Genomic DNA, 57,218 nt, shown 5'->3' on the forward strand with positions numbered 1-57,218 from the left:
GGTTAGTAGCTGGAGAGACGAAAACCGATCCGCTTATTTGAAAATTTGAAATAGGGTTTGAGCTCAGTAGGTACACTAGTCAACCTAGGTCCTCGGATGGCACCCTCTCGGACGGTTAGTAGCTGGAGAGACGAAAACCGATCTGCTTATTTGAAAATTTGAAATAGGGTTTGAGCTCGTAGGTACACTAGTCAACCTAGGTCCTCGAGATGGCACCCTCTCGGACGGTTAGTATTTGGAGAGACGAAAACCGATCCGCTTATTTGAAAATTTGAAATAGGGTTTGAGCTCGTAGGTACACTAGTCAACCTAGGTCCTCGAGATGGCACCCTCTCGGACGGTTAGTAGCTGGAGAGACGAAAGCCGATCTGCTTTTTAGATGGTGAGTCCCCGCATGGAGGATAGCCAATCTCTTTTAAATAGGTGAAACCCCTTTGTTACAAGGGTGAACCTCCCCCTCGAACGGTTAGTAGCTGGAGAGACGAAAGCCGATCCGCTTTTTAGATGGTGAGTCCCCGCATGGAGGATAGCCAATCTCTTTTAAATAGGTGAAACCCCTTTGTTACAAGGGTGAACCCCCCCCTCAGACGGTTAGTAGCTGGAGAAACGAAAGCCGATCTGCCCCCCTTTTTTTAAATGATGAATCCCTAGTGGATAGTCAAACCCATTTTAAATAGGTGAAACCCCTTTGTTACAAGGGTGAACCTTCCTTCCAAATCTTCAAACCACCGCTCGACACCGGACGGACGCCGACCATTGCGAGAATCGCGCCAAACCGTCCACGAGGTAATTCCGTACACTCGACTTTTCAACCTCGGATCAACAAATCTCAAACCATAGACAGGTGAGCTACGGGTAAGTCTCTCTCTTCTCATTTCTCTTTCACATAAGACGAGCATGAACCGAAATAATTCCCCACGAGTTAGAGCTTTAACAAAGAAAGGTAAAGCAATCGAATGTCAAGACTAGTTTTCTTTAGATTTTTCCCCACAGAGTCGATTAAGGATCCAGGTGTCACCTTGTCTTTGAAAGCAACCTCTGACCGAGATTACTTTCAAAGAGGGGCAATTGTTGACACCCGAATTTTTAATCAGTTTTCTTTAGTTTTATTTTCCAAAATTCATTAAAAATTCACAAAAAATTAAAAAATTATAAAATCAACATTGGAAGCCTTGGCCAAGCATAAGGAACCAATTTGGAACAAAAAATAATTTTTCATGTTTTTCGCATTTTTTTTAATATTTTCGAAAATAGGAAAATACTTGAAAAATTCATAAAAAATACTTTTCGAGATCGCAAAAATACAGAAAAATGTTCAATATTTTTCTTTTAATTCCTTTTTCATATTGACCTCAAGAAAAATCAAAAATTGAGTTCAATTTTAGGTGTTTCTTCATAATGCCTAAGGTTGAATTTGCATAAAAAATACCAACTGAGTCTTTTTATTTGCAATTTTTGCACATTTTAAGTCTAGACATTCAATTGCAGTCCCTTTGAGCTTCAATTTGATTAATTGCACCCTCAATTGCACGAATTGCGCGAATTAGACAAAAATCCCCAAATTATTTGCGATTAAGTCCCTCAACTTGCCAATTTTTGAAATTAATCTTAATTGAGGGACTATCATGGTAAAATTGGACTGTCACCCTATGTTTTCATACATTTAGAATTGATTGGAATGGGTCTCATGGTCCAATTTGGTCAAATTGACACTCAATTGAACTTTTCCCTAATTTGGGCAAATTGAAAAATTTGGGGTTTTCATGTAAATTGATGGGAACTTTTGGGCAAAACTACTTTTTTAGATAATATTCAGGCCCCTGAGTTCAATTTTGAAATTTAATTGCAAAAATTCCCAGCCAATTTGGTTTAATTTTGAAATTTGCATAAAATTCAGCATGCGAACCGGTTCGGACCGGTCTGATCCGCCGGGTCGGACCGGGCTGAACCGGTCCCGTAACAGTACTTCATCTTCCCCAAATTCACCCGTGCCATTTGCAGGTTCAACGATGGACTTTGACGATCAAATTGGAGTTCAATTCGTGCTTAATTGGATCAATAGAGGTGGGGCTTTTGTTCGTCAAGTCAAGATCCGTCGATTGCCACCGGCGGCACGACCAATAACGCCGCCGGAGCACGGCGGAATCGATAGTCAAAGTTCCCGGCGACCGAAAGTCAACCATTTCAAAACCAAGTGCAATTCTTGCTCGTTTTTGACTCAACGGACGTCTAATGGACTTGGACGGAATCCTAGTGATTCCGTCACCGTCCGGCGGGCCTGAAATCACGTGGGCGCACGTGAATCACCCTCGGCCAGCTCACGCCCGACGCGCCAAATTTCAAAAGCTCACTATAAAAGCCCGAGGAGGATTCTAGAACGAGAGAGGCTCATTTGTTCGCTCAACACACCCGAATAGAGAGAGAGGGAGTTAGAGAGAGAGAGAGAGCTCTCGACGTCCGCCATTGGTGAAGGTTTGAGCGACTACCGTGGATTGCTCGTCAAGCCAATCCAGAGCAAATCGAGCTTCGCAATCCACTTCGGAAGCTTCACAGCAGCTCCGGAAAGCGACCGAGCCATTTGGATTAGCCTGCGATCTCCAAATCGGGTAGGTCGAACTTCCGATTCCTCCACCGAGCATCAATGGCATCGTATTGTTCCGAGCACGATTTTTGAAATTATTGTATGCGTTTTGCTTCCTGAACTACGCTGACCACTTCCGCATATCCATTTTGCCTCGATTTTGCATAAATACCTCCGATCGAGTCCGCGAAATCCAACCTCCATGGCCGAACACCGTCGAAGCTTGCCTAGGCGATTCTAGGCCAAACCAGTCGATCGACCTGCGGGTAAGGTTTCTAAACCTCCTCCGAGTGAATCCCGTGGTTGAATCGAATAGTTATGCTCTATTTCGTATGATCGAGTTCTCGCGATTGTGAAACCGTGTAAGCTTGATATATGTTGATCCTGTGGGTGAAATCACTTAATCTTTGGATATGTTGATCGGGAAGTTTGAGCGAGTCGATCGCCGTTGGTCCGAGGTCATTCCGGCGAGATCTCGCCGTTAGATCTCGCCGGAGATTCTCGGCCGTTCATTTGTTGTCGTCGCTGTGAGGAAGACGATGCGGACGTGGCGGTCAACGAGTCAAAGTCCTAGGTGGCATTCGGTGATTAGTCCAAGTCATCGCCGACTCAACCTAGTCGTTGGCGCGAATAGCTGAGTCGACCTTGATCCGACGGCTAGGATAAATAGATAAGTTTGATTTACGACCGTCGGATCGTTATTTTGTATTTTCGGATATTAGGTATATTAGTTAGAAAATAATAAATAAAAAACGGTGTCGTTTTGAATAAGTGGTGCGGCGTCGTTTAGGACATGTTAGGAATGAACGGCCTGGATTAGATCTAAAGTTTGATCGTAGCCGTCCACAGTACTAAAGGAAACGTCGTCGTTTTGGGTCTAGAAGAGTTGACGGCTCGGATTAGATCTCAAATAGATCGTAGCCGTCCATGCATTTATTAGATACGGCGTCGTTTTGCTTAAGGTTGAGTCAACAGTCCGGATCAATTTTCAGGTTTAATCGCGGCCGTTCTTTTGTTTTGGGATAAGCGACGTCGTTTTGGTGTAAGAGGCCGAAGTGTAGTCGTTTTGTTTGAGCATGAGTCGACGGCCGAGATCAAATCTGAGATTGATCTCACCCGTCCGTTATTTTCTTTTGTATTCAGATATTAGAAAATATATTAAAAAAAAATAAAAAATATTTAGATAAATGCATATACGGTGTCGTTTTTCTTAGGGTTCGAGCGGGTCATGGGCGGTCGGACCGGGTTGACCGGTCGTTGACCGGGTTGACCCGGTCCGGTTTGTTAATAAAAAATAATAAAAAAATAAAAAGAAATTTCCAAAAATCCAAAAAATTGTAAAAATACTTAGAAAATTCATAAAAATTCCCGGATTTTCATAAAAAATTTCTAAAAATTTGTAGATCGATTCGGGACTCATAAAGTCTGGATCGAAAATTTTTTAGACTACGAGGGTTGATTAATTTCGATCCGGAAAATTCCCAATATTTTTGAAAAATAAATAAAAATTCAAAAAAAATAGAAAAAATTAGAAAAATTCAAGAAAATCACAAAAAATGAGAAATGGCCACATTCAACTGGCCAAATCGAAATTTTGTGATTTTCGAGTCCCAAACCCCAAAAATGACCATTATACCCTTCCGGGTCATCCGCCCCAAATTTTTACCAAATCACCCCGATACCCAAAATTGATTTTTGTGTGGGCCGATAGGGCCATTTTAGACATATTGAACCTTGATTGATTGATTTGATCGATTGTAATGATTTTGATTGCGCATTATTTTTTGCTGATTGTGATTGATTAGGATAGAAAAATCCCATCCGTATGAATACTTAGATTTTTTTAGGGCCTACCTCACCCGATATCGCATCTGCATGAAATCTTAGGTTAGAAAAACAATCAACATCGGTAACCGAAAGGGCGTCAAATATGAAACTTGGCGTAACCAAATCCCCGGACCCAAAATCTCTGGTTTTCGCGGAACCGAACGGTTTCTCCCGACCGCTCGGTAAGGTTTTCCGATCGTACCTTCCAATAAATCGATCGGTGGCGACTCCAAATTGCATGTACATCTCGCACATGCCACCCGACCACACAAGGTCAATTTCGATATTTGAAAAATTTTACCCGACATCGCGATTCGAGTAATGGGTCTTGGGAGAGACTCGCGATCCCCCATGTATATGTCTATAAAAAGGAGGGGATCGGCTCGTTAGCCCTATTCCACCCCCGGGAAGGAAATTTCCGGGAGGGTCGCGACATTGTTCTATCTCATCCCTTCCTTTAGGATTTTTTTTACGCGGGCTTTATCCCCCTATATCCACCTTTAACCTCTCCCGGATGTCGCGACCTAAAAATAAATTTTTCAGGTTAATGGATTATCGGGCTAATTTAATGACTAACCTAATACGGACTCTCCCAAGCCCTACCAATTCGCAACTTTGGTTAATTAGAATGATTTAGAATTCGGAGTCGCCACTAACCATTTTGGGTAGGTTGATTAGAAACCTAAATAAAAATAGCGGGAGGACTATTCTTATTTCTACGAACCAAAGATTGTGGATTCGGGGACTTGATTACATTAACTAATCAAAGCTAATGCCCTTTCGGTACCTTAATTCCATGAGATATCTTAGGTCGGCAACCCAAGCTTGATTGAATTCACTTTAAGTTCAAATGAGATGTTTTTGTGTTTTCACTTTATAGAATGAATGCATGATATGAATGAAGGAATGCATGAGTGAACAAAAAACAAATGCAATAACATGAATAGATGACTAAATAAAGGGATGCAATGCAAGACACGCAAAACTAAAGCCATGTTTCCCCATATGCGAAATTAAGTAACCAATTTACACATGCGAGATGACAAAACATAAACTCAAATCATGATATAAAATGCAAAGCAAATCGCGACAACATAATATGATTATCAATCAAAACTAGGTTAGACATGCAATAGCTATGCAAGAATTCATGTTTAATTAAAGGGACATGCGACTTTAATTTAGCAGCTCAAACATTGAATTAACTGGCCCTAAAAAAAACATGAACCTAAACATGAATTCTAAATGACGTAGCAAAATCATATAATTACATGGCAAATTATGATATGCAATATGTAAACATGCAACATGACAATTTATGACAATGCAATTTTTTGAAAATAAAAAAAATGGCAAAAAGATTAGTGGAACTCGAAAATTTGATATGCAAGTGAGGTACGCAATATATGTTATGAGATAAACAAAGAAACATGAGATATGCAACGTGATAATTTTTTAAAATGGAAAGTGAGATAAGTGATACTCGAAAGAATATGTAGTGAAAAGATATGCAAAAAGTGACATATATGCATGAGATAAATGCAAGATGTAAGCAGAATTTTTTTGGTATGTTTAGAATTAGAAATACGCATGAGACCAAAGATATGCTTGAAGTACGAATGATATTTTAAAAAATATGGAATGCAAGATATGATACTCGAAAATATGAAGTGGATATGCAATATATGCATAAAATTCGGAATATGCGCAAGAATGACGTGAGATATTCAAGATATGCTAAATATGCAATGAGCTAATGCGAGATATGCATGAAAAAATTTCCTGATTTCTGTCCCTTTTCTTTTGAATTTTCGGTCAGATTAAAAATATTCCGATTTTATTCTCTTTACCTAAATTTTCAAGATAAACTTAATGAGATAAAGCTTTTAGTAAACCTTATCTTCCTAAAGATTTAATCAGACATGGTTTATAAGAAACCATATCTCACTAAATTTTTTTAGGATTTTTTTAAAATTTTATCATGAAATTTAAATTAGACCGGATATCAATCAAGGACAGAATATCAACCCAATCAAATAAACCAAAATAGCGATCCGGACCAAATCAAACCCTATCGTCTTGTAATTTTTTTTTGAAAAAAGGATATTCATAAATCTAAACTCAACTTTTTGAAGATAGCGAATCGGATCTAAACGGTGATAGATCGGATCGGCTCAATTTCCATCTTTACTAAGTTGGAGGGTCGTATCCGAACGACGACGGATAAGTTTATCCAACTTAACATAGATGTTGCCTATTAGGAAATAAAATTTCCTAATTTAGATTTATATTTTTTTTAATTCTGAAAATATGTCCAATGAATCCAATTAAACCCGCCTTTCAAAATTTATGATAAAAATTAGGGTTTTGATATGCAAAACTTGCTCCTTGAATTTTCCCGTAAAAATTTTCAGTGTTCGTGTCGAAGAACGGAAAGCAAACAGTAACTAATTCATGCAAAACAGCGACAACAACAATCCAAAGACTTACCTTTAAGCTCGTATAAAAATCTACACGGTTAGTGATCATAAAGCGTGCAAAAAGGGCATCGATTCGGAGAAAACAGCACACAAACAGCATAAAAACAGCATGTGAACAATGACAAAACAGCTTGTTTTTCAACTTAAAACGTCATGAAATCAAACCTACAAAAGTATAGAGAGATTACCTTGAACTAAGCCCAAAAATCTGCACTTAATCAGTCCCGAATAGTGAAAAATTGCGCCTAAATAGCAGCAAATGGTCACTTTTATGAGCCCGAAAATCTGCACCAAACGAGCTGTGAATTCGCCCAAAAAATAGCACTGTTTTGATCCAATTTGCACCAAAGAGGGACCCCGAACAGCAAGGGATTTGTTCGGCAGTGATGTGCAGCAAAACGGCATTGACCAGAAGCTTGCTGGATTGTTACCGTAGAAGACCTTCAAGGAGCCAAAATAGCAATAGCTTCGTAGGGCTCGACTGAGCTCCTGGGTGATTTGATGGAGAGTAAATCCCCTTCGTGTTCCCCCTCTCTATCACGTGTGTTCTCTCTCAATATTATGAATTTTCTGAACGTGTGAAACCCCCCTAAACCCTAGGCATAACTGTGTATTTATAGAACAAAGGGTTGCACGCAAGCATAGGGTTTACCGACGACCGTTCGATTCAGAAACTCTTACTAGATATCGATCGTCGGATTGAAAATTCTGACTTTTGAGGAGTCTTATTTATTAAAAATAGCTAGAATTTTCGTCCAAATGAGGACTCCCACAAGTTGGACCAAAATCCTAGGCTTTTGTGGGCTCATTTTGTTATTCCGAATCCAATTGGACCTTAACTAATTAAATGGATAGTTAATTTAGACCTTTTTGCAATTTTAAGAGCTCAAACGGACTGTTTTAAGTCCAAAATTATGATGAAAAATTCGGCATCCCCTATGGGCCTCATTCGAAATTTTCAAACTAGTCTGGTCCAGCCGCCTATCAAATTAAGCTCAATTGACCCGACATCCGACCCTAAATGCGATAACATGCTTTTGACTGAAAAAAAATAAATGTGCTATGCATGATAAAATTATTTTTGTGAGAACCATTACTAATTCTCATTTTTATGAAATGATAAATTAAAATTAAAATTTAGGTGTCAACACCAGACAGCTACCAAACATAAAATAGGATAAAACATATCATATTCTTTGATGTTTGACTTTTCTAATATAAGTCACACGCGCATCTTAACATTCTCCCTCCGTAATAACTATTGGTTATGATATCACTTGCATACCAATTTTTCGATGTTGGACTTTTCTAATATAAGTCACAAGTGCATCTCAACATTTTGTTCCCGCAATAACTATTGGCTATGATCACTTGTGGGTAGATGCAATTGAGGCTCATTACCATTATAAGGGAGATCATCAATAGTTAGCCCAACTCTAAACCCATAAATATATCCGGTTGAACTCACCTTCATTCAAGACTTAAACCAATGTGTCATGGGCTAATTAAGATAATTAATTGTTTTACATCACGTCAATTCCCCTATATTGGACTTTTCTAATATAACTCACACGTGCATCCGAACAATCTTGTTATCAATTCAATGGAGCGAGACCATCTTAATTAATACAGCCCATAATGCAAAACTGGGCACTGGGGAGATATTAACTTCATGTGCCATGAGGATGAGGACCTTTCTTTAGTCTATATAAAGAGGGCACAGAGTAGCTATAGCCGTTCACCAAGTACCATCAAAGTGCTAGTTTCAAACACACTCCACAGAATTACGTTGTTTGTTCTTTCTCCCTCAGAAAAGAAGAGGATGGCAGTGAGAGGGAAGATGGAGGTGGAGGTGGATCTCGAGTCATCGGCCTATCAGTTCTACAGCTTCTTCAGGAACACCCCACACCACCTTCCCAAAGTTTGCAGCGATCTGCACGCTGGGGAGATTCATGAAGGTGAATGGGTCTCTGGGAGCTCCACTAGGAAATGGACTTACTCCGTCAACAGTAAGTTATATCGAGAGCATAAAAAATTTGTCCTCCGCTATGTATGTAGCCAGCACTAGAGATTATTTACACTTCATATGGTCCAATGATCAAATTCATTTTCTGCAGAAGGGAGAAAGGAAACATTCAAGGAGAAGGTAGAGTTTGACGATGAGAATAAGAGCGTAACCCATGTTGGCGTTGAAGGCGATGTGTTCGACTATTACAAGAGCTACAGGGCCACCTGGCAGGCAGTCGCTAGGGGCGGAGGACCAGCCATCGCCAAGATGATCATCGAGTACGAGAAGTTGGACGAGAGCATGCCTCACCCGGTCAACTATTTGGATTTCATGGCTAATGTCACTAAGGACATTGACGCTCACCTTGTCAAGGCCTAAGCCTACGTAAATAAGCATAAATAAGCAGGGAGTGATCAGCTCTAATAAGTGCTGAACTCAGATCTATCTGCGTGTCTACCTCCCTCTACTAAAAATAATGTCTCTTTTAAATAACAACAACCACTTCTATGGTTGATTAATGCTCAGACGGCATGAGTTTGTCTGAATTAAGATAAAGGTCAAGTGAAGCTCCTGTTTAACCAGACTCTCGTAACCTTCAAATGGGTCCGGTCCACAATTATATCAAACCATGCAATGTCAGCTCGAAAAGTATTTGTTCTAATGTTGTAAAATTTCTTGGGTCCTTGTTTCTCCATCGAGACGTTAGGAAACTGATCGAAACCAAAAAAGGAAACTAAATTAAGCACAAGATCTGCGTGGTTCGGATGATGGGATGTAAGTCTATGAGAAGAGCAAGAGTTCAATATGAAACAGGCAGTGTAATATAGAAACTAAGATTACTCAGCTGTGAATCACTTAAAAGCGGTCTTTATGTTCCTAAAGGCACGACTATATATTCAAGAATCGCGAGAATAAGCTCTTACAAGATTTCTCGCCGAAACTTCATTCTGATTGCAAAGAAGAAAATCTTAGAAACCGTCTCTCTAATAGCTCAAGTTTTTTGCATGGTCTATACCATGCTGACCAACATTTGTATCTTGCTGATCAGAATACCGGCTAGAGAATGAAGAAAATAAGAGTAAAAATGATAAAATATGATATTTTGCGCATTTAGTTTGATATTCTTTATACTACCCTAGGACGATAAAACATTACCACCGGGCCAAATAAAAGGCCTGAAATAGAAGATGCAAAATATGCTTTATACCATCCTAGTAAATACTGATACAATATTACTATCATGCTAAATAAAAGGCCTGAAATAGAGGATGCAAAGGATTTCGAGAGTCATCGCTGGTTTGATTTATTGCATGGGACGTTTTCTTTTCCATTTACCCTTCCTTTCTTTTTGTGGGAGTGAATCTTGACAACTTCGAAAGTTATTGCACGAGACGTATTCTTTTGCCTTTACTCTTCCTTTCTTTTTGTGGGTGTGAATCATGACAACTTCGAAAGTTTATATCTTCGAATAGGAATGAAATCGACAACAAAAATCAAAGTCACCCGTGAATTCGAACACCATTCAAAGTCACATCCGCACCCAATGAGATCGTGATATGAAACGTGTCTCAAATATCAAGAACACCATTTAGAGTTCTAGACCTTAAACTGGATAATATAAAAGTTTATCATCCTGGAAATAAAAGAGAGAAAAAAAAAATACTGGTATGATCGTGGACACCGCCAGTCTTGAGGCACTCTCTTTTCTATGTTTTCTCTTATGTGTATTCTCTCTTTGTCGTGCTCTAAGATAATGTAAGAAGAGTTCTTCAACTAAATAAGGGAAAAATTACCAAAAAAGTCACAAACCTATTATAATTGTGCTAATTCAGTCATAAACTTATTTTTCTTTTTACCAATTCAGTCATAAACCTTTTTACGTTTTTCTAATTGAGTCAGTCCAACCAATTTTGGCCGAAAATCGTTGACATGAATGCTAGGGGTCATACGTGGTATGACCAGCGTTGATGTGGAATTTTCTTAATAATATCCTAATTTTTCTTTATAATTTTTTCTTTTCTTTACTTTTTCTTTTTTTTCCCCCTTGGCTTAGGGCCGGCGAGGGTTGTTGACCAACACTCGCCGGCCATAGGTGAGGGCCGCGATGCCCTCGCCTAGTGCCGACAAAGGGCGTCCGGCCATTACCCGTGGTTGGCGAGCCTTGCCGACCCTAAGTCTAGGAGGAAAAAAAAAGAAAAGAAAAGAATCATAAAAATATTCAAAAATTATTATTAAAAATTGTCTATGTCAGCGATCGTGCCATGTAGGATGAGTAGCATCCACGTCAATGGTTTTCGGCCAAGATTAGCCAGACGGACTCAATTGGCACAAATAAATTGTGAATCGCTCAAAAGCGGTCTTTATGTTTCCGAAGGCCCGGTTATATACTCAATAATCGCACAAATAAGCTTCTACAAGATTTCTTACCGAAACTTCATTCTAATTTCATAGAAAGGAAATGTTTTCTCAGAAATCCTATCTCCAAGCGCTTTTGAGGGTTGAGGTCGCCCACGGCAACTGCTCTTTGGAACAAAATAAAACAATACAAATGCAATTTGAACAAAAATGAGACCAAACCGATTGTAGTTTGGAACCAAAAGGAATCAAGTGACGGTTCGATTCGGTTTTGGGAATCGAACAAAATCATTTTTTTTCTTCTTTCGTTTTTGTGTCTTGATCTTTCTCGGTAATTTCATGAGCTTAATGCATTAAAAGTAGTTTAGAAAGAGTATTAATATCGCGGAGAAATCGGCCTTTATAACGATAACAATTAATCAGTTCACACAAGATGAAAGAGATAATGCCTAATTAATCATAAACCTATTGCATGGATGCCACTTAGGTTCTAAACTTTTAAATTTTGCCAATATAGTTCTAAATATTTTGCTCGAAATTCCAATATAGTCATTTTAATCAATTGCTATCGAAAATTGTTGAGTTGGCATCCAATCATCGTAGTTTGTCATGCCATCCTAAGTGACAAGATGATTTATGGAAAACAACTTGTGGATCACCACCGCAGCAATTTTCGACTGCTTTTGGCATCTATGACTACATTAACATTTCGAACAAAGGTTTATGACGACGATAGCAAAGTTGATAAGTTTAAGATTAAGTTGGCATTTGTGCAATAAATTTAAGATTAAATGGGTAATTTTTCTTAAAATGAAAACCCGAACTACTTTCACATTTTATGGGAAACATTTCTTCATTTGTAATTCGTAACTAAAGTTGAAGTAGTAGTAGGTAGTAAAAAACGTCTTGCGGTCTCGTTGGGTCTGAAAGAATGAAACCAAATCAAATTCACCAAAAAGGTTTGGTTCGGTTTGCGAATTAATTCGTATTTTCGTTTCCCAAAAGTGCGAGTAACGATGATGAACTCCGCACAAGAAGGAGGAGGAGGAGGAGCAGCAGTTGGTCGCGAGGATTAAATTCAAAACATATAGGTTGTCTCCTGAATTTAGAGGATCACAATCCTTCGTAAGGAGATCATATCATGCATCACGACGTATCCATTAATCGATCGTTCAAGTCTCTGCAATCCGGTTTATCCATCGACTTCATCAATTGCTGAAGGTAATTACAAAATTATTCACGTTTCCGCATTCGATTCTGATCATACATGAGTTTTATTTATTCATGAATAATCAAAATCTTCAGTCCTTTAGATTTCTAACAATTTCGGGATACGGAGATTCATAAAGAAAATTCGACCTTCCCTATGAGGCAATATCCGGCGGATATCGTTTAATTCGACCTTCCATTAGGACCATTCCCACACCCAATTCCTAGCAAGAACCGACTCGATATATCCTCGACCAAAGTCTCCATTCAACTGAGGAAACTTTTGGGTTTCCCTCATATCGATCCTTACACATGAGACGAATGTCTTCTTTTCTTTTTTCTTTTCTTTTTTTCTTTTGGTCGAAAAATGTCTTCTTTTCTTGGGTAATGTGATACTGCTAGTTCTTGAAAGTTTGCTAGTTGTTCAATGTCATTTCTAGAATTTCTTTTGTTGTTGTTCATTGTTATCCTTAGACTTTTATAATTCAATTCAATGTGATCAAGTTCACTGCTCCTCCTTGTTTTCGTGTACTCTCTTTCTATGCCCGCGCGTGCGCGTGTCTATACGTGTTTGGTGACAGGCCTTGCCTGAACAGGGTTTAGAAGAGTTTAGTAATATATGTTGGCAATTCGTAATATCGTGCCACCGTCATATCATGTCATACTTAAGTTCACACTCTAAATAAAATATCTATCGTTTCACGACATTAAAACCTAAAACACAACGCGTTAGTATAATGGGTTTCGCCGCACAAATAATCTGATATGGACTCTAATAATAAAAAAAATGGGTGTAATTATCTGTTTACATGTTGGAAAAATGCCTGATTTTTCTTTATAAAAAAAATGTGTCGACAGCATAGCAAGTTTGCTAGCCAAGTCCTGCTACAGTGCCAGTCCTTTACTCAGAATTTTAGACACAACTTGTACAAAAAAAATTCAATAGGCGAATTTTATATGTTTGTTGAAACCAGCGCATGTTTCAATTTCTAATAATTGATGATGCGCGCAAGCATGACAAGAGACCTGTAATATTATATGTAGCCTAACTACACCAGCTTTGTACCAATCTATAGTTTCACACCTCCTAATGAATGTCTCCATGCTCCTTGATGTTAGGATGCACGTGTGAGTGAGTTGTGTTAAAAAAACCCCACATTGGAGAATTAAAGTGGTGTAGAGCAGTTAATATACCTATGTTGGCCCATAACTTATTAGTTTAAGCTTTCGAGTGAAGGTGTATTTGATTGGATATGTTAACGTGCTCGGACTTGAGCTCTCTCTTGGTGATCTCTCCGGGCAAAGGTATCGGATTTCTGCTGCGCGCTCCCATCAAATGGTATCAGAGCCGATAGGTGGTGTGCAGGCCCAAAGGTGGACTTCATGGTTATGAAGTTGAGCTTCGATGGAGATATAACTTGAGATAAGTTGATGCGAAAGGATACTTCAATTAAGGGGGAGCAGACCTAACACCGAGCTCACACGCGAAGGGGAGATTGTGAGTGAGTTGTGTTAAAGAAACCCCACATCGGAGAATCGAAGTGATGTAGAGCAGTTAATGTAACCATGTTGGCCCATAACTCATTAGGTTAAGCTTTGTAGTGAAGGTGGGCTTGATTGGATAAGTTAACGGATTCGAACTTGGGCTCTCTATTGGTGATCTACCCAGGCAAATGTATCGGGCTTCTACTACACGCTCCTATCACTTGATTGCGCTTTTCAGCGTGCTAATTAATAAGATTATTCTAATTTAAACATACACTTAAAACTCACCATGTGATTCGTAAGCTTTTCTATCTTAACTCAACTTTGAATCACGATAACGTCGTCAGCCAAAATATTCAGAGAAAGCTAAAGGTAGCTAGGTTTTTTAGTGAAAGAACAATTGGTGGATCCCGTTGATAAGTGAAGGGATCATATGAATATAAAGAGCATGTAAGACACATTGTCAGGCGATGTGCAACAGCTTCAACACAGATTTCGTTCCAAACATACCAAAATATTGTACTTCCCCTATAGGTATTCACATTCCGAAAACTATGACACTTGGCTCAATTACGTTTCCAATTACAAATTATAATCGTACTTACAAATACAAATTCTGTCAGCAATGACCGATTATGAATCAACCCGTGAAGATTCCTGAGGGACGTTGAGCGCTCCATCTCTTAAGTCACTATAACTTACCGATGTCTTCGATTGGGAACTAAGTTATACTGTCCCTGTTAGACAGACATTTTTTGTTTCTCCAAAAGTTTAGAATGTTAGAAAACGGGCCCAAACAATACATATAAGCATATTATTTAAACAGGAGCCCTGTCGATAGAATTGCAATTAAAAATACACGAAGAGAGCGGAGAACCAACTTCCCTAATTACATCGTACAAAGAAAAAGTTGTCCTCAACAAATATCAAGTCTTACGTGCTCACGTGGTGATTCGTAGATTGTGCAATGAGAATACGCAAAACGAGCAACTTGCTTTTGTTGTTCTTCTCCCCCATCAGAAAACAATGAATCAAGCAAATCCAAAACACAATGAATTATGCAAAGTTGTTGACTTCGTCAATGGAGCAGGACCGTCTTAGATAATACAATGAATTATGCAAAATTGGCGATGGTAATTGTTAACATCTTGTGGCATAAGGATGAAGTCCTTTCCTTTTTCTATATAAACAGGGCACAAACTAGCTGTCCTCATTCACCAAGTACCATCAAACACACTTTAGAAAGTAACTCATCTTGTACTTGTTCTCTCGGAAAAGATGGCCATGGCCGTGAGAGGGAAGGTGAAGGTGGAGGTGGAGGTGGAGGTGGAGGTGCATCTCCGGTCATCGGCCTATCAGTTCTACAGCTTCTTCAGGAACACTCCGCACCAACTTCCCAATGCTTGCTCTGATCTGCATGCTGCGGAGATTCATGAAGGTGGCCGGGTCTCGGCGGGCTCCATCAGGAACTGGACTTACTCTGTTGGTAAGCACCAAATCTTAGGAAAAACATGCAAAAAAAGAAAAGAACTGTGCGTAGGCACGCACAATCTCACATAAATACCCGCTTTCGGGTTTGAGAGATCTCGTTTTAGTTTGGCCTAGATTAATTACGCACTGAATCAATTGCAAATTAACAAGGACGTGTTTCGTTTCATTCTCAATATATTCATTCCATTCCATCACGTTGAAATGTTCGAGAATGGAGTCAAATTTGTCCTCCGGGCTATGTAGCTACCACTTGAGATTATTTACTTTTCATGCACTTAGTCCGCCACCACATTAAAGTTTTCATGAAACACGACAAGCGACGCAGAAAGATGTCCAAACTCTCTTTGAGTGGCCCAATGGCTAGTTCATTTTGATGAAAGGAGAATCATTTTTCCCCCCTCCATTTTTGTTGTGGGGGGTGTGTGATTTGTGCAGAAGCGAGGAAGGAGACATTCAAGGAGAAGATAGAGTTCGACAATGAGAACAACACCGTCACCCACGTCGGCGTCGAAGGCGAGGTGTTCAACTATTACAAGAGCTGGAAGGGCATATGGCAGGCAGTCCATAGGGGCGGAGGACTGGACGTCGCCAAGATGATCATCGTGTAGGAGAAGTTGAACGAGAGCATGCCGCACCTGGTCAACTATCTCGATCTCATGGCTAATATGACTGAAGACATTGACGCTGACCTCCTCAAGGCCTAAGACTGCAAGAAAAGAGGAGAAACGAATTATAACGTCTGCCTGTGCATTGAATATCCAGATAAGTAAGCATAAGTAAGTGGGGTAGTGATCAGCTCCATTAGTGCTGTACTGTCTAATCTATCTTCATGTCTCTCTCCCTCTCTTGACTTGTCTCTTTATTGCTAATTATCGATAACCATTTCAACTGTTTCAGAAAATAACTTTCATTAAAAAATTTATAAAAATTATCCACATCATCGTCGATAGTCCTACACCGGCTGTGCTACATAGGATAGCCAGCACTGACTGGATCGCCATAACAGCAATTTCCGAACAAAATTAGCCGAAAGGAATAAATTAACAAATTATCAAAATGTTCAAAATCTCATAATAGTTCTTACCAAGACGCGATTATGAATCTCATAGAAAAGCTCTTAGAAAACCTCTCTCAAATGAGCAAGTTATCGACTCAAGAGATAGAGAAAGATGGTGCGAGAAGGGGTGAGTTGGTTCGACTTCGACATTAAACCAAACCAAGCAACATAAACGCGGTTTAAACAAAAATGAAACCCACCAAACCTTTATTTTTTTTTTTTTTTGGCGGTTTTGTTCGGCTATGGAATCTAGTCAGATCGTTTTACTTTTTTTTAAAAAAAAAAATTTTCTCTTTATCTGTTTCGGTATTTTCACGAGCTCAAATCCACTAATAGTAATCTAGAAAGAATGTTAATTTTGTGGAAAAACTAAACTTTACGCGCATAATAATTCATAAGTTCACAAACAAAATGAAAACCTAGGCTACTCTATATTTAAAAGCTAATGTTACTTAATATTTCATTGATAAATATAATTAAAATATCGGTAGGTAGTACAAAATGGTTTTGCGGTTTGGTTTGGTTTAAGGAAAAAAAAAGAGGTTCGAACTATAAACCAAACCATTTTTTTTTTTCACTCCAAATATGAAGGGAAAAGTGTCTACAAAAGTCTTAAAACTATTGTATTGGTGTCAATTCAGTCCTAAACTTTTATATTGTGTCAATTCAATCCTAAACTTTTATACTGTGTCAATTTAATCTTAAATCTTTTTTATTTATGCCGATTGAGACCTTCCAACCAATTATGACTGGAAATAGCTGACATGGATGCCGGTCGTTGTATGTGGCACGGCTGACATCGGATTGGACTTTTTTTTATAGTTTTTAATATTTTTACTAGATTTTTTTATTTTTTGTACTACCAACCCCAAGTGAGGGCCGAAGACCCTCGCCGGCACTAAGGGAGGGTGTCGACACCCTTGCGGGGTCTTAGGAGAGCCGACGGAAAAAAAAAAAAGACTAAAGGAAAGAAAAAGAAGAAAAAGAAAAAAAAACCAAACATTTTTTATAAAAAAAATTGGTGAAATTTTATACAAAATGTCTACCTCAACGCTAGTTATGCCACATAGGATAACATGCATCTAGACCAATGATTTTTGGTCAAAATTAGTTGGATGGACTCAATTGGCACCGGTTCATAAGATTTACGACTACATCGGCATAATTAAAAGGTTTATAACTAAGTTGGCATCAATGAAATTGATTTAGGACTTTTTTGACACTTTTTCGACATGGAGTAATGATGATGAGTTGTGCACGGAAGGAAGGAGGAGCAATCAGTCGTGGCCCTTGGGGAAGAAAAGAAGATGGGAAAAGGGGCAAAAATGGAAAAGAGGAAGGAAAACAAGAAATAAAGGAACATGAAAAGAAAAGAAAAAATAACATAAATAATCCTTGAATTTTAGCCCAATGCATAATGTGATCTCTAAAATTTTAATATGTTCAATATGATCACTAAACTTTAACTCAATAAGCAATATGGCTCCTGAACTTTTAATTTGATTAATGTAATCCAAGAACTTTTGATACATGTTCAATTTAAACTCTTGACTATAAAGAAAATATTTTTCGATTTTTTCGGTCTTCTTTTCACAAAAAACAATGAGTGAAGAAAAGTATTTTTCATCAATGGAAAAAGCACATTCAAAAGTGAAAAAATGATTTCCTCTTTTTGAAAAGAAGAAATTATTTTTCATCCTCATTCTTTCATCCAGACCAAGCACGTTCTCCTTTGTGCACTCCTTTTAATTAATTTTATTTTTTATTTTTATTATTTTGTCCCTTTTTAAAATTTTGGAATTTTTTATTTTATCTTATCTTATTTTCTCTTTTTCTTTTTTATCTTTTTTTTTATTTTTCATTCTTCTTTGGCCGATTGCCAACGACCGACCTCGGGCGAGAATCTGGTGAGGCCTTGGGCCTTGTCGTCCTCGGGAGAGCTTGAATTGGCAAGGCTCGAGCTTACTTGCATCCGGCGGCAGAAAAAGGGAAAAAAAAATAATAAAGGAGGAAAATAGATTTTCTTTAAAAAAATAATAAAATAAAAATAAAAAAGAACATAAACAAAGAAAAGGAAATAAAAAAAAATTAAAAGGAGTCTACGGAGGAAAATCAAACTCGATTTTCCATACCGGATGGGAAAAAATATTTTCTAGTTCATTTTCATGTTTTAGCAAAACATCAGAAAATATTATCATTTTTCACGAAAAATGACTTTCTGGAAAATATTTTTCAAGAACTTCATATTTTTCGCGAAACTAATGGAGCTTAAATGTCAAGATTTGAACCATTGACCCATGCTATAATACCATCTTAGACAAACTCCCATAAAACTTACACCGTTAAAAAAACTAGCGAAACAATTCACGTTACGTGAAATTCCCACGGAAATCGGCTTAAATTTCCATCATGCGATATTTAGTCTCTGGCAATCTCAATCCTCATGATGGCCCCAAATCTCTCAATCCTCAACATCAATGTTTTCCTTCAACATAAAGGGCAATAGTTTCCTTTTTCATCTTTTCTCTTGTCTCCCAGCCGAAGATAGGAGGTCTTTTTGACTAAAATCAATAAAGTTGGGGACAGAAGTAGTCATAGCTATCCAAACTAGCCATTGATGTGCTGGGGAACGAGATCGTGCGTGGTCTCTATCACGGTAAAAAACAACGATGCGAGATCCGATTTTTGTGGACATACTTCGGCCCACGTACGTAGAGAGAGAGAGAGAGAGAGAGATGGTGATTTATAACGCAATTATTGAGGGCATTCGTCAGCGACGTCTCCACGGCATCTTTGAATTACGGATACGTTACCGACAAATTGATTTAACGGCACCATGCGAAGTATAAATTGACAATGCAGAAATCGAAGCTCCAATAATTCATCAAAGGCACAGGACGTTACTACACGACTCTACCCAGTAGCAGCTATCCGAAGATGACGTGGAGTTTACCTTCCTCACTATCACCTCCTTAAATTAAGAAAAAAATATTTATTTTTCTTTCTTTCTAGAAAAAATTTCTAAATTTTAGGTTTTAGAGTTTAAATGAAACAGTTTAAAGATTTTATTTAGGTCCACTTGCATGGAGCATCTCACCGTGATGAAAAGCGAAAACCCCATGCAACCTGGGGACGCTAACCAAAATAGTGATCACTCACCCTCCTAAAATATTCGGTTTTCCTTCAACTTTCATTTTATATTAACCGGGGGAAAAATGTAAATTCTCTTTATGTTTTGTCATAATTTAATTAAGAGCGTGATTAACTATCTAAGCACGTTTCTAGGCATGTATCATTCACGGGACAATGCTAATGAAAAAAAAGTCGTTCACAGCCAACATGCATGATGTGTATACACCTAATAAGGTCCGTAATGGGATATGCGATATCTCGGTAACTGTTTGTCATACGAAGCTAAGGATATGTTTGTTTTTTAGGAAAATTTCATGATTAAGAAAAGAAATTCATGAAATCATTTTTTAGGAAAGTGTTTTTTCAGAGAATTCAATCACTTAACTTTAAACATACATATTTTGTTTGAATTATTTTTAATTGGTTGATCATTTTTAGCAATCAAAAGCGTGTGGAAGTCTAGATAATTGATTAGCAGAGCTATCTTTTCACTCGAACAAACACACCTTACCGTCAACCAAGCGTGTCCATGACAACTAAAACTATTGTAGTAATTGACCGCAGTCTTTTCACAAGACATGACGTTTAGGTGAAGTCTCACTCTTTATTTTTGCTTTTTCATTCCCCAACAGAGCCACACTTTCCTTATCTCCATGTATCGGCTAGGTTGCATCTATTTTGTCCTAGACCATATGATTCAAATTAGGGCTCAGCATAATAAATAAGCCGAATTGATCTAGTTCTGGGGGGCTCCGGTTCCTGATTCTAGAAGGGAATTGAGCCAATGAACCGCCCAACCAGACTAATAATTTAAAATATATATAAACATAATATAAATTGGATGGATAATACTCATCCATGGCTTGAGTCATTTTCATTGAATAAATTTGACCATGTTCTTCTGCTTTCTTGATCTTGAACATAAAGAAATGAAATGACAAAGATGCCCCAGTCAAGCAAAACAATGACTCAAACTTCCTGAGAAGCATGAGAAAGATGTCCAGGAGATGGATTTGTTTAGAGATTTGAGTTACATATCAAATCATAAGATGGACCGCTCAGAAACTACTCAAACAACAACCATCTTCTTTTGCTTTTTTTTTTTAGCAGTTTCCAGTTTCGGAAATTGGGAACCAAGACCCAGAATAGGGACCAGCAGTCCAATTCCTGATTCTCAGAGGAAAAAAAATCACCCTAATTTGGATGGGTCGATCTCTAGACAAAAACCTAACACTAACCGGAGAGCCAGGAATTAGTTCTATAAAATTAGTAAACCCGAAATCAGGAGCTGAACAAATAGGTTTAAAAGACAGGTTATCGGTACTACCCTTTAATTTTTTTATATCAAATTTTACTAAATTGCAAACTATAACAACTAAATCCGAGTATAAACTAACAAAGCAATAGAAACTTGTCGAAACAAACTAGAGCGAGAGATAAAACTTAACTAAAAGTGGCTCAATCCATGACAAAGTGGTGAATTTTGAGTGGAAAAGTAAACTCAAAACCGTTGGCACTCGATGCATGTGCAGGATGAGCAAATGTCGTTTTGAGTGATGTTGATGGTAAATGGAAAATACAATATTTATTACAATCAGACCCAAGGCATACAAAATATCACCAACTAAGGATCACAATAGGGATCAATAAAGTTCGCCACCAAGGCCTACAGAATGCCACTAGCCGAGGAGACATGACTTTGGATAGAAGCTTACCATCAAGGCTTATAGAATATCACCAACCGAGGATATAGATTCTTCTTGATTCACCACTAACAAAGGACCCAACTTTTGAGGATATAGATGTGAGGGATAGATATTTCCTCACATAGTGGCAAATCTCATATATTTTTCATTCATCAAAATTATCTGTCTTACATTTAAGAATTCGCCTCTTTCTATAGAGAAATTAATACATAGGAAATAACTAAACAATAAAAACTCAAGAACTACTCAACCAACAAGGACATGGGAATTCAAAAATTATTAACGACCTAGTAACTAGAAACGCATTAAAAGACCTAGGGACTAGAAAGCATTAAGGACATGGAGACTTAAACTTGGACTCTTAATTCGTTCGTCATCCTTAGAAGCTTAAAAGAGCAACCCTTGAAGTGGCTTCCCCATTCTGTCCATCCATGATCGACAATTGCTCTTCATGATTGACATGCCTACGATGCTTATCTCAAAAAAACTCAAGACATGAAAGTTATAGATCTAAAAGTCCTTGAACTTTTGGCGTTGGGATTAGGTAAATCTGATATGCATCTAAAGAGTTATGATCATTCTCCCGAGCTAGCGCGGGATTAAAATTTTTGCTCATTGTTATGACGAAATCTCTGTGCATAAGTGATTCTCCCAATCTTCGACATCTTCATCATGAACTTGTTGATAAGGTGTGATGCTCCCGCATCAGCACCGTGCCATGCCAAATAAGCTTTCTGATAGGTACTTATAGTGTTCATAACTTTATCTAAATCAAAAGTCATGCCTCGTCAAAATTCAGGCATCGCTACTGCCCACCTCTGTTTCCTATCAAATTTTCATGGAGTATCCAATAATCAGAACTGCAGAAGCTATCGGCAAAAATATTCCATAAAATGTAGTTTTTTCGTTCTTTTGAAGAAGAAAACCTAGAAAAGATTCAAAGAACAGTTGAGTTCTACTCATGCGAGCATGATCGTTTGGCTCTAGGGTCGAGCCACTTGTTCTGAGGCTGAAACCGAGAACCTAGGCAAGGTGAGGCCAGCCTCTAGGCTTGTGGGTCGTAACCGGCCCCGGAATGTGACCGGCAACTGCCTCGATCTGCTCTCTGGTCACCGGGCGGTGCTCATCCGATCTTCTGCTTATTTGAGAGTTGTGCATGAGCTTGACGTATACCTAAGAATCACAAACATCCAAAAAATCATTCATCCCCCCACCAAAGCATCTATAAATAGGAGATCAAGTTCAGAGCCAACACACCCCTATCTTCATTCTTGCAACTCAGTAGTACAATACCCCGACAGATACTTGTGCTCTAAAACAAGCTGCTAAAGAAAATGGGTCTGGAAGGGAAGGTGGAGGAAGAGTTCGAGATCAACTCGCCAGCGGACAAGTTCTACAAACGTTTGAGCTACGAACTCCACCATCTTCCTGATGCCTCACCGGACAAAGTCCAAGGAGCTGAAATTCATGAGGGCGACTGGGTCACTCCCGGTTCCGTCAAACTCTGGAACTACACCATCGGTATGTTGAACCTAATATGTTGTCGATCCATCTTAGAGGTTATGTCCAAATCGTGTCCCGTAATAGGGACTTCGGACTTGTAAATACAAACGTGCAGATGTGTCCACAATGTCGAAAATCGACTCACAACATCATAGAAAGCTCTTAGATTGTTAAAGCATATATGTTTAACGATGAGTGAAACACGTTTAACTGGAACCAACTTGCAGATGGGGTACAGGAGGTATTCAAGGAGAAGGTGGAAATAGATGAGGAAAACAAGACGATGACGATGGTGGCTGTGGGCGGGCACATCCTCGAGCAGTATAAGGCCTACAAGATCGTGTACCAGGTTTTCCCCAAGGGTGAGTCGGGGACAGTGAAGATTTCGTTGATCTATGAGAAGTTCAAGGAAACCGATGGCGAGCCGCACAATTATCTGCGGTTTGTCGTCGATCTCTTCAAAGATCTCGACAAGCACTTGACCCCGAAACAAGGTTGAGGTCTATAGAAAGAGCTGAAAGAGGATGTCGTAAGTCCTTTGTGTTGTACCGAGTGGTGAAATAAAGAGAAGCTACTGCTTCAGACTTCTGAGATGTGTGTATCAGTGATTAAGTGTGTAATGCTGTGGGTTTATTATTGTGCAGAGTAAAAGCTTGTAAGAATCACCACCTTTTCATGTTGTTTAAACAGAAATCGTGTGCCTTGTCTTGTAATTAAATTTCTTGAAGAGTTCCGGAGCTACACATTGCAAGAAGGAGCTAACAATAATCGCTGGAAAACTTTAATCAATTGGTTTTGGAGACTCAAAATACAAACCAGTTGTAAAACTTAGTGCTGGTCATTTACATGCTGGGGTTGAAACACCTCAAATCACATTGCCCAAATGGACATGGTGGAGATTAGGGAGCAGACAAACAGATTGCAGACCATTCCTGCAGAAGGCCGAATCCCTTGTCATTGCCTCGTGAATGACGAGGTATTGGAATTTTAAACTCGAGGGATGACCATCAGCAATCTACTGACCCGTTACAGGCTTCTGATGAGTTTCCTCGTACCCGGCTTATGACGAAGTGTTCGATAATTCTTACAGCTTCTAATGGGTCCTGACGGGGAGCTGCAGAACTCAAACTTCCTAGGAAACTTGCTATGGTGGTTTCACTGCTGTGGTTTCTTGTTTCTTTATCTCGATCAGGATTCAGCTTCCATAATCCGCATTACAAGGTGGAAGAACAAGAAAAACTCGCAACAAGCTCAAGTTTTGATATGCAAAGATAAGTCATTATTGTTGGCGACGGTTACACGATGGAGAAAAGGAACTTCGATTGTTTATGAACGATGGAAGTTCCCCAATATATGTCAAGGACATACGGACAGTTTCGATGACCTTGCCGTATCAAAATCTCGGTTTCCATTCTCCTATTTACATTTCCATACTTTCTGTACAAGTCAGAAATCCACAATAGACTCTGCATATCAATGCTGTGGTCCAAATGCCCTTCTCAGGGCAAGTTTATCTTGCAACCGCTTGCCATGCCGACAATTTCTACAGCCCTAGTTGCAATTAGTAACAGGGAAATAATCAATTGTAGAACCCAAAAGTTTCTGACAGGCAATGCTCATAAGGTATTATATTACCAACACATGCTGCCGGTATGAGGTTTCTACTGCAGAATCCCAAGGCGCACAGAGCATCATATCCGCTCTTAAATATTTTCCAGCGTTCACCACGGACCAACATATATATAACAGACCTTAACACTGAATCTAACTGAGCAACCGATGCCCACCTGGGTGTTAGACCAGTTCCCGAGACAAACCCACATTAGCACCAACAGTGCCAGATCAACGTCTTTCAACCAAAATTGGTCAAATGAACTAAATGAACTAAATTGATACAAATGCAAAAAGGTTTAGAACTGAATTGAAAAAAAAAATTATGACTAAATTGGCCAATTGCAATAGGTTTAGGACGTTTTTGGTAATTTTCCCGAACAAAATCCAAGGAGGTGAAATTCATGAGGGGGGCTGGGTCACTCCCGGTTCCATCAAACTCTGGAACTACACCATCGGCACATATGAATGAACCTAGTAATGTCAATTATCTGAGAGGATATGTCCAAATTGTGCCCCGTGATAGGTAGTTTGGCCTTCTAAATATAGCTGTTGGCGGTAGATATATTCATCTTGTCGTCAATCAACACACAATATCATAAAAAGCTCTTAAGACTTTTGAAGTGTTTGAACGAAACACATTTAAGTGGGACGAATTTGCAGATGGGGTACAGGAGCTATTCAAGGAGGTGGAAATAAATGAGGAAAACAAGATGACGATGGTGGCCACAGGTGGAAACATCCTAGAACGGCACAAGGCTTATAAGGTCGTCTATCAGGTATTCCCCAAGGGTGAGTCGGGGACGGTGAAGATTTCATCGACCAATGAGAAGTTCAAGGACACCGATGGCGAACCGCACAATTATCTCCAGCTTGTCGTCGATGCCTTCAAAGATCTCGACAGGCACTTGACCCAAAAACAAGGCTGATAAGAAGAGCTCAAAGAAAATGTCCCGAGTCCCTTGTGTTTTACCGACTGGTGAAGAGTAGAAGTTGGCCAAAAAATAAAATAAAGAGTAGAAGCTACTGCTTCCGATTTTCTGAGATGTGTATCAGTAATTCAAAGTATGATGCTGTGGGTTTACTATTGTGCAGCATAAAATCTCGCAAGAATCACCAGCTTTTCATTTTGTTAAAACATTAATGCGCCTTATCATGTAACTAAATTCCTTGAAGAGTTCCAGAGGTACAAATCGCAAGGAGGAGCTCAAAATAAATCATGGAAACTTCTAATCAATTACCTTCAGATTCTCACATACAATTCCAGTTGCAAAAATTAGAGTACTGGACGTTTTAACTGGAAGCCTAATTCCCCCGGAGTATTTCTGAGCTTCAATTCCAAAATGAGGGCCATTTGAAAGCCCCCCAATGAACAATGAATAAGTGCACGGTCTAACTACAGAAATATAGACCATAAGTAAATTGCTTGTAGTTGTAGCAAGTATCTTTCACTCTAAGCTCTGTTGTACCTCTGACTTTGTTGTACTCCTCAATTTTTTCACTCTTTCCTTCTTCAATGTATCTCTTTATCCTTCTAGCAATCAAAGCAGCATTTAAATGTAATTCTCCCTTATTCCAATCTTATCAGCTAAATATGAAAGAATCGAATAGCTTCTCTTGCTTTCTCTGCAGGAAAAAAATCAAACTAATTGCTTCAACGCAAGACCAACAGAAGAAGCTGCTCGCCATTTAAGCAGAATCCAGTGGTACATTGATATCATTACTTGATCAAATATTACATCATAGTATCATCTCTTCTAAACAACAAGTACAGAATTGTGGTTTGAAATTTTCTCTACAGATTGCAGTATTGAGCTAACAGCAGAGTTGAACCTTCAACCAGCCAATCTATATCAAAAAATCACAACTGTGAACATTTGTGTGTACAGAAATCTATTTCTAATAAAGAACTGAAACAGTACCTAATAAGTTGTAGTCACCTTGGCTGTTGCAAGCGTCACCTAAATGAGTGACTCGATCTCATGAAGTGTCAGAAGCAAGGCAGCAAACATCCATCACTGATTTTGATTCGATGAAAGAGTCATGCGATCAATAACCAATCGCACAGTGAGAGAATAGGCCTTTTCAAGATTGACTCTCTTGATCATGTTCATGTCTCGTGCTAGGTCAGCCTTGATCATGTTCTCTCCCATGCCAGGAAAAGCGAAAATGTGGAGAGCACATGCCAGAGTTGAAACACCTCAAATCACACTCGCAAAGTTTACATGGTATAAGACATACAGATTTCCAACCGTTGCTGTATAAGACTAAATCCCTTGCCTTCGTCTTGAGAATGATCAGGTATTGGATTTTTATACCCAACTGAGCGATATCGTTAGCGATTTACTGAACCATTACAGGCTTCTGAATGAGTTTTCACCATCCGATTTATGATAAAGTGGTCAACAATTCTTACTGTTTTTACTGGGTCCAGTAAGGGAGCTGCGGAGCTCCACTTACTAGGAAACTCCCTAAGGTGGCTTAACTGCTGTGGCTGTTTTGGTTCTCCATCCCAATCAGGATCCAGCTTCCATTCCTTCGGAACCTGCATTACAAGGTGAGTCACTATTGCTGGTAACAGTTACACCATTGAGCAGGAAAGCATCGTAAAATCTGGAAAGAAATAATTTATTAATGTTCGGACCAAACAAAAGATACTTTAAATTGGGTAGAAATGTGTTCAGATAGACTTTTCAACTATGAAGTTCTCCATTTCAAGTCAAGGGCATACAGAGTTTCAATGACCTTACTGGATCCAAATCTCTGGTATCATTCTACTATTTATCTTTCCCTATTTTCTTTTACCAGTTAAAAATCCCTAATCGACTCTGCATGTAATTTCCCTAGTCTTTTATCCTTCTTAATGCAAGTTTGTCTTACAACCACCTACCATCCCAGTACTTTCAACATCCCTAGTTGCAATTAGTAACAGGGAAATAGTCAATTGTAGAACACAAATGTTTCTAACAGATAATGCTCAAGAAATATATCAATACCAACACATGCTGCCAGTCTAAGGTTTTACCACAGAATCCCAAATTACATCCCTTTTTTAAAGGCATGTCTGCTCTTAATTTCTGTTAGCATTCAATAGGGAGCAACATATATTAACCGACCTTAGCACTGAATCTGACCACACAAGTTAAGTAAATCTCACAAAACCCAAGTGTTGACCAGTTCCCAAGACAATGCACTTAAGTCAAACTCTTCCGGATATATTTAACAAGCCATGACATTCAATCCTCATAGAAGCAAATATATTTTATATCGGAGAACCCAGTACAACAGGAGACCACTTCAGAACACAACGTACTAAGTCAAACTCTTAGAACCTTTTCTTTATTGCTGATTTTTCCCTTCCTGAAGAACCTTGTCTGTAATATACTATAAGTACTTCAAATTTAATATAGAGAAGATACTGGTAGGGAATCAATTAACACAGAAAATCAGAAAATCGTCAAAGTTTTCTGCCACTGGTTTATTCCAGACATTAGTGTATGTAGTAACGGTGCAATATATAAACAAAAAAACAAACAATAGCAATAATGATATCCACAAATAGTGCTGCTTCAATTTCAAATTGTCCAGAACGAAATTATACTGCTTAAAATATCAATGACAGAGGAAAGAATAAGCTAATGTATTTCATAATCCTAGGGAGCATACTGTCTACGTAACTAAAGCAGCAGATAGTTCTGACCACTTACCTTATCAACTACTAGGGTATAGACTTCAAGATCACCTTCACTGTTTATGTGGAATCGTGTAAATCCCTTGTAATTAGCAATTCGAAGTGAGGAGAAGGCCTCATCGAAGTGTAAATGAAGCCAGTTAATGCAAATATATAAGTAGCTTCCAAAAACTAGAGAGACAACAGGAGTGGAAAAGACCCAGAAATAGAGAAACACAGAAGCATAATATATTGCAGCAACGCCACGTGACAATGATTCCATTCCCTTCTCGCAAATGTTTGTCCTTGATACAGCCATGACCTAGCAATTCAATCCGAAAAACAGTCACATTGTAAAAAAATGTCTTATGATATATTCAAAAAAACAGCACTATGAGTATAAAGGACAAAAACCTCAGGGACATCGAAGGCGGACATGAGATATTTGATGCAAGCAGGATATAGACCCAATGTCCATTGTTCTATACGAGCTCGAAGGCCTGTTGGATCTGGAAAGTGCTCACTCTCTACAGTTCGGTACCACTGGTACAATGTGTGATAACCTAAGATATAAAATTAGGTCAGAGTCTCAGACACTGTGAATGCTTACTTAGCCAACACAAGAACATGACACACAAGCTCAAGAAAAAGGCAGCTTCTTATTTTGTGAGTATATGTGCTACAGGAGGAAAATTATGAAGGTAATATTCATCAATAGAACATCAGTATTCCACTCCATACGCACTCGCTTCTCCATTATGTGAAAACAGAGGAGCAAATCAAGCATCCACGATTCATATAAAATCAACGACTGAGTCAGAGAAATACACATACAACAGAAAGTATGAACACTGACCTGAAGTAGCCAAAAGTTTATGCCTGATGCAGGTCTCTACACCCAGTTCCAGCAGTAGCATAAGAATTAGTGCAGCAGTCAAGTGCGCAAAAAAATGAAGTACGCCAATCATCACTTGTCTCTTCCGTGACACTTTTGATGGTACAAATGTGACAGATACAATTAACAATAGCAAAGCACCCGCTAGTGATACATAAGACTGTCCCAGCAAGTACTTAAAAGCGGCCCATACAGTGACAAAAAGGCTCCTCAAATGACCAGAAACAGAGTCACCTTGTAACATGTGATTGAGATTACACTGCAAAGGAAGCCCATGAATAAGCCAACTGCTCAAACATATCAACGTAATAATCAATAAGCAGCAGGGTAAGTAGGCTCCATGCTATTTGTTTGAGCTATCATCAGAACATGAAATATGTCCTGGGAACTTTGACTGCTTAAAAGGGATTCCCCAATGAAGAGTTAAGTAACATGAAAACCCCCCTTTGTGACCAATTGGATTAATAAATAAGGGTTATGCTAAGTGCTAAGTGCTAAGTGCTAAGTGACATGATACCAGTCTACCAAGAATCTGAATGCAAAAAATCACATTCAGCTAAAGGAATACTCACTTGTGGGAACATAGAAAAAGCCAGCACGAAGTAGATAATACCACCAATAATATCAAACTGCCAGTTTTTCTTCCGAAATTTCAAGATATTCCCCAAAGCAATCTGCAAAGTAACCACATAAAAGTAATATATTGCACTACAGCTCAAAACTAATTGATCAAAGAAGCTAGAAATCATCTTGTCATATACCCTGCTAGAATCTTCAAAAGATGGATAAGAAGCCTTGGTCTCATAAGTAGCTCCACAGTATTCCTTGAAGTTTCCAAACACATGGGTTGGATGTAAAAATGCCCCACCACAACCATTCACAAGTAGATGTTGCACATAAACTGGCCTATCTGAAGGTACATACGAGTGACGCATATAATGATGCAAGTCCCCAGCAATACGAAGTTTACATCTCCCCTTCAAATAATCACAGATCAAATGAGAGAAGTTCTTTCCAGAAACACCATTCCAGTACCAATCAAGAAGCCAGTTAGGTTCATGTGTAAGTATGATCACTGAATCCTCATCCCCAACCTGCATTAAATGTGGTATTAGATACTCATTCTATCAAGAGACAGCTGTAGATATCATGTTATGATATAGAAGTTTTTGACTAGCTTTATTCCCTAAGAAAAAGTTCCAATTGGTACTATAGTAATTAAGTGTGTATCTAGAGGTACCAGAAACATGAAAAAAACACCATAATCTACTGTGGAAACTGTAATTTGCTAGCAGTAATAGAGGATATGAAACAAAATTTTGATAATAAATGAGTTTAGATTCAGTTGAAGATACAATTAGCATTATCATGTTTCAAAGCAAATCAATCACCATATACACAGATTAGCTTTGACAGAGATGAGAAATTATAAGATCCCTAGATAATAATTCCTAGATTCCTTCAATTTTCTATTCAAGAGCAAATGTCCAAACTCAAATTTAAGCCACGCACATGCTACCAATAGAGCAAAATGCCTAGGTCAAACAGACTTTTATCCTTGGACACTAAGGCCATTGATAGAGGACTTCTCACTCGGTCCTAAATCAGGTCTGGGAGAAATTTTAAAGCTGAACTTGACATTAGAACTGAGATCATTAACAAAGGATAATATCCATAAGCTCTCTCTAGGAATATTTGAATGTATAATAGCACTAAAGCTGTTATTCAGAGGCTAGAATTATTGACCCCAACAGGAGTACATCACAAGCTTATAACTTAACAAGACAGATAGATGCTCAGTTCTGCAAGAGACTTCTAATAAAGATAGAAAAAAAACTCTGAGCCTCTCTCTCACCAAATAACTAGCAGAAAAATATATGTCCAACAGTAAACAACTTAATAATATATCATACTGCAGAGCAATAGAAAATAATGTGCTGGAAAAAATCTAAAATGACGACTCAAAAAGCAGAAAGATGCCATACAATCTTGAGGAGTATCCTCAAGAGTGATACAAACTATCAACTATGTGTCCCATGCAGGATCCTTCAACTCAAGCAGTTCCCTCATCTGGTTGTTTTTCTAGCAAAGAATGTCAAAAACTGCAAAGAAAATTTTAGGAAGTACCTTCTTCTTTACCAGCTCTGAGAAGAATTTAAATTGGTACACATCAATATCGCCATGGAGTGCCAGATCAAGGCCAAATACCCACCAATTTTTAGGGAGTTGCAAAGCAAAATAACTCTTTTTCTGAGGCATCAACCACCCACCTAACCAACTCTTATGACATATGTACCTCATGAAAGTATGAAGTCCATCAAACCAATCTGTAAAACCACATGAACAGGATTTTATGAGGTAACCATTACATCTTCATAGCACCAGATTTGAGAAACTTCTAACAAGAAAAACAACTAAGTACATGGAGAGCACAATGTAGCGATGTTAGTATTGAATTTCCAAATGATACTAAGTGTTCTCCAAGAGCCAAACAAAAAAATCAAGCAAGGGTCACGATGAAAACCAAAACTGACCGTGATTTCCAGGAATTAGGAAAGCCTGGGGCCCATCATATTGCTTTAGCTCAGATAATCCAGATGGAATTTCAGGCTTGTTCACAGCGATCTGCTCTAGTTTGTACCAAGGTGGAGGCTCAAGAGCACACTCAAAAGGACGAAAGAACCTCTTTTCGTAAGTAAATGCGCAAGGATTTGGATATCTACAAAAGAAGCATAATAGTTTCTTTAAGCGAGAATGAACATTGCTAGAAAACGATGCACTTAAACAAGCAAATGATGCCTAATTTTCTGTTCACCGTGCTTCGCTCAAAATCAAACCAGCTGACAATTCCTTTCATACTAGGCATCAAATGTGATCTAATGAAAAATGCGATATTCAACACAACCAAAATGAAAGAAAACGAGTAAAAGTAGACTAGCCCGAGCTTACAATATTGACAGATGATATAAAGACATAATTGGCTCTCCAACCCATAAAGCGAAGACTCGTCCATTAAAAGTATTGACAAAATTCTCAAGATCATTGTGGTTGACAAAGTGCTTTGACTCATTAACATTACAACCCAAATCAAGATAATCATCTCAACTAGCATACAGAATTGTTCATTGAGTGAAATCGAGTGACACAGCGCGTTGACTCGTTAAAATGACTAAACTCGTGATCTGAATTGTATTGACTCATCTTTTATCTAAAAGACTAGTATGACTCAGTGAGATTGTTTATTTCTACCCTAATTTAGTTAAGAGTATTTGCATTGTTTGAAACCAAAAGCTTAAAAATACTAGCGTCAGTCTATCCAGCGACAGTGAAATGGTGATTTTCGCCAATGCCTGATGGAAGTTCGCTTCATAAAGAAAGAAAGAAAACTGAAGAGAGATTCACTGCTGATTTACGGCAAATGATAATTCTAAGGGGAACAAAAGATCAAAACAGCCTCTTCTTCAGTCTCTGTTTTGGTGTCTTGCTCAACAACTTCATACATGACAACACCAACCATCCCCTAAATCTATATGGAGGGACTTTGATGGTGAAAAGTGACACTCCAGTAGAAATAGGCATCAACAATTGTCACTCTTAAAAGAACTAATCTCATTGGTCCTGTATCATTTTACTGTTACCTTACTGAAAATCTGATAACTTCAAGTTAAATAAATCTATACAGTTTAGTCTGCAGATTAGTCTAGACTTCATTCGGAATGGCCTTTTACTTCGCAGGTAATGTGAAGTAAATTAATTTCATTAACTTTTCCACATATTTATTCATCAATCTAGAACTGTAAACCATGCGTATAAACTAAGCGGTTTTTTAATAGATTAATTTGGTCAATATTAGTAGATTTCAGAACATTTGTACAATATTGGGAGCATGGAACCACTAACATCTCCTATCGTTTAATTTAATAGTTTGGAGTATAAGACTCAAACTTAACCTAGCTGTTTAAGTATGTAAAATGTTACGATTTAATTATGGGGTCCCATTTTATGACGATGTCAGTAAACAAAGAGAGTTTGACTATCTTGCTCAAGATGCAATTATTCTCCAAAAATAGAGCATGTGCCAGCTGCTACATAGGGCTGAAAATTAGGATGTGTCCAGAGTGGCTTTAGTTTTACTTTTTGCTGTTTTTCAAATGTTGCGGTGCACAGTCTTTGACTTTTTTTTTAATCTTCAACACTAGAAACTTTCACGATATAGTAAATGCTGACACGTAGAATCACATATATATTTTTCATAATGTACTGAACACTATTTGAAATTTTGGCAAGAAAGTACAAAAATTGCATTGGCTTTTCATAAGTCAAAATAAACAACCCTGAGGTAATCAATCGCATACCCGAAGTAGCCAATGAGAGTTTCAAAATCAATGAACACAACATATATCTAAAAGCCTAATGGTACAATAAGGGCAAGTTAAGCCAATTAAAATGCTCCACCTGCAAAAGTGGCTGCAGAACAAGCGGTCTAGACAACATATAAAACAGACCAGAAAAGGCTCAAATGCAACATTTAACCAATCAGAAAAATTTGGTACTGTTTCATATAATTAAGACTGAAGAAACATGGGTCCATATCATTGCTAGCCAAAAAAGAAAATTCTGCTTAACAAATGAGAGAGTAGGAGCAAAGCAAAGTTCAGCGCAGGGCCAGACTTACCAAACAAACAAACCAATTCAAATTTGAAATTCAATAGACCAGAACTACTTACCATAAGCACTGGACCCACTGTGTAGATTCAATTTATACTGGTTTATAACACAATTTCCTTTTCTATGACTAACAGTCTTATACTATTTAAGAACCACCAATCATCAAAATGAAATACTCTACATGCTCTGGTTCAAGCAAGAGATGCAATATAACAAGAGCAAGAAAATTACTTAAAACTGATGCAAATCATCATGTTGTAGAATAGAAAAACGTGTGATTGACTTACGCAAGATCACCCCCAATAAGAAGCAAGTTCCCTCGTGGTAAGGAAAGCATAGAATCACTGGTCGTCACATTAAGTGAAGGCTGAGCCAGTAGCCGTGCAATGCTGTAAGAAGAGTTCCCACCATCACCAGTATCAGCCATGAAATCAAACCAAAAATCATCTTTTTCACTGAAGTGGTCATAGAAAAAATCCTGCTCAACTCCATCTTCGACCTTGTTCATTGCTGCCTGATGAATCAGAAAGATGAAACAAGGCAACCACTGCGTTAACTATATACACGTATTTTTGTACTTAAACAGGATCAAAAGGCTTAACTTAGTTAGAGAATCTATACTATGAACAAAGATTTCATTTGTACTATAGTGACAACAAATTGATTTGATGAAAAGATGGAGAATGTGGAAATAAATGATTGAAAAGAAACATTGACAATCAAAGTTCGCAAATAGCAACATTTAGATCGATTGCCAGCACAAAATACTCATTCGAACTTCAAACAATCCAGAAACTATTTCTTCCTTTTCTTTGCCTTTTTCCGTCTCACAAGGAGTTTAAAAACAAGTGCCTAAGTTGGACAACAAAATAAGTACATGATACAACCTAAGCATAATTTGATGCTGTGTTAGTAATGCATAAGTTTCATGATGTTCCTTTTGTTAGGATCCAACAAGGAAAGAATGTGAAGGAAAATCTCCTGAAATTATTTCTCAGGTCAACTATCTTCTTAGAGACATTTATAGACAGATAAAGAGAAATGCAACACCGCAATTAGGAGGGAGATTTACAAGAGAAACAGGAACACCATAATTAAGCACTTAAAGTTTAGACAATGGAACTTTACCTGCATCATGCGCATGTCAAAACGGCCAACAAAGACTGTTACTGACACTAGGAGGTCAAACATTGTCTTGAAAAGGTCAGCTGAAGTTCTGCAGTACACAACGAACAACTGTATGAGGAAAAATAATGCAAGATCCCAAAAAGAAAATGGCAAGAAAAGAAAAAAGAAGAGGGAAACAGTATACCCAGAATACCAGGGAACCATGTCCAAAAAGTTTGGTTTCATTTGCTTTTTCTTCGACTTTTCAAATTCTTGAACTGATAAAGGGTGAGTGAGAGCCCACCTGCTTGTTATAACATTCAAACATATTAAGGTGAGAGTACCACAGAACGGTGAAGAAGATTATGTTAACAGGCAAAAGTCGAGCTAAAAAGATACAAGGGCATCTATTAGCACAAGACCGGTCTACTTTCTACCGCGTAGTTCTCAACTGCATTATCATAAAGAAGAACTCTATTACACAGAAGAATCATCCATCACATTCAGGCTACCACTTCCTCAGATATGTCTCTTAATTGGCTAATCAAAACACCTAAAGTGTAAACTATTGCACTAGAACGAGAATATGAACAATTTATCCATCACAAAACTATGTCCAAGGTAAGGGGGCAAAGTTTTATCAATTATTTGAAAAGGCTGAAAAAATGTCACTCACCCTGTTGACCTTTCCACAACATAGTTGGCAATGTAAAGGCCTATAAAGGTTGCCCATAATGAGTACAAAGGAGAAATTTCATCAGAAGTACCCGAGCCCTGCAACAAACAAAAAAGAGATCTTAATAACAATTAAGTTGGTGTATGACAGATTATCCATGTTTAAAAGTCATAACAATTAAGTTGGTACATGACATATGATCAATGTAAAAAGCCTTCGTTCTGTACCTCCCCGTATATGACCCACTTCGACAAAAGTGGATAATCATTAGCAGACCCAACCGGTGCAAACCAAGATGAGCAAATCTGGTCCTTAAACTCATGAATCCGAAGGAATTTCGAGATCAATGTGTTCCTTTCTTCTTTCTTCCAAAGAGAGAACCAACCAGAACTTTTTCGCTCAAATGGCCTTTGCTTCAGAATAGCACGGTTGCCGCAGTGGCTATAAAATACACAGCAGGCAATGCTTAGAACCTAGACATAACAGGAAATGCATTATATTAAATACGATAAGAAAAGGCCAACGCCATATAACCTTAAAAGAAATGGATCCTCAGAACTAACCGCGCAATTCTGCAGTATGGTCCAAATCTCCGGCCTTTTTCCAGCCACACGAGATACAAGTCCAATATACCAAAGACCAAGGAATATTATATGGAAGACAGCAAGGAATATAATGGAGGAGACATAAATTGTCAAAAATAAAGACAAATTCATCCTCAAATCCACTCCCATTGACTGAAAACTGGGAAGATGATACAGAGCCGCCACTAAAATCCACGCAATGTACCTGCGAAGGCAAGCATTATCCTCCTAGACAGTTAAAACAAATGACAATGCACTCAAAAGAATTACCCATTTCATAGGAAAAACAATCATTTAGGCTTACAACGTTATAGAGTGCTCACCATCTGCTGAAATTCGAATAACTTGGCTTGATGGTCTTCCCAACGAATGGAGACGAAAAGAAATAGAAGAAACCAAGCAAGCAAGCATACATGGACCACCACTTGATGTTGTTATCCAACTTCTCAATAAGAGTGTGCATATTGTCCGAAGATATGAAGAATAGGCAACCGACAGCTACAGCAATTACAGCATGCCTCGAATGCTCGTGAGGGTAGGGATAAGTGTGTGTCAGAATAGTCCTCATTCGCTCCATTTTAAGCGTGTCCAGGAAACCCATGGACTGCTTCTCAGAGCCCATGCTCGCGATCCTCAGCTCGCCCCCACTCGTCACTTCACCAATTTCAGCTCCTTCCCCACAACAAACCGAAAACACCAGCAGCAATCGTATCTGAAGAGCGAGCAATCAATCAATCAGCAAGCAGTGGAACACACAAGCTGCTTCACGTCACGCGCTCATTCTATCGACGCGAGCAACAATCAACATAGAACTTACTTCAACCGCAAGCTTCCTCAGCCGCGAAGCAGAGCACTAGGGTTTTCGCTGCAGCCAACGGGCCAACACAACCGCCGCAACCCGGAAGCTCCGTCCACGCCAGAAGTCTCGAGATGGGGGGCACCGCCGGCGAGATTGAGCAACGAGGGGATTGGCCAATCGAACAGCGACCGCGAGCGAAGTCAGCTTCGAGAATCTTGATGACGAAGAAATTGGAGAGAGAGAGAGAGAGATGAATTGGCAAAGCGAGCGACGGAGCGAGCCACACAGAGAGAGAGAGCGGGCATGTGCGAGGAACTGCAGAAAAAGGGGAAATGGTGCGGGAATGACGTGCGAGTGCATCTAAGCAGCAGCAATGTCAAACCGACTCGGGGAATCCGAGAATGTCCGCAAGGCACATCGCATTTAAAGCATATTCTCTCTTTGCACTTCCGCAGCAACCGCCCATTCATTTTCCCTTCATCCAGGCAATTTTCCCACTGCCTTCTTCTTGTCAAATGTCTCCATTGGTTCATCATCATGTCTTAATCATCCGTCCTACCCAACCCGAAATACGCCGAATTCGAGTTAACACGTGAAGAATTCGACTTCTGGTAAACCCAAAGAACAAAAGCGTCAAATTTACTCATGATAATTTCCTAGATTACGAGGATGGTGATATGTTTTCCTAACTACGCGAAGTAATTTAAAATTTCAATTCATTCCGGCCCATTTGTAATTCGATACGATTCAATTTAGATCAGAATGCACATAACATATACGTCACATGCTTTATTACATTTAGTGTCATCAGCACTAGCAAATTTTTTTATACAACCGACATCCAATTGTTAAGGTGCTTCCAATTACCTTAGGTCATTAACCGTTCTCGATATTTGAAGATTGCCCTTTTTTTTTAACTTCACCTTGTTATTCTTCGTCACGCGCGATTGTCTTTAATACCTACATATCTTCCATGTGTATGCCAATTTAACTCTGGAGCTTAACGACATAAGTTTATGGAAACAAAATATTAACCCGATAGGACTTAATAAGTTCAAGTCACAACATACGAGTGTAATGCTAAAAAGAACGAGGTTTTTGACTTTGTAGTCCATAAAGCTTCCTCATTTCTCTGAAGTGAAAGTCTTTAAATCCTCCGCATCTTCATCCTATTTCTTGCACATGACCTTTCTTTCGGAGGATGAAGGGAACGTGGGCTCTTCATGGGCTAGCCCAAAAACAAGGCAAGCTTTGTCAGATGATTATAAGGCCCTGTGAATGCCATATTTATGCTTTCTTTCAATTTTATTTTTCTCCATTCAATTCTCCTATTAAATAGACATAAGCAATCCGATAATTACTATTGGTTATCTATAATTTGTCGTTAAGCCGACTAACCATTGGTGCTTGATTTTTCATACATAATAACCATCCCGTTGGCAGTGCTGTTTATACAACTTCGGATACCATTAGATGATGCATAAGTAAACTTTTACGTTTTCCTCTTTAATGCACGCTTGAAATTAAATTTAAACTGCTAATTTAGATAAATAACTCAATGAAAATATGTGCACTATTCAGAAATTCATGGGAAGCTGAAAGCTAGTCACTTTTTAAGGATCATCCCCCCCCCTTTTCCTCTTCAAAGGCCTAATCTCATCCATCCCAATTTTCGATTTAGAATGTGTTTGATTCGCAAAAAATTAATGATTCAGATTTTTTTAAAATATGATTCCTTGCATTGATTACAAAAATAAATGAATGGAAAATATTTTTATTGTCCACTAAAATGTTTAGACATGAATTGCTGTGACCAATGACAACATTTTTGTTGAGTAATTATTTATAGTGATTTAAATGATTATATTAGGAAAATATTTTTCAAATCATTCATTTTTCGCATAACAAATGAAACTTTAGTTTTCTCTTGGTTTCTCTATCTCGACTTTGCATTTAAGTCAAATCATTCACATCTGAGAATTTTAGATTTCGAATACTCGTTTGTGTTTTACCCTTTCTAGAACTAAACTAGATCACTCTCATCTGATATCATATCATTAATCAATTCAAATGTCGTTGTTTCCTTTTTGTACTAAACGTCAAAATACTTTTGGCGTGGGATTTCCGTTACTAAACTATGTAATTCGCCGTCACGTCAGCAATGAATGGAATATTTGGACATTAACATATTTGAGACATATATATATATAACAATGAATGGAATATATATGTGTGTGTTTTTGTCTGTGTGAGTTGTGCGTGTTTTTTTTTTTGTATCCGAGGATCCGCACGGCTTATGCCTGCAACTATACCTCGCCAACCATGTCATGCATGGATGGGTGTTGTGCATGCTATTTTATGAGTATTTTAATACATGTTTTTCACAATGAACCCTATTAAGGTCATACCCTTTGGGCATGATTGTCATTTTCTTTCTATGCATGTATTTGTCCTTCTTTTTGGATGACCCACTGTCTGCTTTTAGTTTGTTTAGCTTCCGCATGCGCCCTCTGCTATATCTAATATCATATTAAATCAAAGTTTGTAACTAGTGTTGAATGACACCTTGCGACATCGGAGCTCTGATGAATAATTAAGGAAAGGCCCGTTACATGAGATGTTGCCGGCGTCCGGTCGGGCGAAAGGGAGCTTCGGACGGAGAAGGAAGAAGAAGAAGAAGATGATGATGAAGAAGAAGAAGAGAAGGGGGGCTGTCCACGAAAGAGGGTGGGGGCAAAATGAGGTGAGAGAGAGATAGGGGGCCTTATATAGAGAGGTGGAGCCGTTCTTGGGGGCTTCGTGGTTCAAACCGCGAACCGACTTCGCTCCGAACCGATTTCGTACTCTGACGTTCCATCAAATAAAACACGAGCCATCCATTATTATCGCGCCCAAACTTCATCCTTAAGTTACTAATATTTTTTTGTAATTTGCGAATTACCGACTTTATTTATATAACTTATTAAACCTTGAATATAGTAACTCTAGAAGTTACCAACTCAAATTAGAGTGGTCTTTCAATTTTTGTCAAATTAAATTGTCAACAAATTGGGTTATCAATCTTTCTTTGAGTAACTTACCAATTTTTAATTTTCTTTTGATTTACCAACTTTCCAATCGAGCTACCAACTTTTATTTATCTAGTTTAACAACCTCTTATACATATATATATTAACTTTTTTAGAAATTAATGGGCTAGATTAGCATCACCTACTAACTTTGTTTCCATTAAATTATCATCTGGGTTATTAACTCTATTTTGAGTTACTTACTGACGTTTATTTGATTTTTATTAGGCAATTATTGTTGACAAACTTTCAGTTGCATTTCCTTCCTTGTTAAACTTTAAATTTACCAACTCTTTTTAGAAATTACCGACCCTAATTAAAGTGACTCCACCCACTTTGAACATGATGGTGGAAGAGTCGTGAATCACCTGGTACCATGGGGCTAAGAATAACAAAGTTGAAATTCATGGAGATATGTTGATATAAAATAGGAGATGACAGCGGTAGGGCATATTTAGGGCGTACATATAATCAAGGGACGTTCCTGCGATGATAACCATCTGTCACGACCTTAAAAAATAAACAAGTTAATTTTCGGGCTAATGGATTATCAGGTTAATTAATTAACTAACCTAACTCGGACTCTCCCAAGTCCATACCAAATCGCAACTTAAGGTTCAAATAATTAACATGCAACGTGTTTTGAATTTGGAGTCGCCACTAATCATTTTCGGTAGGTTGATTAGAAACCTAAATAAAATAGCGGGAGAAAACTATCTTATTTCCGCGAACCGGAGATTTTGAATTCGGGGATTTGATTACGCTAGATTACTCTAACGCCCTTTCGGTACCATTTTCATGAAAAATATTTGATTTGGCAATTTTGATGGATTTTACTTGAAACTCAAAAATGCAATTTTTTTGGTTTTTTCTTCTTTTTTATGGGGATGTAAAACATTGAACTTTGTACGATATACACCATGGGTGATTTAGAAAGAAAGAAAACGCAGCCAATCACGAGTATTTACAAAAATAAATTAACATGTAATAATGCTAAATTTTGGGACACGTGACATGTCTAAAATAAACAAACAAATGTTCACACCAAACGATTACATTTTTGTAGATCGAGATGGAAAGGGTTACCTTCTATTACACAAAATCTTACTCACGTACACGTTATGGCTTCCTTCAAGATCTCGGAGTTGGAAGAACGTGGCTATCGTCGAAAAAAGGCAAGCGGTGGCGCTGTTGGATGGCGAGAGGCGAAGTACGTGCCGGGACTCGTCGAAGATGATGCTCGACTAAAACTCTTTTCTTCACTCTCAAATTTTCTCTTACGATTTTTCTCAAGAACTCTCTTTTTCCTCTCTAAAGAATTTCTCTCACAAATTCTCTCAATTCTCTTCCACTCTAAAACTCTCTCAATTCTCTTTCCCTCTCTTATAGGCAAAGTTCTTCATCCTTCATTCTTCATCTTCATTTCTTCACCTTCCATCTTCATCTTCTCTTCTTCATCTACATCTTCTCTTCTTCATCTTCATTTCTCCACCTTCCATTTTCATCTTCTCTTCTTCATCTTCATTTCTCCACCTTCCATTTTCATCTTCCCTTCTTCATCTTCATCTTCATTTCTACACCTTCCATTTTCATCTTCCCTTCTTCATATTCATCTTCTCTTCACCATCTTCCTTTCATTATCTTCTCTTCACCATCTTCCTTTCTCCATCTTCTTTTGGTATTTGCAATACAGTCCCCGAAGTTTCAAGTATTTGCAATACGGTCCCCGAAGTTTTAAGTATTTGCAATACAGTCCCTGAAGTTTCAAATCTTCTCGGTGCATTTTTCCATCACGTGCCTAGTCTAGACGCATGCTAAATTAAGTGTTCTACTTGCCAAATTATATGCCAATGCAATGTATGCTCAAAATAAATATGTGAGATGATTTTTATAATTTTTATGCAAAAAATGGATTAGTCAAAATTTAGGCGTCAACAGCTGCCCCTCTTTGAGTGGAGGCTCGTAGAGGTTCCACTCAAAGACAAAATTGAATCCTAAATTTTAACAGTGCAAATTATGGATGAACTTTTTGGCGGGAGTTTTAATCCCATTTTTATGAAGTGATGCATGATATGTAAGACCGTAAATAACATGTGTCATAATTTCCCTTTTTCATGTTAGAGAAACCTGCACATGGATCGCATACAAGAATACATGTTTTACCAAATTTCTCGTAAGCTAATGGTTCTCTTAATTTCTCAGTTTCTTGCAAACACGAGGACCTTAAGGTATTTGGCCTATCCGTTATCGGAGACTTCTCCCTAATGTGAGACAGCGCAAGATATGTGTGCCCTTCGAGATCACAAGAGCTATGTCGTTGTGAGTCGAAAGAAGTGGGATCAAGTTCACAAGAGCTACGTCGTTGTGAGTTGATTAAATGTTGAAATCGCCAGTGCATATGTCTTCATGATTTGATAAAGGAGCCGAAAATCATAAGAGCTATGTCATTATGAGTCGACTAAAGGTCAAGATCACCGGTGCATACGTCTTCGTGATTCGAAACCGAAATCATAAGAGCTACGTCGTTATGATTTGATAATATGTCAAGATCGCCAGTGCATATGTCTTCACGACCTGATTGAAGAGGCATATTGCCCGAATTGAACAATATTTGATTGGAGCACCATCGAATGGAATCGATAAGTACAAAATGGGCATATTGCACGAATTGAATCATAACAACTATCATCAGAAGAGTTGTTAATTTGAAAAGGGGTTCGGAAAACTTACCTGGGTTCTCCAAACGATTAATCAAGGAACGAAACAGATTGGTCGTATCGTACACGGTAGGCATTTGCCAACAAAACTTGCTCATTCAATAATCCTTGGATGAATTTCGAGACCTTGGGAGGGAACTCGAACATCGAGAATGTATTACCTATCATAGAATGTCAGAGGTAACACACACCAACATATTCAACAATGAGTATAATGCAATCACTCATACTATGGTTCATAACCATTCTGTCAAGTTTGCATTACCAATTTTGTCCAGGGAGGTTCTCACATGACGAATACCTCGAATGTGAGCTGAATGGGGGACTTCGGTCCGAAAGGGCTTTCTCTCACTCTCGAGAAAAGCTATTTATCCTGTCTGCAGGATTCAAGAAAAATCACTTAATCTTTCCATCATCGCATTCGATAAGGATCCAAGTAATCTCGCAATTGATACGACCGAGCCGATCTGGAGGTCTTGATTAGGACCGTAATGAGGGCTAGGTCAAAGGTTTACAAAGGGGACTCTAATTGAGTCAAGGCTGCTGAAATGAATTTCTTTATCATCTGCTCCGGATTTACAAGTCAAGAATCCTGCAAAAATGAGAGAGAAATAATCTTGCTCGAACTTCTTCGAGTGATGCTTAAAATCATTTAACTCTACGTTAACTCAAGTGCCCTAATCGGAAGAGACTTTGGAGGGTTATAACGTAGGCTAGGATTGGGGATTGAGGAACGAAAAGGCTCGTTTTGGCTCAGAAATTAAATGAGAAGGGGCTTGACGTTGGTGATCATCGCCGACTAGTCACCGATCTTGGTCTTCCGGAAATGTCTTCGGAAAGAATACCATCATTGAATGAGGGATGGTAGTTTTCTACTGAAAATTGCACTTTACAAACCGATTTCTTGGGGAGTCTTCTTCACAACAAGTGTCTGTCAAGGATTTGCAAGAGACACAATGCAAACATGTATATGGAATTTACAACTTAACATGCAAAAATGTACATTCAAAATTCAGAAGTACTTTACAAATGAATGTGCATTGGCCTTACTTTTGGTAGGCACTTTGCTTTTCCTATGCTTGAAATTTTCATATGAGATCGGTCTTTGCTTTTCTTACTCCCGACTCTCATTTTTCTTTTTTCTTCTTCTTTTTTTTTTTTTTTTTTCGAGAAGAGATTTCTTTTCCTTTTTTTTTTTTTTTTTTTTTCGAGAGCGGGCCCTTCTCCTTTAAGTTGAGTTTGCCTCTTTTTTTTTTTTTTTTTTTTTTTTAACAATCCCATGATTTTGAACCAAGAATTACAACAAACATAAACATTTACAAAGAAAAATTATGTAAACATAAAAAAATCTAGCATACAAGAAATGAGTCCATTCGGGAACTCTCTGTTGACCCGACCATCTCCAATTCTAATCCTTGGGAAAATGCTATCTTCGTCTTTGGAATGAGCAAATGATCACCAACATGGGTTTAAGAAATGAATTTGCAGGCTCAAGTGGGCTATGCAAAGAATGAAGTGTATAGGATAGAGAAGTGAATGCTCTTCATCATCCTAACGCACTTGAATTAAAATTCGAGTATAAATGCAAAGAAACACCCGAAGATTAATGTTAGTCCGAGCAAGAAAATTTCTAACCATTTACCTCGTGTTGCTTTGCTAGAATTAACCCGTCCTGGACCCCGATGTGGGGTGGTTCTTGACAGGGGTGAAGAAATAAAACCACCGCTCAAAAGGGGTAATCAATGGATAACCCGTAGTGTTTAGGATAGAGAAATGAACGCCTCCGTCACTTCAGCTATCGTACCTTTCGCGAGAAAACTCTTTACCTCGGGGAATGCGGAATTTTGCCACCGTTCATCTCCCCGAAAAAAAAATTGGACGTGTTTGGGAAATGATTGCCTTTCATCATCCTGTCATGCCCCATTCCATACATCCGATGTATCTTATGTAGTTCATGTTCCTTATTCGAGTTGGTAAATTAAATATGAGGAACAGTCATGCACAAACTATGCAATGTATGAGTGTTTTTGAGCATATAAAATGTAGCAACTTTTTATCTTGGTGCAAGCACGTAAGAAAATTTTTAGGGGCGTGGATCGTGAGTTGCCCCTGCTCATGCAAATGAGTTGCAAAACTTTATTGTCTACTTCGAGACATGAGATTGTCAAAGGCTTCAAAAAATTTCTCGGTTCATTAATTTTAAAGAGAAGGGATACTTCCCTATCCGGAAAGGCGATTACCCCTGTAAAAATCAAAAGGGAAAGCGTCAATGTACGTTCTCATGTTCTAAACGAGTTGAAACGATACCGCTTTACCCTTGTACGAATTTCTTGTGAACTTTGAATTGAAAAGATTAACTCATCTGGATCGGATTGTATGTCCGGGATGTTATATCTCCGGTTTTGTAACCATTGGGCTGAGCTTCAATCGGCATTGAATCTGCGAAGCAAAAAGGTTTTTATTAATCTTTGTACATTGATGCCAAATCCCGGGGATCGAACCCGGGACGCCTCGGACCCTTGTCATTCCCCCAACCACTAGGCTATGGTGATGTTGGCGTCCATGGTTGGTTCGCTTTTTGCTATATTGTTCTCAAAACAGTTGGCAATCCCCTGTTGAGAATGAAATAAGATTAAATTAGAGTTTGAAACGACTAAGAGCCAATTGGGACGATACGGAGTTACCCATCTTTGAGCCCGCTTGGTCTTTTACTCGTATTCTCCCAAGTAAGGCTATTTGGAATCTCTCTTTACGGATGTTCAGGGGCGTCGTCCACAAATTGATTTGCTACGGGCCTAGCTTAGTAAGGAACTTACGCATTTGACAAGAGAGGAGAAAATTCGTCCTTTAACTCTAGGCAAATTCTAGACAGGTTAGAAAGTAAAAAATATCCCACGTAGGGGAACTATACATGGAATTAAAGGAGTATTCATGCGAGATTGGTTCCACCTCTCTTCTTGGCCACTTCAACGATCAAGCGATTCTGTCTTGGACTAAACACCAACAATCGTTGTTTGAAGACCCATAATAACTTGCTTCGGATCACAGCTCTGGAGGTCCTTCATTTCCAAACAGGCTCATCAAGGTAGCAAGCTCATCATCAAAGTAATCTTCTGATTTTTCGAGCAATTGATACTCGAATTGGGCATTGTTACTTGCTAACACCGGTGATGATTCTTGTGAGCGATCGACTCCTTAAGCTTGAGCCTCCGTCGTTGCTCGGGAACTTGTAGGGATGATCAACTGGTCCGCTACTAGAACTACCAGCGGAAGGTTGGTATGACCTGTATTCTTGATTGGGAAGTGGTCGGGTACCTTTTGCTCGGTAGGTTTTCCCGGAATTGATCTTCCAGTCAACTCCGGTCCGGTCGCCTTGGTCCCAAGCTGCATCGTGCTTCCTCGGCTTATCTCTAACCCTTTGAAGGTGATTTGTGACACTTTGCATGGTGAGTCCGTCTATATTCATCATTTTGTGTACAGCCGGTGGTCGTCTTGAATTGATTCCTAGTCGTCGAACCGCCTCAATGAATATAGAATGAAGCTTGGCGGACCAAAGGGGCCTTTTCTTTTGGACAAAATCGTCGTCGTCGACTTGGTCGTGGTTTTTTTGTACGAGTAATTGCTTCCTTACAGCATGCTGCCAAATGTTTTGGAGCACTCGAACGCGGACCGGCTTCGTAGGACGTCTCGAGCACCATGCGATATGGCCCTCGTTATGAGCTCGCGATCATTACTTGCGATACTACGATGACCTGTATGTCCAACTCGGAATCAATGATCTTTAAGAGACTCGAAACCGTCCATATCGATCCCTACCACGGCTGTGACGACGATGTCAAAATCATATTTGTATTGCCTCGGTACTTGTAAGGCATCCGTTGCTTTCGCATAAGCAAAAATCCCGTACATGCAACTTCTCAAGCATAGCAACGAGGATTGAGAGGGAAATGGGGTTGCCATCAATGACCATGACTTGCGAGATCTTCGGGATAGGAAGGTTCCCATACTTCCGCCTGGAATGAACGTGTTTTTCTTTTAAAACCTTCCATACGTAGATCGAAAATGGTCTGTTTCGACCGGAGACCGAGCTTTAGATGTTCTCGGACTTGCAAAACAATCCGCCCGAAAATCACAAAAGTGACGGTGGTCTTTCGTGACGAGTTCTGGTGGTCATTTATAAACTTTTTCTGATTTGTTAGTCTCGCATATAGGTTCTCGCTTTTTCTACGAAAGAGGACAACTTTTTCTCTCCTTTCCGGTCTTAGTGCCTTGGATCCATTTCGTAATAACTCTTGCCTCTCACTCAATCTGTCATCTTTTTCCTTTTCTGATATGTAGGAGCCCTCAAATCTTTTCGCTTTCTCTATAAACGAGGCAGTTATTTCCCTCCTCGGATCTTTTCGGTTCCCCCTACGAACGAGGCGGTTATTTCCCTCCTCAAATCTTTTCACTTCCTCCCGAGGCGCTTATTTCCTCGAATCTTTTTGCTTTCTCTAATAACGAGGCAGCTATTTTTTCTCAAATCTTTTTGCATCTATCTATGTGAAGGCTTTTAATGCTTTTCCTTTCGGCGTTCAGTCAAATCTGACAAAGAATTCATGCATTTAAGTATGATGATATTTGCGGATAGTACTGTTCTTTGCCCCTTGATTAACTCTAGGCATAAAAGGAAGAATGTCTCACATGGGGACTTTGTAACAAACAGTACATTCATTCACGCATGTCTCTACTTCTCTTGAGAATTCATAAGGGCTAGCTAGTAATGCTCAAAAGAGTGATATTTTGAAAGCCCATAATAAAAACTCAAGCTTCATGTAGGCTACAGATTCGGAGTTTCATCGGTGTTGAATTGGCCGATCGTGACATCGTGGAAACTCCAATTGTAGTGATGCATGTTACTTCCCTCGAAGGGCATCGGTTACGCCTCCGCAAGGCCGACTTTCCGGGATGTATCCCCAACGAAATCCGATTGTGCGAGAACTTGCTCGGGAGGATGAATCGATAAATGAGCATTTTCAATGCTCGGATGTGGCTCATCAAGGAACATGCCACCAAAGGTGATGGGGTTCTTTGCAGACATGGCAAATAGCGATGTTAAGAGCATCCCTCTACCTCTTGATCTCCGCTCGAAGCTCTTCATTTTCTTCCTTTAGAGACGCAAGTTCATGACTTTCACTTCGAACCTTCACTCGGGCCCGCTTGTTTTGAAACCAAAACCCGACCTTCAAGGGCTCCATTCCTAGCTTCCGGCTCAACCCATTTTTTCGTTTCCCGTTCACGTAAGGGCACTCCTTGAAGGCAGCTTCAAGCTCTTTGATTTGATGTTTTCTTTTCCGGGGTTGACTACGGCTTGCTGCTGCTTTGCTATTGTTGTTCTTTGTTATCGAGATCTTGAACTTCACCGCCAAGGGAGTTGGGTTTTACGGCCGCTTCGGCTGGATCCGGCCTCGAAATTCAGCAGTTCATTCTCGGGGATGTCTAGGTTGGTTGCCTCAAGTAAGTGCTGGTAGCCTCCAAACATGTTGGATTGAAATAATTCTTACTGCTTTTTGTTCACTCTACTCTCCGTTGTATGCTTACTCTCTCCAAATTCTTCCGAGTAAACATGCATGTTTCGTAGCCTCCCTTTTAACGTGGATGAAAACCACTAAGCCAGTGCTTCTCCCAAGATTTCGTGTTTCCCGCTCTGTCTTCTTCATTTCCTTCTGACATGGTGGGACCCTCAAATCTTTTCTGCAGTATGCTTGTCTCTCTTTTAATATAGCGGAACATTTAAGTCATTTCGCAACTTTTTTTGAATTCGTGAGCCTCGAGATGGTAGATCCGTGATTCACGGACGAAACGTCTGTAGTTTCACCCGGATAATTAACTCGGCCCCCACAATAATTATTGCTATGACTTTTCCTGCCCTTTAAATTAGGATTTAACGCCGAGATGATCATCGCTTTCATATCTTCATCTCCAACCTTCTAAGCACTCTTTCGCATCCATTCTTTTTCGGTTGCTTCAACAACAATGGCCTCCCTCCCCGCACACGTCTTCTCGGCTGAGGTTTTGGCCAAATGGGAGAAACTTTATAATCTCCTAGGCTAGGGCTACTCTTATATAGCCAATCATCCGGAGGTCGAAACTGAAATTCGTCTTATGTTTAGGGATATGGACACTACTTCTATTCAAGGTACCAAGTTAGAAGAGGAATATAGGATCTTCCCTACCCTCTTCACTAACTTCCTGGAGGCTTACAATCACGCTCATCAAGATGTTACTTTGGCCTATCTTGTGAGGGCACGCTATCGGGATCGGACGAGATAACTTGGTGTTGGTCGGATCTTGTAGCCGACAATTATAAGAAGGCCCTTGACTACGGTAATGATCAAGTCTCACTGCTGATTCGTGAGAGGGGGAACTTGGTGGAACGTTTGGCTATGTCTCGGACCATCTTTGAGCGTGATCCGCTCAATATTGTTTTGAAATTCCAATGCACATGGCTGGAAGAAAGGATGGACGATCGACCCTGGATATAGCCCGCGGGAGAATGCGATCCATGACTTGGAATCTCTGTCGAGTATCACGAGGACAAGGTAGCCGAGCTTAAAGAGAAATGTGAGCTCCTCCTCTTTAAGCTGGCGGATCTTGATTCTCGAAGCGATCGGTGTAGGCGGAGCATCAATTGTATGGAGGACCGAGTTAAGCTCCTTTGTGATGCTCATTAGGGCTCGGTTGGCTTTACGTTCCCACCCCGATGATCTATTTGTAAGGCTTTCGATGGATGAAATGAATGCAAGTTTTTACTCGATTTCATCTTGGTCGTCATACTTTTTCGCAAGATAACCCCTTTTACTCGTGAATATGTAAATCTCACGCTACCGATGGCCGATTCAATTGGGCCGAGAGACCCCCCATTCGAAACGATCTCTCGGCCAAAAATTGGTAGCGATGAAACAAACGAATGCCCAAATGTGAACAACTTGTGAATCCGTATTAATATTATAACTCGATTATGAAAACATTAGAGTAAATCAAGTATAATATTTCTTTACTGAGTCAGAATTCACTGGGTTGGTAAATATACGACCATCCATCTCGGCCAGAATCAAAGCACCACCAGGGAGCACCTTCTTTACTATATATGGACCACCATAGTTTAGAGCAAACTTCCCTTCTGGGAGTGGGACTATTGGCAACAATTTTCGCAAGACCAGGTCATTGATCCGAAAATATCGAGGCCGAACTTTTTTGTTGAATGAATTAGCAACCCTCTGCTTGATAACACCGGCCATGACATATAGCCTTAATTCTCTTTTCATCGATCGATTCAATTGGCTTGCCCTCTGCTTGGATCCATTCAGCTTCCGTCAAGATAGCTTGAGACAGTATACGTAAGGAAGGAATTTCCACTTCAACTGGTAGAACAGCCTCCATTCCATATACAAGAGAATACGGGGTTGCCCCGGTAGATGTCCGGATTGAGGTCCGATATGCCATAAGTGCAAATGGCAACCTCTCATGCCAATCGCGATAATTTTCAGCCGTCTTCGCCAAGATTTTCTTAATGTTCTTATTGGCGGCTTCTACTGCTCCATTCATCCGAGGACGATATGGGGAAGAGTTCATATGCTTGATCTTGAATTCCTTAAACAATTCGTCCATTAGTTTGTTGTTTAAGTTCGAGCCATTGTCGGTGATTATGGCTTCGGGTGAACCGTATCGAGCAATGATGTCTCGACGGATAAATTTCACGATATTTCGTGCCGTGACCGCTAAATAGGATGCGGCTTCGATCCATTTGGAGAAATAGTCAATTGCCACCAAGATGAATCGATGTCTATTGGATGCTTTAGGGTTGATAGGGCCGATAACATCAATGCCCCACATAGAAAACGGCCATGGTTCGGATAATCGATGCAACTCATTTGGAGGGACATTAATTTTGTCACCATGAATCTGACATTTGTGACAACTCCGGACATGCTGAATACAATCTCTTTCGAGCGTGAGCCAATAATAACCCAATCTCATAATCTTCTTAGCTAACAAGTGGCCGTTCATGTGTGGACCACGGATCCCTTCATGTACTTCCATCATCAGACGAATCGCTCCGGTTGAGTCAACGCATCTTAGCAAGACAGAATCGAATGACCGCTTGTACAAATTCTCTCCGTTCAAGAAGAACTTCGAGGCCATCTTCCTTATGTACTTTTGGTCGGATACGGTACTTTTTTCGGGGAACTCATGTTTCTGAATATAAGTCTTGATGTCATGGTACCACGGCTTACCGTCGGGTTCATCGATCATGACCATACAATATGCTGGCTTTTTTAATACCTCGATCTTCAGCGGGTCAACCTCAAGTCCATTGGCGACTTCTAACATTGAAGACAAGGTAGCCAATGCATCGGCGAATCGATTATGAGTCCTGGATAGATACTCAAATGAGATGTCCTCAAATTCCTCCACCAGTTCATCCAGATACTCATGGTAGGGTAGCAATTTAGCATCTCTCGTCTTCCACTTTCCGACAGCTCGAAGGATAATCAAAGCGGAATCTCCGAATACCTTGAGTCGGGCTACCCCCATTTCAATCGCAGCCTGCAAGCCGAGGATGCATGCCTCATATTCTGCTATGTTGTTTGTGCAAGGGAAAACCAATTTTGTTGCCACGGGATAATGCCGACCACTTGGAGATATTAGAACCGCGCCCGTGCTCGATCCCGATAAATTGACAGCTCCGTCAAAATACATAGTCCAGATATAAGCCTCCACCGACATGATTCGATCCTCAAAATGATAGGCATCATCATCTCGCCCCGGATTTTCAGCTAGGACATCTGCTATAGCCCGTCCTTTGATTGACTTTTGGGACAAATATTGAACATCAAATTCGGAGATGAGGATTTGCCATTTGGCAAGTCTACCAATCAAGGCGGGTTGATTAAGCAAGTATTTGATAGGATCGCACTCTGTCACCAGAAGCACCTGGTAATGCAAGGTGTATTGTCGAAGCCTGTGCAGCACCCGGACTAACGCCGCACATGTTTTCTCCGCTTCGGAGTAGTTCATTTCCGAAGCTGTGAATTTCTTGCTCAGATAATAAATGGCTCGTTCTTTTCCATCCTCTTGCCTCTCTTGGGCTAACATAGCACCCAAGGACTCACTAAGGATTGTGAGGTAAAGGATTAAAGGTTGCCCCGGTGTTGGAGGAACAAGCACGGGTGGACTCATGAGATCTTTGCTTAGTTTCCCAAAAGCTTCTTCACATTCGCTATCCCATTGGATTAGCGCATTCTTCTTTAACAGCTTGAGGAATGGCTTAGCGGTTTCTGATAACCGAGAGATGAATCGAGCAATATAGTTTAGCCTACCCATCGGACTTCGAACTTCTTTAACCGTCGTCGGCGGCTTAAGCTCACGAATAGCCTTGACTTTAGAAGGGTCGACTTCAATACCCTTATTGCTCACCACGAATCCGAGCAGCTTGCCCGAGCTGGTCCCAAAGACACACTTGGCGGGGTTGAGGCGTAACTTGTACTTTCGGAGTCCGTCGAACAATTTCTTGAGCGTTTCGACGTGATCTTCTCCATGCCTTGTTTTTGCTATCATGTCATCAACGTAAACCTCAATCTCATTATGCATCATGTCATGGAAAAGGGCAACCATGGCTCGTTGATAAGTAGCCCCAGCATTTACGAGACCGAACGGCATCACCCGGTAATGAAACATTCCCCATGGTGTGGTGAAAGTGGTTTTCAACTTGTCATTGACATTCATCGGGATCCGATTGTACCGGAAAAACCATCCATGAATGAAAACAATTCAAACCCCGCAAGATCTACAACGAGCATGTCAATATGTGGGAGGGGAAAATCATCTTTAGGACTCGGCCTTATTCAAATCTCGGTAATCGACACGGACTCGAATACGTCCATCCTTCTTCATGATCGGGACTATATTGGCAACCCAATCAGAATATTCTGTAGTCTCCGGGAATCCGACGTCAAGCGCCTTCATGACTTCCTCTTTGATCTTCCGGACCAGTGCTGGTCCGGCCCTCCTTGACTTTTGCACTACCGGCTTAGCCGAAGGATCGATCGGCAAACAATGTTCGACAATAGAACGGTCAAGACCGGGCATATCTGCATAGGACCAGGCGAAAATGTCCCGGTAATCCTTCAAGAGCTTAATCAAGCGCTCGGTCATCTCTTTGGAAAGGTTTGCCCCGATCTTAACTTCTTTAGGGTTTTCTGCATCGCCTAGGTTGACCGAGACAGTTTGTTCACCGGTCAAGGGTTTGATCTCCTCATGTCGTTCGAAATCCCGACGAATTTCCTCATAATCTGGACCGCACTCATCTAGGTCATATACTTCTGAATCCACTAGATTTCCCTCCTCATGTATCCCCCTGAAACATAAAGTAACAAAATCAGAAAAACAAACAAGGTTTAATTGCGGTTTTTTTTTTTTTTTTTTTTTGAAGAACTTTATTTATTTTTTTTTTGTTATTATTATTTTTTTTTCAAAACCGTGGGACATGAATTCTTGAAGAAGCCCAACCCTCGGTTCTCACCATGATGACAAACTTGTTGGTCGTTTGTTATCGTCATCGAGTTGGTTTGGGATACTTCAACAAGATTCGAAAAATAGTGCAATTTTATTGATATGAAATTACATCTTCTAGGAAAAAATTCAAGAGTGCAACACGGAATAGAAATCCCAATGTGACCCAAAACCTAAAGGAAACAGAAAAGGTCCCACGCAGGGGATTGCATAAACATAAAGATGTTACTGCGAATCTAAACCCTCCAGTGGATCATCACATATGGCATTGACGAATGATTTGGAAGGTTTAGGCACCAGGTAAGGTTCCTCTTTATGCGCTCCGTCTTCGAGATATAGCAGCAATGGTTACATCATCAAAACAACCGGCGATATCGCGAGACTCCTTCATCCTTACTAGCACCAACCCGTCGATTCCTAGCCCGAATAAAGATTAACTTTACCGGAATGATCCGGCAAAGGATTATTCTGGACATTTGGCGGTTTGTTGCCTTGGAATGAGAATGCCTTAGAATCAAGAAGATCTTGAATCCGATGCTTCAACACGAAACATTTGTCGGTGTCATGTCCAGGCTCCCCACAAGTGGTAATCACATTTCTTTGATGGATCATATTTTGGCGAGCTCGTGTTACCGGATCGTAGAGGCTCGGAAGTCGATAAACCTCTCTTACGTAGAACCGCGAGTACTGTGACGGGGTTCCTGGTAGAGGAGTAAACCGTCGAGGGGGCCGTTGATTCCCTCTTTGTCGTTGTGCGCCGAAATTAGCCTGCTTGCTGATTAGGAATCGCACTGGCGGCGTCCGGGTCATGGGTTTCGGGCTGTAGGTCATGTTAACTCGTGGAGCCGGTTCCTTATCTTTCCTTACCGCAAACCTCTTAGTCGTCGTGGTGACATCATCGTACCAACCTTTCTTCATACCGTTCTCGATTTCTTCAGCCATTGTGATGAGATGGCTGAATGACGTAATGACGGATCCCCGAATCGGGTTTTCATAATTCGCGGCGAGTGGAAACAAACAACTTCATGAGCTCCCTTTCCGGAGGGACTGGTTTCAGGTGAGATGCCACATTCCTCCACCTGGTGGCATACCGCTTGATTGTTTCTCCTTTCTTCATCTCAAGCTGTTCAAGATCTTCTCCGGTGGTGAGTACGTCCAAGTTAAAGCTGAAATGTTTGATGAAAGCATTAGCTGCCTTCTCCCAATCATCCATCCGATAGATCTCGTAGTCCGTATACCACCTCATGGCAGCTTCTTTTAAACTAGCCTGGAAAGTCTGGACCATTAGGGGGCCGTTGGTCGCGTGCTTATTCATTCTTGCCTGGTACATCCGGACGTGTTGAACCGGGTTAGAAGTCCCATCATACTTCTCGAAGTCGGGCATTTTGAACTTCTCCGGCACTGTGACCTTTGAAAAGACAGACAAGTCAATCTGGGGTATGTTGTGAGTCCCCTCGACCTCTCGGATCCTCTGTTCCATTTGGGCCAACCGCTTGGCCGTATCACCATTCAACTCGGGGGCCACGGGGCTGGCTTGGGGGATTGGGACTACGGGCGGCGTGCTCGAGCTCACGCCCGTGAAGATCACGTCTTCTAGCGGCATTGTCTGATAGGGAGCAGTTTCCAGGGCTTTACCGGAGTTGTCCATAGGAGGAATTGGAGCAGGAATGGTTAGCGGCGGGCTGGTGGTGGATGATTGAAGTTTGGCGGCAAAGGCGGCCATCATTTCCTCCATCTTTCGGGACATCATCCCTTCAAAGCGCTCGGTCAAGGAGCCAAGTTTCTCATCCGGGGCAGCACCGACGGTGGCGTTGATGTCGGCCATCCTTTTTGCTGCTGATCGGGCGATATGTGGAGGATCCGTGATAAATTACCTGTAGAGAGTAACAAACCCAAAATGAGTACAGGGAGCAAAAATAGCGAGCCGGCCCATGGCATCCCTCTAGACTCAAACGAACAAAGTGATTATGACCAAAGGATTGAAACATGTAATTTTCAGTTTATCCGCTTTTACGAAAAAATTTATATTAATTCGTACGTTGATCAAAACATGTCCAAATTTTACGAGCTTGTAGTTGAGAAGATGATGAACAACTTTTATGTTGGCCAATCGGACTAGAAATGCATGGATCAAATCAGTTTAATATGTTTTTCCAAAAAATCGCATTCAGAAAACTGTTATAACCGCAGGTAGTTGAAAAAACGAAAGGCCATCTTAAATTATGAATTTAATTCTGAAATTTTGTAGGATATTAGTTGAAACATAGGTCTACAACTTTCGTGTTTGGCACTTACTCAAAGCTCGATCATAGAATTTAGTAAAAATCGCACAACAAAAACAAGCCAAATCAGAATTGAGGACAACCGATGAAATTGTAAAAGCTACGGAAGCAAAGTGCGAAATTGGAAATAAGACAACGATACTCCTAAACCATGGACCAGCTCAAAATTAAAATGAGATAATAGGGTAAAAGAGACAAGAAATTACCGTTCATAGGAAGAAAATGTCAATCACAAAGACATGCGCATGAATTGTGAGTTTAAATCTTATTCTATCTATCCAAAAGGCTTTTGCAAAGTGAAATGATGAACGAAACGACATGCCGCAGCCTCGCGCGCAATCATCATGACTAGTCGCAGCCTCGCGTACAATAGTCATGACTAGTCGGGTTCAATCACTTCGGCTTGGTTTGGTCGACAAGGGCAATTCTCATGCATCGTAGCCTCACGTGCATAAGAACGACCCTTGAGCCATTTTTTGAAAAAAAATTTCGGGATCCAGATGGGATAACCTTTAGCGAAGCCTTACCGCCAAGGTTAAAGGACCATCTAAATACCATCTTAAAACTATTAGTGTAACCCAGGTCCGGTCACGGGTTGTGTGCGATGTAGTGCAAAGACGATAAATCATGCACAACAATTAAAAACAAACACCGCTTCAATGATTCAAAAGTTAAATCACAATTCCAATTCACCAAGCCTGCAAAACAAAGGGTTAGCCAATCACTCCTCCCCTTATAACTCCCAATCTGCAAAAAACATTTAACACCTAAGAATGAGAATTCAACCAAAGTTTACCAAATCATGTGATTTCTTTTTCATGAAATTATCTGGCCTAAGTCCTCTTTGGATCCCCAGCTGAGTCGCCAAGCTGTCACGACCTTAAAAAATAAACAAGTTAATTTTCGGGCTAATGGATTATCAGGTTAATTAATTAACTAACCTAACTCGGACTCTCCCAAGTCCATACCAAATCGCAACTTAAGGTTCAAATAATTAACATGCAACGTGTTTTGAATTTGGAGTCGCCACTAATCATTTTCGGTAGGTTGATTAGAAACCTAAATAAAATAGCGGGAGAAAACTATCTTATTTCCGCGAACCGGAGATTTTGAATTCGGGGGATTTGGTTACGCTAGATTACTCTAACGCCCTTTCGGTACCATTTTCATGAAAAATATTTGATTTGGCAATTTTGATGGATTTTACTTGAAACTCAAAGATGCAATTTTTTTGGTTTTTTCTTCTTTTTTACGGGGATGTAAAACATTGAACTTTGTACGATATACACCATGGGTGATTTAGAAAGAAAGAAAACGCAGCCAATCACGAGTATTTACAAAAATAAATTAACATGTAATAATGCTAAATTTTGGGACACGTGACATGTCTAAAATAAACAAACAAATGTTCACACCAAACGATTACATTTTTGTAGATCGAGATGGAAAGGGTTACCTTCTATTACACAAAATCTTACTCACGTACACGTTATGGCTTCCTTCAAGATCTCGGAGTTGGAAGAACGTGGCTATCGTCGAAAAAAGGCAAGCAGTGGCGTTGTTGGATGGCGAGAGGCGAAGTACGTGCCGGGACTCGTCGAAGATGATGCTCGACTAAAACTCTTTTCTTCACTCTCAAATTTTCTCTTACGATTTTTCTCAAGAACTCTCTTTTTCCTCTCTAAAGAATTTCTCTCACAAATTCTCTCAATTCTCTTCCACTCTAAAACTCTCTCAATTCTCTTTCCCTCTC

At 39.6% G+C, this 57,218-nt stretch overlaps 3 protein-coding genes and 1 pseudogene across 7 annotated transcripts; 3 read left to right on the plus strand and 1 right to left on the minus strand.

Annotated features, from left to right (window-relative positions):
• The first annotated feature begins 8,710 nt into the window (after window positions 1-8,710).
• Window positions 8,711-9,388, plus strand: LOC115728380 (MLP-like protein 34). The gene is made up of 2 exons (XM_048281449.1): window positions 8,711-8,901; window positions 9,013-9,388. The coding sequence occupies exons 1-2, from the start codon at window positions 8,711-8,713 to the stop codon at window positions 9,272-9,274; spliced, it is 453 nt and encodes a 150-aa protein (XP_048137406.1). The 3' UTR covers window positions 9,275-9,388.
• A 5,841-nt stretch (window positions 9,389-15,229) lies between these two features.
• Window positions 15,230-16,156, plus strand: LOC125312545 (annotated as a pseudogene).
• Window positions 16,157-22,577: 6,421 nt separating this feature from the next.
• On the plus strand, window positions 22,578-23,552 carry LOC115727687 (MLP-like protein 328). Its single transcript, XM_030657951.2, has 2 exons — window positions 22,578-22,852; window positions 23,062-23,552. The coding sequence occupies exons 1-2, from the start codon at window positions 22,666-22,668 to the stop codon at window positions 23,331-23,333; spliced, it is 459 nt and encodes a 152-aa protein (XP_030513811.1). The 5' UTR covers window positions 22,578-22,665; the 3' UTR covers window positions 23,334-23,552.
• A 2,100-nt stretch (window positions 23,553-25,652) lies between these two features.
• Window positions 25,653-37,139, minus strand: LOC115757440. 5 transcript variants are annotated; one of them, XR_004017334.2, is made up of 17 exons: window positions 36,863-37,139; window positions 36,369-36,757; window positions 36,025-36,250; window positions 35,689-35,934; window positions 35,462-35,559; window positions 34,991-35,089; window positions 34,807-34,894; window positions 33,966-34,192; window positions 31,545-31,729; window positions 31,138-31,337; window positions 29,772-30,104; window positions 29,583-29,684; window positions 28,972-29,269; window positions 28,530-28,678; window positions 28,153-28,437; window positions 26,386-26,990; window positions 25,653-26,071 (listed from the first exon to the last, which is right to left on the minus strand). XR_004017334.2 is itself a non-coding variant. In XM_030697652.2 (16 exons), exons 2-16 carry the CDS (start codon window positions 36,665-36,667, stop codon window positions 26,781-26,783), a joined length of 3,045 nt encoding a protein of 1,014 aa, XP_030553512.1. In that variant the 5' UTR covers window positions 36,668-36,757; window positions 36,863-37,139; the 3' UTR covers window positions 26,113-26,780. The 5 variants fall into 5 exon arrangements, 1 of the variants encoding a protein (XP_030553512.1); XR_004017330.2 differs by having other exon boundaries at window positions 26,368-26,990; XR_004017332.2 differs by lacking the exon at window positions 25,653-26,071 and adding an exon at window positions 26,113-26,293.
• Between the last annotated feature and the right edge of the window lie 20,079 nt (window positions 37,140-57,218).

The sequence above is a fragment of the Rhodamnia argentea genome, chromosome 6, assembly GCF_020921035.1.
Source record: "Rhodamnia argentea isolate NSW1041297 chromosome 6, ASM2092103v1, whole genome shotgun sequence".
Taxonomy (NCBI): domain Eukaryota; kingdom Viridiplantae; phylum Streptophyta; class Magnoliopsida; order Myrtales; family Myrtaceae; genus Rhodamnia; species Rhodamnia argentea.

Coding starts and splice junctions, on each gene's coding strand:
- LOC115728380 (XM_048281449.1), top strand. CDS start 8,711: ATGGCAGTGAGAGGGAAGATGGAGGTGGAGGTGGATCTCGAGTCATCG. Junction 8,902..9,012: donor ACTTACTCCGTCAACAGTAA/GTTATATCGAGA, acceptor TGCAGAAGGGAG/AAAGGAAACATTCAAGGAGA.
- LOC115727687 (XM_030657951.2), top strand. CDS start 22,666: ATGGGTCTGGAAGGGAAGGTGGAGGAAGAGTTCGAGATCAACTCGCCA. Junction 22,853..23,061: donor ACTCTGGAACTACACCATCG/GTATGTTGAACC, acceptor ACCAACTTGCAG/ATGGGGTACAGGAGGTATTC.
- LOC115757440 (XM_030697652.2), bottom strand. CDS start 36,667: ATGGGCTCTGAGAAGCAGTCCATGGGTTTCCTGGACACGCTTAAAATG. Junction 31,338..31,544: donor CCTAATTCCTGGAAATCACG/GTCAGTTTTGGT, acceptor GTGGTTTTACAG/ATTGGTTTGATGGACTTCAT. Junction 30,105..31,137: donor CAGAGCTGGTAAAGAAGAAG/GTACTTCCTAAA, acceptor CATTTAATGCAG/GTTGGGGATGAGGATTCAGT.